The sequence below is a fragment of the Schistosoma haematobium genome, chromosome 2, assembly GCF_000699445.3.
Source record: "Schistosoma haematobium chromosome 2, whole genome shotgun sequence".
In the NCBI taxonomy this organism is placed as follows: domain Eukaryota; kingdom Metazoa; phylum Platyhelminthes; class Trematoda; order Strigeidida; family Schistosomatidae; genus Schistosoma; species Schistosoma haematobium.
In genome coordinates, this window is record NC_067197.1 from 43131781 (window position 1) to 43203869 (window position 72089).

General features: G+C 37.6%; 3 protein-coding genes across 6 annotated transcripts; 1 reads left to right on the forward strand and 2 right to left on the reverse strand.

Moving 5' to 3' along the window:
• Positions 1-10265: 10265 nt before the first annotated feature.
• Positions 10266-11868, reverse strand: CBX1_1 (Chromobox protein 1; the record flags this gene model as incomplete). Of its 4 annotated transcripts, none has more annotated exons than XM_051215284.1 (4): positions 11588-11868; positions 10970-11227; positions 10698-10807; positions 10266-10606 (listed from the first exon to the last, which is right to left on the reverse strand). In XM_051215284.1, exons 1-4 carry the CDS (start codon positions 11771-11773, stop codon positions 10426-10428), a joined length of 735 nt encoding a protein of 244 aa, XP_051068487.1. In that variant the 5' UTR covers positions 11774-11868. The 4 variants fall into 4 exon arrangements, with proteins under 4 accessions (XP_051068487.1, XP_051068489.1, XP_051068488.1 ...); XM_051215286.1 differs by having other exon boundaries at positions 10267-10648; XM_051215285.1 differs by having other exon boundaries at positions 10267-10648; positions 10698-10810.
• Positions 11869-27305: 15437 nt separating this feature from the next.
• MS3_00007027 (uncharacterized protein) lies at positions 27306-41362 on the forward strand. Its single transcript, XM_051215287.1, has 6 exons — positions 27306-27341; positions 30371-30536; positions 30581-30646; positions 30695-30827; positions 33192-33396; positions 35535-41362. The coding sequence occupies exons 2-6, from the start codon at positions 30455-30457 to the stop codon at positions 35811-35813; spliced, it is 765 nt and encodes a 254-aa protein (XP_051068490.1). The 5' UTR covers positions 27306-27341; positions 30371-30454; the 3' UTR covers positions 35814-41362.
• Positions 41363-42121: 759 nt separating this feature from the next.
• Positions 42122-46078, reverse strand: LAMC1_6 (Laminin subunit gamma-1). The gene has a single exon (XM_051208131.1). The coding sequence runs from the start codon at positions 42936-42938 to the stop codon at positions 42531-42533; it is 408 nt and encodes a 135-aa protein (XP_051068491.1). The 5' UTR covers positions 42939-46078; the 3' UTR covers positions 42122-42530.
• Between the last annotated feature and the right edge of the window lie 26011 nt (positions 46079-72089).

The window sequence follows — 72089 nt, forward strand, 5'->3', positions numbered from 1 at the left end:
GGCTTCGATGTTGTCGGGCCAGAAAGGCATCAGTTGAAACGAAGGTGGGGACAAAGTCTTAAGCTTGAGTACTTTAGGTGTCTGTTCAGTCATGATGAAGTATGAAGTACGATAATGAACGAGGGGAAAATATATATATATCCAAGAAAGAATACGAAAAAAAATCACAATGTTTAAAAAAAATAAAAAATAAGGCAATGATATATAAAAATCCCAAAAAGGAACAGACTCACAGTTGCAATTAGGTGTACCAGATCACGTCGGGTTCACCAATGATGATGTCACAGGTATTCAGTGTTTGACAACGCTTCTACCAGTAACACCTTCTTATGTATTTCGTTCCCACCAAGAGAAATCAAAAGACAGAGTCGAGGAGACCGGAAGAGTATATTTGGCGATGACCAATATATCGGAATTCTCTGATCTAATCTGGCTAGCGATTGCGGTTGATGTTGAGCACGGCGTTACCACACGTGATCTGGTGCGGATGCCTGACCGAGCGCCTTCAGCTAGGTGAGTCCACTAAAACATATGGTCAGCATCCAATGTCGAAAACTTAGTGCTATTTATTTTGGGGATTTATTTACCGCTACACACTAAACCGGTTAGAGCACCAGACATCCACTTTTCGTAATTGAACCATCTACAGTTCAGACAACAAATTATTGACTAATACAATAAACATTTGACTTTAATTAGGAGTAAGAAAAGCAAAACAAAAACAAACTAGATCAAGTGAAAATTGATTATCTTCTAATAGATTTTGTTGCCAAATTCTATTTGTCATTTCTATTCACACAGACATACATACATACATGTTATTTTCCGGGTGTTTCTTTTCTTATCTCTTTCAATCTCTATGTATATTGGGTCATTTATTCAGTGTTTCTCTCGGTTCTCTTTTTCTCTTAAAGATCTTAGTTTTTGTCTCTATGTAATTAATTCTGAGTAATTAGTTTATTGTTTTATTTGACTCTGTCATGTACAACAATACTGTTTATATCAATGATCATCCATCTATCTAGGTGATTTTGATAACTATCTAAATTATCTAAAGGGTTGTATTTAATATATTTAATGTTATAGTTCTACTATTCAAATTCATTATGGTTTATATTCTAGTTTTATAACTAAGAATATAACAATGAGTTTGATATTGACGATGCCACAAGTATTCAATGTTTGACAACGCTATAACCAGTAACACCTAATATAACTCGTACCTACCAAGAAAAATCAAAAGACAGAATCGAGGAGATCGGAAGATATATTTGATGACTATGAATATATCGAGAATCGTTTGATCTAATCTGGCTAACGATTGTAGTAGATGTTGAGCATGGCGTTCCCACAAGTGATCTGGTGAGGATGCATGACCGAGCGCCTTCAGCTAGGTGAGTCCATTAAAACTAATGTGGTCAGCATCCAATGTCGAAAACTTACAGAGCTATTTATTTTGGGGATTTATTTGCCGCTACAATATCTCTTCAATGATTAAATAGAACACCGTGAATCCATATGTAGTTTAATATGTAGTGTTGTGGAAGCCTCTATATCAGTAGACTTCAAGATACATAAGCGGAAAACCGTAATTCTTAGAGAACATCAATCCAATCATATATATAACTCTGGAAAAGGTGGACACTTTCACATATCTGAGCAGTATTCTTACAATTGAAGAACATATGCAACTTGAAACAACTACTAGTAAACATCACAGTCAGAATCTTTAATATGAAAGTCAAGATAGTTCTAGTGTATGGGACTGAAACGTGGAGAACTATCGCAATCATCATCAAAAGAGTATAAGTATTTATGAGCGATTGTCTACACAAGGTATTGAATATCTGTTGACCGGATATTATCAACAACAGCCTAATATGTGGGAGAGAACAAACCAGCTTCCAAATAAAGGGGAAATTAGAAAAACACATTGGAAGTGGATAGGACATACATTGTAAAAATTATCAAACTACATCACGAGGTAAGCTCTAACTTGAAATCCTGAAAGGAAACAGAGAGGTTAAAGAACACACTACATCGAGAATGGGAACAATGAAATGAACAATGAAATCTGAGATAATGAACTGATATTTGCAACGGAACAGTAAAATTTGAGACGATAGATTGATATTTTACTGTATGGTTTTCAGATTTTAGTGAGATGCCCAGTAATTTCGTGTCAAATACATTCGATTGTCCCTATTCGAGTTTTTGTTCACTACAATACTGTTTGATAAAGAGAGGAAAAATAGCAATTTGCATTGAATAACATAATTTGCCCCTGAATGCCCTGGTACGGTCGAGAGTGGGCAGAGTCAGCTCTCCCTTTAGAAATACTTTCACATGGCCACGTGTATACAACCACTGCCAGACAGTTCCTACTCTTTGCCTTCTCGCGGCATTACTGTTGAAAGGAAGAAAAGCGAATGTCCGGGGTTTTAGACGGGTTAATGGATATGGATGATCCACTTAGGGCAGTTGGAAAAACCATCATTCCAAACCAATAATGCTCATATACTCCATGATCCTGGATATTGAATTGTAGTCAAGTCGATTAATGAAATGTTTCATTGAACAGTGAATCAAAAATGGACGTTATTTACGTCCAAATTATAATAATGTAATAGTTGAATTCATGAGTCAATTAAAGCTAAACAACCATGGAAAACGTGGAAGCATTGGATAGCCATTTTGTCCTACTGTGAGACGACTCAGCAATGCGTATCCACGATCCCACCCTTCAAGACTCAAACCGAGAATCTATCGATCTTGTGGGCGTACACTTAACCTCTAGACCAATGAACTGGTCGGCATCCAGTAATGTTAATGTCTAACTTCAATCATCTTCTGATAATAATCATGTCTTATAGTAGTAAGTAATACTTGATTAGAAACAACTACCATTATCAATCTAATTTAGACCTTTGCTGAACAATCAAAACTGATTTATACATTTACATTTTTTTTTAAATGAAGAAAAATTACGCCAAATTTATACATGACCACATTAATTTATTATTATTTAAATCTATACAAGATAAGCAGATTACTGGGTACCTGCATGTGTTTATCATTTTAATTATCAACATCATTTTATAATCTTGTTTATAGTTATTGTGCTCAACGATTATCATCATAATAATTTTATAGTTGAACTCGTGAGTCAATTGAAGTTAGATCACCATGGAATATTTGGAAGCACTGGACGGCCGCCCCGAAGGACACGAACCCAGGATCTATCAGTCTCTGTTAGTGGGACATAGATTGGATTAAATCATGCTCAATGCACGCTCGCGTTGGTGCACGCTGATTGGTTAATTCTTATCCAATCAGCGTTAGTCAATACTTTGTGAACACTCTGGAAATCTTCTCATGTGAAAATTATAAATATACTAACGTTTTCCCTATTATGCTTCTACTTCCATCTAACCTTGTTATTTGGAATCTAATTTCTTTTTCTGTTCAACTGTGTTCTGATTTGGGGGACTTGTCGAGTGAATTGGTGTCCGAGAATACTAAGCAATAGGAATAGCTGGGTTGTAATAAAAGAGAGAATTATAACAGTCTCGTGTGCGAACGCTTAACTTCTAAAGCACTGAGCCGTCATCCGACGGTGTTAATGATGTTTAACTTCAGCCAATCTAATACTAACAGTCTTCTACATTCACAGCCACTTTGGGTTAGATCTTGTACAAATGTTATTTTCTATGTTTATGGTATGATGTGGGTTGTTTGTTTTATCATATATATAATCCCTGTATGTTTGAAATACATGATTCATATTGTGGAGGCTGAGATTGGTGTTCTAGACTCAACAGCCAGGTAGAACTAGTCAGGAAGAAGGACCGATCAAGACTCTAGACCGCTCGTATGGGTTTATGCATCATTGGTCAGGTTGATAAGTCACTGTTCTCTACTAATTGGCGGTATTATTACGTTAAATATATTGATAGGGGCACAAGGTTAAAAGACATAACAATTCTATTTTATTTTTGTATCGACAGAGAGTCTTCTAAACCAGTATCATACAATCTTCAGACAGGATGACAAAACAATATTATCAATCTCACTTACTGTTAATGGGAACTATGTGTGTATATGTTTATTATTTGTGAATAATATAAATAGTTTCTTTTTCAACGTTCATTTTTTCGATTTACATTCGTGTGAGACAATCTCACACACGGGACTCGAACCCAGGACCTTCGGTTTCGCTCGCGAACTCTTAACCTCTAGATCACTGAGTCGGTATCTAACGGTGTTAATGTCTAAGTTCAGTCGATTTATGACGTCATTAGGTGTAATTAGGACGAAACGCGTGTCCTGGATTCCACTGCTAATCACTATTCATCTTTACAATGCTCGTGAATCAAAGTAATACTGAGGCATTCCGTACAGGATGCACATTTGCCAATATGAGATTGATCATTTACAGTTTTATGCATCAATGGGAAGATTCAAGTCAACTTTACCAAGTGAATTTAATATGAAAACCATTTGAAAACTCATCATTCTGGATAATAAGCTAATATTACCAGGGTAGGTTTATGGGTGAGAACAAACTGTTTTTGAATACACATAGAGCGATTTGAATTTTCGTATGGCCATAGCTTCAATAAACCTTAGTATACACTCTTTTACACTTTTGTACAACACCACAAAAGCCAAGATCAATCTTATAACCCGTTTTAATTATGTGTTTGGTAATAGAGAATGATAGATGTTCATCCTTTACAATCGAATGTATTTGAATACAACATTACAGAACATCTTCGTAAAATCTGAGAACCAAATAGTAAATACATCATTTGCAAAATGTCAATAAATCGTCTCAGACTTCATTGTTCTTTCGATTCCTTGCCAATCATTTTCTGTTCTCGTTGTCTTTCTTTCGACCTTCTTAACCTTCTGCTGCCAGTTATTTCACTTTCGACTGATGATACATACTACTTATATCTGTCAATATCAGTAGCACACAACCACAATATTCATTTCTGAATGGTTAATTTTCAAGATCAATTAACATAACGTGAACATTTTGAAATAGGGTAATATTAGTGCAATGTTCAGTATGATAATATAAACTTAGAGAATAACTCATAAATTGTATGTACTAGCTTGTAGTGTCGGTTGCTATGCTAAGCCCATATAACTTATTCTAAGTTCCGAACAGGCCAATCTCTATTTATTCTTCTTGAGTCACGTCTTTGACCTTGTTTATTATTCGCTTCTCAACTTAGACTGTTTTTATAAACGTATGTGTGTTCGTTTCCTAACTTACTTATCATATAAGCTGGAGAGCTTATTCATGTTTGATTATAAATATCGATTTACCCTTGATTAAACCGAGTTAGCTCACTTGTCTTCTCTAATCTGCTTTACTCTTCCCTCTTTGTTTCATTTCCCTGTTTAAATCAATAAGTGCATGAAATATACATATTCAAAAATCCATTCTTATATTTGACTTATTTAATTCCTAACTTCAACCAATCCACGAAATTGTGTCATGGTTTCTTATCAGCTGCTTACGTTCCTAATGGAGCATAGGTCGCCGACCAGCATTCTCCAATGCACTCTGTCCTGTGCCTTCTTTTCTAGTTCTATTCAATTTTTGTTCATTCTTCTCATGTCTGTCTTGATTACTCGGCGTAAAGCTGCTTACGACCATATATATTAAAGTGTAGCATTGAAGTATGATAAACGAAAGTGATGATGGAAGGAATTAAAGTAACAAAGATTATCATCAACTCTGGGATCCAGGTACATCCAGCTGACGAGTCACAAATAGGACGAAACTCACATCCTGGATCACACTACTAGCTACTATCCATCTTTTGCTTAAAATGCTTGTGACTTAAGTTAATGTCGATGTAATCCGTACAGGATGCACATATACCAATAAGAGACTAATCAATTGCAGTTTTAAACAATGGGAAGATACAAGTGAATCTAATTACTATATATATCTGTGAGTGACCTGGTGTGAGATAATCCGAAGATGGGATTCTGATTCATAAGCACCGGATGAAGTATGAATTAAGTGACGTTATGCGAAACGAACAAATATCGACAAGTCCTCTTCTCATTGTCTCTAGCTGCATTTACCAATTTATATGTACTTGCCAAAGTGCATACATTGCACGAACAGAGTACATATTTTCATTTCCGGGTATAATTGACAATATTTGTTAGTCTAAACCATTTCGTCATCAAAGTTAGTTGCCTCATTTTCTATCATAACTCAATGTGACACTTTGATGCAAATCAGTGGTCGAAAGCAGCTGATAAGAAATCATGAAATTTAATGGATTGGTATTATTATTCTATAATTTCAATAGATCTCGTGAGTCGGTCTAAACTAGACCACCATCAGAAACCTGGAAGCACTGCATGGCCGTTTCGTCCTAGTATAGGAATCCTCAGCAGTGCACATCTACGATCCCACACTCGGAACTCCAACCCAGGACCTCCGGTCTCTCACGAGAATGCCTAACTTCCACAACTGTTGTTTTAGCTTCATTTAGCTGTTCAGTTTATTTGAAATTATCAAGTCAAACTGCTTATGATTACCAAACAATGAATGGATATACATGTCCATTATTCAAACAGATGATTTAGTTAAACAGAAACAGAGGTAAGAATACAGTAGCGAAATTCCTGACATGATTTCACTACCCAGATTATTAATTTTCTACTGAATGCTCAATTTATTTGAAACTATCAATTTCAACCTTGGCATTGATAGCTATGGTTACATTACATTCATTTTGCTCATTTTTGTCTTGCTTGTTTTGCGCTATACTACTTGCGAACAATCAGTAGTTTGAGCTATACTAATTCATTTTCGTAGCTCATGCACTGTTATCAAGGTACAGTCGCAAGTATCTACTTATTTATCAATTTCTAGACCTATATAGATGCTTTGTTTAATCAATATTATTAGATTTTTAGTGGTTTTTCTTCTCTGAAATGTCGTTTATAATGAATGGTTCTCTTATTTTTGAGAGGTAGAATCAAACTCTTTGTCATTATCTATTGATATTCTCATTTGATACTTCTCTATATGCTAATCTATAGTACTCCTAGTAATTATATTCTTATTCACTCATTTAAAGGTAATAATCTTACTAAATTGCATTAGAATTCAACTTAATTTCTAAAACGAATCTTCCCAAGTTACTTTTTATGAATTATTGACGTTGATCCACCTGAAGCCAGTGTAAAAACAAGTTAGGTAAACCAGAAAGGCAAATGTGGTGAAAAACTGATGCACCGATTATAAAATTAGATATTTTATGTTTTGTTAAAACCTATTATGATAATACAAAGGGATTTCATAATGGGCGCTTTAAGCTGGAGTTCTTGCTTATGTTCTGTCGAGGTCCTAAACTTGTTGGGATTACGAGTATTTCGTTGGGCTATTTCAAATTCTATTTATCTATTTAAACACATAAACATTGGTACAGGGTGGCATCAAATAGATATACGCCACACAAATCACTCAGTTTATGTAAGGGCCGGGATACCCAAACCGAAGTAGAGTAAACCAGACAGGAGAGACTGGATATCATTCAATTGAGGAATAAGGCTTATCATTACTGCGTTCCCAGACAAAAAAAACATAGTATATCCACTAATAATTCATTTGAGTATTCAAGAGTATGCAGAATAAGGGTGATGTACTTTCCGACAACTCCAGGCTTATTCATTTAGATTTGGATACCTTATAGCTCTAGGTTTGTAATTATTATTTATTTTGTTCCCTATACTTCTGGCCTTGGGTATTCCGTCCAAAAATTGATCATAAGGTTGGAATCTTCTTGTAGATTACATAATAGATGCATATCGGTTCAAAAAGATCCATGAAAGTTGTATTATGTCAAGTGGGAGGTGATTTGACCTTTGAGAGTCCAATACAATCACCAAGTGAATTTTCTATTATAAACCAAATTACGTGTCATTGTTTAAAAATGTTTCTTTATTTCATATGAATTCGAAAATGAGATTGATGGCGAACAGATCTCAAATCACATAGTTGGCAAGATTGCATTAGTTACCGAGTGTTATTCCCGGTTTTCATGTAAATCAGTCAGTCAGTAACAACGTAGAACTTCGTACGTACGTACATCAGTTCGAGTTGCCATACCACTTTAGCACAGAGATGCAGTTGTCGATTCAAATCTCGTGGTGGTAGAGGTAGTAAGAGTATAAGCAGTAATCTGAAAGATTAGGGTTTGGAGATGTTATTTAAATAGTATAATCCAGTGAAATAAATTTGGAAAGAGAAAAAAGAGACAAGGAGAAATCAGGAGATTAAAATTTGAGAGAACACAAAGAGTGGATGCACCTGAGCCATTGCAAACGATTTTGAGCCATGTTAGTTAAGGTCTCTAACCGTCGGTTGCTATCATCTCGCGGTCCCCAACCAGGTAGTCTACACCTACCAACATGACTCAGTTCACTTGTCAGTGACTTCATGGACTTATGCCATGTTTTAGTCTGGCCGCCCCTATCTTTTTTCCAACCTACTCCTATACCACTGAACATCGCATGTCGATGCAGTCGGTCGTTGGGCATACGTAACACGTGTCTCAGCCATCACAACTGATGAAGTTTCACTACTTCATTAATTGATTTGTTATCCTTACCTAGTACCAGTTTCTTAACACCTGAGTTACTTATCCGGTGGTCCCAGGATATACGAGCAATGTTTCGAAGACACCACACCTATGATCAAATAATAGTAACCTACGAATATCCTCTACTCTTACCGGTCATGTTTCACTGCCATAAAGTAGGACGGAACGAACTGCTGCACAGTAAACACGTCCTTTGGTTGATAGACGGATATCTCGCCTACGCCATAAATGACGCAAGTCGGTGAAAGCCAGTCGAGCCTTCTGTATACATGCTGAGATTTCGTCACACACCAGACCACAAGGGCTGATGAGACTTCCAAGATAAGTGAAGCGGTCGACACGCTCAACTACTTCACTCCCTATCATTAGTTCGGGTGTCGATGCAACCCAATCCTGAAGCAAGATTTTGCATTTCGAGGGGGAGAATCGCATGCCGAACATGCTTGCATTGTTGCTTAGAGTGGTCATGCAAATATGAAATGCACAACTCAAATGACAACTAAATAGGCTCATTATGTGCTGAAAGATGCATTCATGAGAGCACACACTGAACAATTCTAGATAAGATTCGAAGTGCAACTAGTAGTCGAGCGAATATGCTTACAAACGCGTTGCCGAATCATTTCGAAGCAAAAACAAAAACTGGATTTGCTTTCCTCGAATTTTGAACAAGAATCAATCGGAGGCCGCCCTCCACCCATTATTCTGCAGATTCTAAACTGCACTCCAGAACCTAAGCTTGGTTTCTTGAAAATCACCAATGCGGTTCGTGGGAATATTTAACCTAAGTACCCATATACTTGCTTGTTATAAAAAGTGAATATGCCACAATTGTTGGAGACTTTCGGCAGTAATCAGGACCCAATCGTGTTGTCAGACCGTGTCGAGCATTGATGGCGTCTTGAATATCGACAAACTATCAGCAAGAGATAGTAGCCGCTTACAGAAAAAAACTACTTCGGAGATCCAGAAATACTGATAGCTCTGTCGTTATTTCAAGCCCTCATTTAACCTGCTCTACTCTGGGTATCTACGGAGGGGAGCACCACTACCAGCGATACTTCGACTGAACCAAGCAGGTAACTTGAAGAAAGTCCGATCTCAACCGTCTTCAAGGCACTTACACCTTTCTACCTAATCGTTCGTTATTGAGATGACACGGGGAGGTCGAGTTAGAACTCTCCATCCAAGGACCTAACCGGAGATATAGAGAGGATGGTAGTGACGGAGAGCTTTGGTCAACTTTAATAAACGGCCTGACGCATCATATAAAGAGTGAACAGATTCCTAGTGCAGTGCATCAGACTGAGCTATGCAAAATAACGCCGCTACGGCCTCACTATATCCGAGGTAGATTTCAGACCGGTACATCAATGACTATTCGTTTGCCATCAACGGATAACTTCGGGTAGTACCCCATCTGTATGATATAAAACCACAGAATCCTCCCAAATTTGTCTGGACGACAAACAGTTCTACTTCCACGTGATAGGAGTTAGGGCATGATGCATCATATGACTTACTTTCATAGCCTATACTACGCCTGACCTTAGGAATTGTTAGACAAATATTAAGTTACGACGTGTGACCCGTTTAGCGGACTTTGAATCGAAAACCGAGATCAAAACAATGTAGATTTGTAATCAATCAATAAGAAACGAGTAGATAGTAAGAAAACGTACATCTGGTATAATACATAAGCAAAATGACATCTTTACAGAAATGCGTGGTGAAAAAGGAGTTAAAACCATGTCACTGGCTAAATGCAAAACGATTTTGAAAGTCAAGTGCGTGCCGCTGCAGTTGCAGCGCTTGGAGTGGTGGATCCAGAACGCGGAGTCCCAGAAGGTCGATTTTCGGGTGTGTGCCAGGTTAGTCTTTCTTCGTAAAAACGGATTACGATTTGTGGACATTTGATGTTTGCTTCACGAGCAGGTACCAAGTCAGCCTCATCAGAATCTTTCCTAAAAAACACGGGAAGACAACACGTGTGACGCATCGAGTCACTACTCAAAGTAAAAAATACGTGCCAGGATCACAAAGTCAGGGACCTACCATTTCATCAAAAACATTAGTTCACCACTTGAGTCTGTAGCTCCAATAATCCTTTCAGCTTTCAACCCCCGAGCAAATCCGCGCGTCTTCCCAGTCGCCTTGACAACTTTCTGCTAGAAGAGAACACAAAACGACCATCTTGAGACCGCTAACAATTTAATAATCACAAACTATATTTACAGCATTAGTGAAATGAAACTATTCATTAGAACAATCGTACGAAAAACAAGTGCACATAATCAACCCAATATGTGAATACTTTGAAAAATTACCTTCTGGTCTTCGTTTGTAGGTTCCTTTGGTTCATCTGGAACATTTGGCACTTCGCTAGCTGACTCTTCTACACTCGCGGGTATGCTGGATGTTCGCTTTTTCTTTGCTGGTTCGGGTACTTCTTCACTAATGTCCTTAGCGCTATCTGAACTGAGTGACGATCCTTTAGTTCTGTTTTTTAGTTTAGAGTCAGCACTCGAAGTCCTGGCAGGGCTAGTAAGTGAGGTTCTTTCACGAGCCCGTCTTTCTTCGAATTCCTGTAAAGTTAATAAATCCAAGAGTTACGTCTTTGAGGGGCCATAAATTTCAAACCACAAACCTAATTGTGTCGTAATTTTATATAAGTAGGAAGAGTATATTTTTCTTCAGTGGAATTAAGGGGAAATCCCCTTCACCAAGGTTAAAGGGGAAAGCTAGGGAAATATTCGGAAATTTCGATGTTTTGGTGCCATTTCCCCAAACTTTACTACAGTGGCTTCCCCAAAATTGGGAACTCGGGTTATGAAGATCAAAAGAATTAGGTCATCACACCTAAATGAAAACGTAGCCAGAATACACTGTTTAAGATTGAAATAGATACTTATCGTCAATTTTATTTACATATTTTGAAAATTTACCTTGATTAAGTCAGGGCAATCCAAGTTTTCTTCTGGCTCCCATGTATTGTCCTCCTCTGAGTAACCCTTCCATTTGAGGAAGTACTCTTTTCGTCCATTTCTTATACGAACCTTCAGGATTTTTTCCACCTGAAATTCATCTTCACCTGCACTTTCTTCAGACTCCCGGCTGTTCTTCGATGGCATAACAACTATAGAGCTTTAGAATCCGAGCGCAAATACAATTGAATCTCAAGCGCCCGCGGCTGGCTGCACTAAACAAATGCAAATGTCAATGTTTTCCACAAGTTGCTTATGAATCAACTGAGCCGAATGCTGGTTTATTAGCAACTACTTCTGCAACAGTCTAAATGAAATAATTCCACTGCAAGCTTAAGATTACGAGTGAAAACGTCCACTTACTTAATATATAAGTTATATACTTAAAATTACACATTCATTCGTGCTGCTTCGTTTCCACAGCATTTCTCTCTATGAATGCTATAGAACATACTTCATAAGTTCTCTTTCTCTCAAGCAATGTGTATTTGTTAGCTACATAGCGCTATTTAAAAAGGACAGTGGTATTTTTCCTCGCTGAGTAAATTTCTTTGTTTTGATCGTTTACTACGTATCAAGACTACTGTTTTCACTTTAATTGAATTTATTTCAATTAAAGCATTCGACTAGAGTATCGTTTTTACTGTTCTCTCAATTAGTTTTGTCGTTGGTATTCTTGAGTACCTCTTTTTCAACTGTATCTGTTGGTACTTTTGGTCTTAGCAATCTACAGCTCTTCACTTTTTTGGTCATTGATTATTTTCTTTGTTTCTGAGTATCATCGCATCTTAAAAAGAATTCCTTCTAAATGACCAAACAGTGTAAAAAAAAGCAGTTGCCAACGTCCGGGTTGTCGTTATCCTGTTGAAAGCGGCATGCAGTGCGACGAGTGCAAAGGCTGGTACCACAAAGTTTGCACGAACTTAACGCCTGCTGCTTTCAAACGGTTCAGTAAGAAGGGTTGTGTATGGCTTTGTCAACAGTGCTGCTCGAAAGCAAACAGCTTGTTAACCGAGGCCATCCCACTGGTTGATGCTGCAAAGAAGTGTTTTAGCAAGCATAGTCAGAACGCGTCAAACAGCACTCGGTCTGTCGACACGCAAATCAACGTGAACGAAACTAAGGTTAGTTCGATGATAGACGACTCACGCCCATCAAAGAAGGAAAAGCAGTCTCCAAAGGGGCCTGCCTTAAACAAACGCTCAAGAAAAGTAGGGTCTTCTGTTCCCCGTCTCCTAAATGGGATCCAACAGGAAACACCTAGAAGCCGCAATCGCAAGGCTCGATCGGTTTCAAGCGGTAAACATAACCTGACCTCTCAGGTCGTCGACAACCCCCCAAAATCCAACACTAGGTTTGACGCAACTGTTATTGCTTTTACCAGCACCGTTGACGACTGGGTACAGGTTGTAAGGAAGAAAAGTAGGGATATAGAAGGGAACCCTGCCCCCGTAAAAGTAGTTAAAAAATGGAAAGCTGATCATAGCGACAGATCAGCTATTTTTCATAGAATCAAGGAGAGCGAGAGCTCTGAACCTAAAGCTCGTTTTGAGCATGACATTGTACTGATTAGGCAGCTGCTTAATCAACTCGTGCCTCAAAATATGACCGGGGTCACCTTGCTAAAGGTGTAGAGACTAGGGAGTCTAGCGGTCTCGAAACCAAATCATCCCAGACTCCTTAAAGTAGTATTCAGCTTTTTGAACGAACGTGACCTAGTTTTACAGAATGGACACAAATTAAAGGGTTCAGGAGTCTTTATCCGAAAGGACCTACCAATGGCAGACCGTGTTAAAAGACGGGAAGCCGAGAAAGAACTACAACTTAGGCTAGACGCTGGCGAAAAGGACCTGAAAATTGTAAATTTTCGGGTTGTAAGACTTCGACAGAGAATGATGCCGAAGCCACTCTGGGTGAAGCACGAAGGCACTTAAAGAGGCTTTGGATCTGTTACACCAACGCACGAAGCTTACTTAATAAGCGATCGGAACTAGGTGTACAGATTGAATCTACAAAGCCAGATATAATTGCAGTAACAGAAACCTGGCTGACACAGGCTATAGATAGTATAGAACTTGATTTCGAGGGTTTTAAGTTAGTAAGGGCCGACAGAACACAAAAGCGTAAAGGAGGGGGAGTAGCTCTATTCATTAGGAATGCTATCCCATTTGCCATTATCGATAGTGTATCCCATGAGAGTGGGACGTGTGAATTAGTTAGTCTTCGCTTAAAATGCAAGGGACAAGTGCTGCTGATTGGTTTGGTCTATCGCAGTTCAAACTGTGAGGCAAATGAGATCCTGTTAAGCAGTCTCAATACTTGGTCCCGAAGTGGTCGATGTCTAATCCTAGGGGACTTCAATGCACCTATGGTAGACTGGGAAAATCTGCGAACTAAATCGTCGGAGAATTCTTTCGAGCAGGAACTAGTTGATGGGGTTATCACATGTGCTCTAGTGCAACATGTGAAAGAAGCGACAAGGTACGATCCGGACACTGAATCATCCTTATTAGATATTATACTGACTCACTATGAGGATGATGTTGCGAACCTCCATAATATGCCACCCCTAGGTAAAAGTGACCACGCAGTTTTAATTTTCGACTTCCATATAACTGCCAGTCACGAGCACGCGTCAGTCCAGTCCAGACCCAACGTCTGGAAAGCAAACATACCAGACATCATGCACTCAGCATCGGTAATAGATTGGACAATAGACGCAGAGTCCTCCATTGAAACGGCCTGGGACGCATTTCGAAATTCATACTTAAAAGTTATCACATCTCAAATCCCTTGGACTATAATAAAGGGGCCGAAAAACTCACCACCATGGTTCAGTAGGGAGTTCCGTATCCTTCTCCGTAAGAAAAGGAAAATGTGGGATAGATTTAGGTTACTGGGGACTGATGAGTCAAAATCTCAGTGTCGAAAAGCTCGGAATACTTGTGCCTCGACCCTCCATAAGTCTAGAAAATTGTACGAAGGAAAACTTGTTAAGGAATCCATAAAATGTCCTAAACGCTTGTATTCCTATATAAACCAAAGGACAAGGAGAAAAGGAAATATTCCTGCTCTATGGAGAGACAGTACTGCTTCATCATTAGTGAAGGACGACTTTGGTAAGGCTCAAGTGTTCTCGAACTACTTTAGCAACGTATATACCATAGAAGCGCCCTTCCCGTCAGCGTATACAGATCCCCCCATACATACACTGGATAGCGTGACCATTAAAGAACGCGATGTCTTTGGTCTGCTAAATAAGCTTGACATGGGTAAATCCGCGGGGCCCGATGAATTACATCCTAGGCTACTGAAGGGATTATCTAACTTCGTTGCAAGCCCTTTAAGTACATGCTTTAACCTATCCGTTACGCAGGGTCGTTTACCGAAAGATTGGAAAAACGCCATAGTAAGTCCTGTCTTCAAAACAGGCACGAAACACAAACCTGAGAACTACCGCCCCGTTAGCCTAACTAGTGTGGTTGTTAAAATCTTAGAAAAGATTATTCGGAAGGAGCTGTTTAAGTATCTCGATAAAAACCGGATCCTCTCGGAGAAGCAGCACGGCTTCAGAATAGGTTATTCTTGTTTCACTAACTTGTTAGTGGCTCGTGAAAGCTGGTGCGCTCTTAAGGACCAAAAGCTACCTGTAGACGTCGCCTTCATTGATTTCAGTAAAGCTTTTGACAAAGTTCCGCACAACCGGCTGTTATATAAGTTAAGAAAAGTCGGGATTGGAGGCAATTTATTGATGTGGATAAAAGACTTCTTATTTGGGCGTCAACAAAGAGTAAGGGTGAACTCAAAGTTATCTAGTTAGGAAACTGTGCTTAGTGGAGTGCCCCAGGGTACAGTTTTGGGGCCAGTGCTATTCCTCTTGTATGCAAATGACCTTCCTTGTCTCCTATCATCATCGGTCTTGCTATATGCTGACGATGTCAACATATGGAGAACGATACGATGTGAGGGTGATAGCTTAGAACTTCAAAATGACCTGAAGAAGTTATCTGAATGGTCTCAAACATGGCAGTTGCCGATAAATACTTCCAAGTGTGTTGTGATGCATATCGGTCATCAAGGCACAGATACATACACGATGAATAACACTGAGCTACCTGTCGTCCAGACATATAATGACTTAGGAGTTATCGTTAGTCAAGACTTAAAGACTACTGCACACTGCCGTGCAATGGCCGCCAAAGGTTTTAGAACCTTATGGTCAATACGTAGAGCTTATAGTCATGTTGACACTAAAACGTTTTTGACTTTGTATACAGTGTTCGTTCGTCCTAAACTTGAGTACTGCACACAAGCGGCTAGCCCGTGCTTAAAAAGGACAGTGAGCTTCTGCAAAAGGTTCAGAGAACGGCGACTAAGCTGATTCCCGGAATAGCGAAGCTTCCGTATGAATCTCGACTGGCCAAGCTGAACCTTTTCCCGTTGTCATATCGCAGAACTAGAGGCGACTTGATTACAGTCTACAAATTGCTTAGTGATAAATTTGCACCTAACATGCCCTCATTTTTCTTGTCTTCCAAAACAGAGAATTTACGAGGACACTCCAAAAAAGTTCACAAGCCGAGAACAAATTACTTGTCAGCTGACTATCGACTTTCCCATCGAATCATCAACGAGTGGAATTCACTACCTCAGCACGTGGTTGAGGCTCCATCCGTCGACTCTTTCAAAAGAAAGTTGGATCAACTGAGAGACCACCGTTGCCAGGAATAACATAGGCCATCAAGCCTCCTGTCCTTCCCAAACTGAAACCGAAACTGAAACATAGGTTTCTCATGGATTATTTAAGGTGGGGAAGTTTTCAGTAGTCTGTACATTATAAAGAACATTTGAAACTTATTTAGGGTCCGAAATACCAAATAAGTATATCGATGGCATTTACTGACGCCCTTCCGGCTAGCGGTGAGTGCAGTATAAAAGACATGCAGTTCATAAAGATTATTTTAGTGGAGTTCGATTCCTTCATCTGTGTGGTTTATTTGTGAGGATTTCATCAACCTCCTGGACAACTGATACATGGGAGCTACTTGACTTCGCACACACATTTATTACAGGCCGTTCTGTCAGTCTTTATCTAGACTGATTGGTGTTGATCGTTGTCCTATCACTGTTTGCACTCTTGTTTCGGTTGCAATTCATGTCGATCTGATTTTTGTCCTTACGATTCTTCTTGATCATTCTTAATTGGCTGAAAAATTTGATCTATTTCAATTTATTTATTGATTACCAATTAACTTGAGTGATAAAGTCTTGAAGACTTTGCTGCACAATCAATATTCTCTCTAACCAATATCACAATCTTTTCCCAGTCAGACCTGTGTTCATAACTGTCCACGTGCATTGATATAAGCGAAGATACATCGTGGCATTTGACAACGAGTTGGCATACACGCAAATGAAGATGAAGATGAGGTTTTCTTTATTCGATATTCTTTTCCTCAGCTGGAGCTATCCATTTTGTAGATGATATATGGCTGTTTGTGTCACTTCATTCTTTAGCTTGCTTAAGATTGATTGACGTGATCTTGGTTGTTCGTTCGCCACACTGTTCCGAACGGTTCCAAAAATCTTATTATAAACTTAAATATGTTCTTGAAATATAGCAACTGTTGAAGGGTCATGAGATATTCCCCTCTGAAACCTCTAGAAGCCCAAAATTCCGAAAACTTTTATGCAATCAACAATGAATAGAAGCTTCACAGGAATATTGGAAAAAATGAAGAATCAAATGTCACAGTTTTGAGTGATTAATTATCTGTACCGTTTTTATATTTAGCATGTTCTCAGAAAAGTTTGGCAAACTATAGTCACACGTCAATTTACAAATGCTCTTGATGTTCTTTACATAAACTAATTTTGGTGTAAAGCTTTTCCCCCGCCTTTTTACAATTGTTCTAATCGGTGTGTAAAAATAGCCCGACCTCATAGAAACCAGCCAGAAAGGAAGTAATAAGCATTCCACGGACCAAATTATCATCGCGATGATCCATTTGTTGATTTACACAGAAAAGAACCAGAGGAAACTGTTGATCTACCACTAGTATCAGACGAATGCAGAAACTGAATACATATGTATGCATAACTACAATTTTACGGCAGCCGAATAATTAGTGACTATGTGAATGTTATTAATATCTTAGACTGACCTATAATTCCTAACCTAATTTATTCTTTTCAAATTTTCTGACTGTTTAGTTCAAGCCGGTACAGTTTGGATTATGTGTAGCCTACAGTTAAACGTTAGAGACTCATCCCTCCTCACAGGTAAATTCAAAATACATGTCTTACGTTAGATGCGATTCTATTTATGAGGACTGTAGATATAAACCGCATAAAATATTTAAGCTGGTAACATCACCAGTCTATACAACCGAAAGGGTTATTTAGTGAAAGTTAGTGCGCTCAAAATACGTTGAAGGGAAAGTATGTCCCTGACAAACTAGAGATTTAATTTTGTTATTTAAGAACTGGCCGTTCAAAACCAGTCAGCTAGGCGTTTCATGCAAACCTTGTTCTGAGTAATTATCAAATAATCGATCTTTGAGGAATGAGTTGGATACTTTTCTCAATAAAAAAGGACACCCCCAACAAACAATTAGCATTAATATGGCATTATATGATAGGTCAATCCAGCCCGTTTATAGCAGCTGTTCTAACCTTAGTAAGTCATATGGCAGCCACCCAACTTGCAGAAAAATTAAAATCAGATTAAAACATTCCACCATAAAAGCGATAAGGTGAGGTGGTAAACTGAGAAAACCAAATTTTAAGTAGACCTAACATAACGATTTCATCTGCAGACTAGAGAGAGAGGAAATATGCAAATGGGGGTCCTGAAAATCACGATTTAATTCTTGGGTGTAAAACAAGGCGTTATTATTACATATATGTGGGGAATTTCACAAGCAAGAACACTCATGCATCCGAGTCTATACTTAAAAGAACTTTACACAAATATCTGTGTAGACTATAATCAAAACAAATATCGCTTATATTTCTGCTAGCTATCCTCACCGACCTTGGGCTGCAACCACAGTTTGCGTAACACTGGACATGTTACTAAAGCCACGAATGCAGCAATGCTGACGATAAAAGATGAAACATTGTGACTGGACAAAATGGGCGCTATCTAACCTCAGCCCTCTTAACAAGAGTAATGATGGGGACGATATCGCTATTCAATATGGCCTCGTGTTATTTCATAAACCTTACTACGTAATATAAAGTAATGGATATCGCACTTTAGTACAGACATCTGTGTGATACTACAGTAAACTCACCCAAACCGTGAGCGTGAAGTCCACCAAAATTAAAGATACCCAGTGACGAATCCTATTTAACTACATTCAGCTGTTATGCACTGACCGATTGAATACTGTATGTGATGAAATTTCATATGACTTATTTGACTTCTTGATACCTCTCGACACCCTGTTTCCTAGAACAGAATATCAAAATCTGTCATAATGCAGACTATAGAATAATCTGGGATTCTGTTTGTTTAGAATATGAAACAGAGCCCCAGAAACATCGACAACCCTAAACCACGAGCTACCATGAGAGCTATCAGAAATGATTTTTCTTAGACCTTTTTACCATAAGTCTCTCACATCTAAGATATCGCAAAAGATTGCCTAATAACTTTGGAGGCATATGGATGTCGATCTCATTCTTGAAGGGGCTTCTGTCACTTGCACAAACAATTGTTTACAAATACTTGTACTTCCTTCATGATGGTTGTGGTAGTTCTCCAATAGAACTGTCTTGACGTTTGTGTTGACGATTCTGATGTTGGTGTTGACTGGTAGTTATTTTGAGTTGCATATGTTCTCCAACTGTAGAAATACTGCCCTTACTTTGTCAATCCTTGCCTTTATATATGCATCACGTCCTCCTTGTTCATCGATGATGATGCTCAGATATGTGAGTTTCCACCTGTTCCACAGCTTCTCCATGAAGTGAGATTGAGTTGGTGTTCTCTGTGTTGTACTTGAGGATATTGGTCTTTCACTATGTATATTGTAGCCTACTGCTGCAGAGGCTGCTGCTGCTACACTGACTATTTTCACTTAGATTCGTTGGTGTATAGGGGATAGGAGAGCTAAGTGATCAGCCAATTCCGAATCGTCTGGTTTCATATGATCTGTGTATTGTATTCCGTGCTTCCCATGAGATGTGGAAGTCTTCATGATCTAGTAGACCGCCACCAGGAGAAAGAGGGATGGTGAGAGTAAGCAACCTTGTCTGACACCGGTCGTCACTTGGAATGCATCTGTGAGCTGTCCTCCATACACGACTTTTCAGAGTAGTCCGTCATAAGAATTGATGAGTCAATTAAAGTTTATCCACATGTGTTGATAATCTTCTCAGGTTCTCCATAGTATTGAAGATGGTTCCATAATGTTCTGTTATCAGTAGTGTCAGGTGCTTTCTCATAGTGAAGGAAGTTGATGAATAGTGCCGAGTTCCATTCAAATGACTGTTGAACAGCGATCCGTATTGTGGTGATTTGGTCGGTACATAATCGATCCCTACGAAATCCAGTCTATTAATCTGGGAGTTGGACGTCCACTGAATCTTTCATGCGGTTGAAGAACACTCTGTTTGAAACTTTTCCTGATACTGATAGTAGTAGTGTAATGTCTTTGTAGTTCTCGGACATACTGAGATCTGTTTTGTTTATTATATTGATGAGGTGTCCTTCTTTCTAGTCTGTCGGCAATTGTTCCTCCTCCCAAACCTTCCTGAGTCGAACACGGAACATCTGCGCAGTTATTTATATGTCTGACTTGAGTGTTTCAGCTAGTATGTAATGAGATTCTGCTGCTTCTCCACCATTGATTTGTCTGATGACCATACTGATTTGTTTGGCTCTTGTTGCAGTGACATCTATAGGGAGGTGTGTATGTGGTGGTTTCAGGTGGACTGGCCTACTCAATATTTCTTCAGTTTCCTACCTATCTGTTCCTCCGTTCTTGAATCTCAGTGATTGTCTTGCCTTCACTGTCTTTGACTGATCTCTCTCTTTTTCGACATTTTCTTGCTAGTTTATTAGTTGTATCGTATTATTTACTTGCACTTGTCACCCGTCGCAGAAGAGCGTAGATTGCCCAGCAGGATTCTTCATCGAAATATATACTGAGCAGTCTTTTGAAGTTGTTTCTAATTGCTGTTCATTAATTTGATTCTTGCTTCCAATTCCCGACGCTGTGTTCTTTGAACTTTCTCCTTTCCTTCTGTCTTCAGGATCCCCTACCTTTCAGCTCTATAAGTAGTCATCACTAAATCTTCTACGTATTTCCGCTTGTGGGCTCTGATATCCCTCTTCAATCTCCGCCACAATTTGCCTTAGCGAGCAGCTTAATCAATAAAACGTGAAAGCGTGTAGTGGCAATTGACCATAACCACACAGTCCTCAAAGCTGAATACGAGATTACTCGGAAAATAGGTATTCAATATTTAACGCGGAGAAATACCTAGCGATGGAGAAGGCGCGAACAAGGAATTGAATGGACTGGAGTTGATCGGACGGCATGGCTCGGCCATGCAGGCGTGGTCCATCTGAATGTCACCTTATATCTTCTATTCATATTACATATATTGTTCCTTCTCTAGCCTAACCTTGTTCTCCATCATTTATTGGTAATTGATACGATACAGTGAGTTGGCGTAGTCGATGGTGTGACTTCCACGTAAGATCTTATAGATTAGGCAGTTATATCATGACAAATCTACAAATTTAGGATTAGGTCTATTATTAGAGCAGTACTAATATCATAGAAGACCATAATTCTATAAGTGCACTGGAACTTCTTTTCGATGTTTATCATGAAAATCATACTCCACCATACTCCATCGTTAAGTTTCCAATATTGACATCTCAACATCTATCCACAAATGATTTCATATCCACCAACATCAAGCAAGCTATAATTACCCCGAAAAAATGTATAAAGAAGGCCTGATGGCATTTCCGCATCATTTATGAAGTATTGTTGTAGGGAATTTGCATTACTCTGTTTAAAACTGTTCAACCTATCTGTGTACTGTGGAACTCGTCCATCTGTATGTGAAACATCACTTTTAACCCCTAGATTCGAAACGGGGTAACGTAGTGATTTGATAACTGTAGGTCCATTAACTTGAAATCCGTGATATCTGTAATCATCGGAAACATCGTCCAAAAACAGTTATAATCACTTACACTTTTTACGGGTCTGATTAGCTCAATTCAACATCGGTTTATGCCTGAACGCTCATGCTCCCTATAGCACTTAAAGGTTTTTGATCAAATTACTCAGAAAAGAGATATTGGTCAATCATTGATAATTCTGCACTTTGATTTTAGTAAGGCCTCCAATAGTGTCTCGCACAACCCTCTTATTCTTCTAAAACTTTCTTCAACTGTCATATGAAATCCTTTTTTATTCTGGTTCATATCTTCTTTATCAGGACGTAGTCAGAACATTCGCGTTGGGTCTTTCTACTTTAAGCCTATGGATGTAACCGGTGGGGTTGTACGACGGAGCATGATTGGTCGATTAGTTTTTGTCCTTCTCTCTAGTCACGTGTGCCTGTAGTGGCATTGGGTTCTAATCACACAATCCTCAAAGCTGAACGGGAGACACTTGGGAAAATAGATGTTCAACATTTACCGCGAAGAAAAACCCAAAGATGGAGAAGGCGATAACAGTGAATTGAACTGGTCCGAGTTGATCGGGTGGCATGGCTCGGTCTTGCAGGCGTGGTCATTATTTAATGTTATTATATACCTTTCATCCATATTAAATATATTGTCCTATCTCCAGCCTAAATGTGTTCTTCACCATATTGACGATTTTTACGACACAATGGTTTGGTGTAGGCAATGATGTTACTTCCACGTAAGATCTTATAGATTAGGCAGTTACATTATGAAAAATCTACAATGTTAGGATTTGGTCTATTATTAGGGCAGTACGAATATCATAGAAGACCATTATTCTACATGCTGACTCTTTCAACACGGTAAACCGTTCGTTTGTGTCGATGATCTGAAAGTGGTTTATTCATTCTCGTCTCTTACCAAAGAACACTACGTCTCAAGTGTCCAACGCAAGAAAGCTCATTGGATTCATAATGATAAATTTCAATAACATGGAATCTTGATTATAATAATATAAAAAATGTGCCATATGCATACTAGAATATGGTATTCGAGTTCACAGTAATTGCAGGCATAATGATTTGGTGAAAATTTAAAGTATTCACAGTATTCGTAGTATTCTGACAATAAAGATTAACAACAATGATGCCAATAACTCAAATTAAGACGTCTCTTGATAAGGCGTATTAAAAAAAGACCTTGTCTTTATCTACTGGCTTGTGAATGTTATTTTGTACTCTCCCGCATCCCTCGTTTCATATTCTTTCATGTCACTCCACAGCCTGAGCAATAAAGGAAACTCCGAGGACATACACAAGCTTACGCCAGAACTTCTTCGGTTTTCGTTATTCAGTCATGTGGAACAGACTCCCAGCAAATCTCTGTTGCAGCAAAACTACGATCCGATCCAAAAGTCTTCTTGATGTCTTTTTTCCGAAAGCGATGTGTACCATCTCTTTTATCTTTTTTCAAACTGCTGGTTTACTTCAGAGGTCGATATTCAATACAAAATTATTATTATTGTCATGGTTGAACCCTTTCACGAGATGTTAATTTATTTTCTCTCTTTTTTCTATCTAAACAAATATTATTCTTAAGATTACGAAGTTTGTAATTAAGACAATAACTTGTGTTACATTTAAATTAACTTCTCAGACTCGTTTTATCTTCACTATACATATATGACTCATACATATTGATATTCGGTTATCCTTTTCACTTAATTCAGACTTTCGTAGCATCGTTCCGAACTATGACTGCACAAACATTTATTCCAGCGTTGTACCTTACTGCAATAATAAGTTATTTTTTCGTAATTATCTTCTATTTTATTTTTGTCACTAATTTGACGACACATACATAGTCGTTTATTCTTGTTCCGTGTTCATAAACACGCCTATTAAACTGTTTGCGTATTTCACGTCTCCTTTATTTCTATTCCTTTATTTTCTTCCCTCCTTTCTTTAAACTCAATTCAATGTTCCTCTCAATTACACAGAACTTGATTTATTATTATTATTCCCTTTTCAAATGTGGCAAATATAATGCTAACATTATTGAAACTTGTGTGTTACTGCATTTTTGAAGAAACCCGAAATGGTTTCTTCACAGCACTTATGTACTCATAAGATGTTGATGAATAATAATAATAATAAGAAGAAATATCAATGTGATTACTAATGATCCGTAAAAAGAAGGTCTGATATCTATTTAGTGGACTGTAGAGCAAAGTAGAATCTTTGAAATTTTGTTCGTATATTTATTCATTTCTTTCCATCTAAACATCCGTAGTTCACTTATGTTCTTGTTTATTATTATTACTGTTATTATCATTATTGATCCCTTGAGACATTAGCTGTTCTTCTCAGTCATTCTTCTTTCTGTCTCTTCTTCATAAATAAATTGTGCTGGAGAAACCCTGAACTGTATAGCACAGGTCATACCATTTGAGGCATTTTGTACTTTTGGTATAATTTATGCTCTTTCTTGAATCAGAACTGTTTAGTTAGAACGCAGAATTTATGTTCTAGTATGACTGAATAGAAGTCGCTGAAAAACGCTTCGTAGGTTATGTAGGATCCAAACTACGGTTTGGATGTTGAAGAATAGCCTTCTGGGGACTTTAGACACGCACCCTTTCCCGTCGAAATCAGAACAAGTAATCGGGTAACTAGCGGTTCTATAATTCATAATAAATTTAATGTAAATCATTACCTAAACAAATATTATCACCCGGCTATTCAACCAATGATTGTTCAATCAATTAAATCTAAATTACAATAAATAAGGAAGCTGATAGAAGATGAGGAAAAATTACCAATCACAACAAATGAACGTTATTCTATCCTGACTGGATAGATCACACACAACAGGAGGAACAAATCAATATGGCTACCGCCAAGAACAAGTGTCAAGTAAAACAACGCAGATGCAGTTCAGGAAGAAACACAAACTTAGTGAATGTGTAATAAAAACAAAAACTATAACAAAAATACAAATATTAACAATTCAAATGTAATCAAAATACAACAATATACAACTAAGGGGATCAATAGGAACAAAGTACAAGTATATACATGGAGGGATTTTCACCGACACACAAAACCTTCAAAATGGATCTTACAGGTTATACAGAAGAACGTAGTCTGGCTCAATCGAATAGAATTTGGTTTGTTAGTGTTGCATTGAACCGAATATTGGTATTTCGGCCATTAGAATGCACTTAGTTTAATTATGTTTATGCTTAGTAGCACTTAGACCGAATAACTGTTCACCATGGTTAACTAATCAGGTTGAGGAATTTCTTAAACGTAGAAGGAAGCATTGGTGCATGTTCATATCGATAGACTATACGCAGTGCGGATCCATTTATTGTAAGATCAGGGAAGCTTACAAAGAGTTAACAAGTAATGCTAGACATTTGTGTGAAAAACGATTGGTGAGAAATTGTGAAAATAGTCCGAAAACTTTGTTCTCACGTATGGAGAGTTGAACTCAGAGGAGTGACAGGCCCAACACTTTTGATTCGAGAAAATCCATTGATATCAGCAAAAAATGACGTTTCAAAAGCTGAATTTTTATCAGAATATTTTAGTGAAGTGCATCTCATGGATGACGGTAAAAGATCAGCAGTTAATTGTCATAATTGCAACTTGTCTATGGGTAGTGTGGTTATTGAGAAAGGAGCTATCTCACGTTTACTTCAACATCTCAAGATGGATGATTACAGTGGCCCTGACGGTATTCATCTTAAAATTGTGGAAGCCCTGCTGGATAAAAGTGAAGAATCACTGGCGATATTATTGGATATGTCTTTGCAGCAGTCCAAACCCCCCAGCGGGGGGTTGAAACCTAATAACCATCGGTCCATTAGTCCAACAAGTACAGTCGTCAAACTAATGGAAACGATTATTCCGTTGGCTATTTTCAACTATGTGGAAGGGGATAATCTTTTAGCCAGATAGTGGTATGGTTTTAAGAAAGACCTGTCACGCTTGACAAGTATGCTCCTTGTAAGAGGAGATTGGAATGCAGTGAAAAACAGAAACATTCTGGTAGGTGTGCTTTCTATAGATCTGGGTAAAGCCTTTGAAATATCTCTAATTTGGGTCATAAATCAAAACTGCAAGGTATTGGTATCCAGTATAAAATCATAAACTGGGTAAGTGTCTTTCTCCATGATATGAGACAACGGGTATGAGTAAATGAGGCTTTCTTAGCGTGAGAATATATAAAAAGTGGAGCTGCCCAAGGTACAATCCTCGGTCCTCTTCATTATTACCTCGTGTAAATGATCTATCAACTGTAGCAAAGTCATCTTCTCTACTCTTTGAAGATGACATAAAGATTTGGAGATCCATACACAACATATCAGACAGAAAAATATTATAGGATGACCCAAATTCATTGGTTGAACGGATGAACAGTTGGCCATTAGAAGTTAACCCTGACAAGTGTAGTGATGCAAATAAATAAGTACTAAGATTCTTCTCACTACACAGTTTGTGGAGTCGCGTTACCTAAAGTAATGGACTACACAGATCTAGGAGTCATAATAAGCAACGACTGCAAAACTATGGACAGCAGCCAAAGACTTCAGGGTCTTATGGGCTGTTTTTTAAGCCTTTTCAATGCTTAGACAAATAAATGTTTAGGGTATTATACCCAAATTTTGTGAGGCTGCATTTGGAATATGAGATTTGAGCAGTGAGTTCATGTCTCGAGTATGAGGCGGACATGCTAGAACGAGTCCAACGACGAGGGAGAAAAATGGAAAAGGGTCTTTTTGACCTATCCTATGGAGACAGACTGAGACACCTTCACTTATTTCCGTTGATGATGTCACAGGTATTCAATGTTTGACAACGCTTCTACCAGTAACACCTTCTTATGTATTTCGTTCCCACCAAGAGAAATCAAAAGACAGAGTCGAGGAGATCGGAAGAGTATATTTGGCGATGACCAATATATCGGAATTCTCTGATCTAATCTGGCTAGTGATTGCGGTTGATGTTGAGCACGGCGTTACCACACGTGATCTGGTGCGGATGCCTGACCGAGCGCCTTCAGCTAGATGAGTCCACTAAAACATATGGTCAGCATCCAATGTCGAAAACTTACAGAGCTATTTATTTTGAGGATTTATTTACCGCTACACCGTTATCTTACTTCAGATTACGGGATGATCTAATGTTGGCTTGTCATATACTGAACGACGATCTTAGCATTAATATGCCTTATATTTTCCTTCCATCTAGAACTGATAATTTTGGAGAAGATTCTATAAAATTTCAGAAACCGAGGCCATATCATTTACGTCTGGAGTTACATTTCTCAAACTGAGTAGTGAATTACTGAAATTCTCTACCAAAAACACGTAATATCAGCACCTGTTGATTCATTTAAAGTGAGATTGAACTTCCACAGTGCTACAAATTGTAAGGATTAATATAGGCCAATAAACCTCCTGTCCTTACTACTGAAGACTGATATCAGGAAGTTTGTAGTTTGTATAGCGGTTATCTGGTTTTTGCGTTACACGTAAGCCACCTGGTCAGTCTGCAGTTGTAACCTGTTTCGTGGCTTAATTCTAGCTTGACTTTTCGTATGGATAGCTCAGTACTGGATTAGCATGTAATAGATTATTGTCGTGTTTAGGTTTCAACATCGTTTTTTCATGATAAAGGTAAAACTGCGGCCTTCCGAAGTAAACATAGCGGGGAAGTGTAACAGAACACGAGGGGAATGATGACGACATTTCCTAATAAACTTTGGCGTGGATGAGGGGGTAGCTCATTGATTCCTACCATGGTAAAAAATTGTGAGACTTTTCCATTACATGTCTCCCTGGCGGAGCAATTTCTCGGGATTTACACCATCTAGTCTACCTACATTATCACAAAAGTAGCTGTTTCTAATCCTAAACTTCTGGTAGATAAGCAGACTTGAAACTATCCACTGTTAGCCTTTACTTCCACAAGGAAACCAACTTTTCGACACAACTGACCAAATTCGAGGTATGATGCATGTATTAGAAGACATCTGTTTGCAGAAATTTTAACGAATGTTTTCAATAATATTTAGGACGTTTAGGTGCCGACATGTTCTTGCTGTAAGTGATAAGTATGATTATTATGATAGGAAATCTTAAGAAGGTAACCGGCAAATTCGTAGTTTATCAATAAAATTATGTATAAATAATGAGGTTCTGCTGTAAACGAAATGGAAAATCATGTGGACTTCCCACGTACGTCTAACTTACTGCCATGTAACACATAGAAGTGAAAGAGTTGATGTGTGATGTATGCGCACTACGAACCATAAGTATTGTCTAGTGAGTTCTAAAATGTAATAGAAATTAGTCTGTGTAGTGAAACTATGCTTCAGTATGTTTAATGTTAAAACATAAAAACACAAGGTGCAGCTTACAGTGATGTTCGCTAAAGTAGTACCGTGCTCCTAAAATTGGAAATAAGAAGTTACCTCTGAAGAACGTTACTTACATTGTCACTCCTTCTACGGTAGCTCTCATGAGCCTATCTTTCATGTCACGGAGATAACCTTGGATTGGGGTGTTGTTCAGTTTTTCAAGATCTTGTCCAGTTAAACGTAGAGATAAAAATCATGATATTAGTGCGCCTGATTAAAAATAACAGAAGTGTTTCTACTTCGTATGCTATTATAAAATCGGCACATCCGGAGAGCATTTTTGCTGGTAGTACTGATTAGTGTTTTTGGGTTATCACCCATCAGCCTTTTCGCCATCATCTAAAATCTTAAAGGATTATTAAACATAATTATAAGAGCCACAACAAATCTTCACTCTGGTTGTGTAATCATTGTTCTGGCTGACAGCGTGGGAGTGGTCATTTCCCTATTCCCTTACCATTACGAACGTTTCTCGGTTATTTTCAAACCATTTGTGTGTCTGAAAAATAAGCGAATTTATGTGTTAAACGTAGCACTATTTACCTCAACTTCAGCTATGTATTACAGGTTGGTCACGTGTTTCTATGTATTTATTCAGATTATGTAGAGAACGAGATTACATAATTAACGCTATCTGAAGCTAATAATAACAAGCTGTCTACTGATATTAAGATACAACACTACAGAACTCTTGTTCTTTCTATAGGAAAATAGGACTAGCGTAATAGTAGAAGAAAACGATCCATTCTCCTAATGGTATGTCATTATATATGCAGAGAGATACGACATGTACAGTTTCGAATCGAGGGAACGTAGACATATCATTCCATTTAATTTTCTGGTATTGCTTACTTAATAGCTCAACACTAACATACTGTTTTCGAACTGTCATCATTCTTGATGGGTAAATATTTCAAATCATGGCCTCAGTGAGAAATTCTTTATTTCAAATCTACGTGACCTTACAAATGGCTATGCTCAATTACTCGATTAGTTTAGCAAGAAATTAGTTGTCGGTTTTTCTATTTCAGGAGGTTGGCATTTGTCTTTTCCACTCTCAATGATAGTGATGTTCAGTTCATATAATAGAACACAAATATTGCAAATACTAAATACTCACCATTTTGTTGGCACTGAATCATCTGATCTTACTTTTGGTAGTTGTTACTTATCTGAATTGCCTTATTGGGTCATTTTAACAGAAGCTAAGAGTTTCTATTACAAGTGTAGATTTGGTGTCATAAATTTGGACACTTCAGGATATATAAGTAATTTAAAATAGGAAGTCGGAATTTGTCTCATGTTTTCTAACATGAACGAGACATCTTAGCATGTGTCTTAACTGAATGCACACTATTTTTAAAATTTGAATATAGTATGTCTGGTATACAGTTTTATGAAGCAGTTAGATTACCGAACTAAACGGTAGTATCTGACCACCTAAAATACCAGTCAAAATTTGTATGCTAACACCCTAAAATCGGTTTTCATAGTATCCGTAAACTTACGACTACGTCATATATCTATTTGATTTACCTGAAATAAAAGCGTTAAACATACAAAGCATCCTGATTGCATTGACTGAAAGTTACAAAGAAGGGTTAATATTTCTAATGAAAATTTGATTATACGGGGTGGTTCTTTTAGAACATGTAAACAATAGCCGATGGAAATAGTGTGCAGAAGGATCTTTCCAAGAAGAGAACAAGATGTGTAGCTAAGTGGATAACATGATGGCGTTTGAAGCTAATGGTACTGGGTTCGAGTCCCAGAGTGAACATCAACTCTCGGATGCAGGTACATCCAGCTGACGAGTCCCAAATAGGACAAAACACGCATCCTTAATTCCACTGATGGCCACTATCCATCATCCTTGCTTAAAACGTTTGTGACTTGAGGCTACATCAAGGCAGTCAACACAGGATGCACATATGCCAACATGAGACATCAATCGCAGTCCTAAATAACAATGGGCAGATACAAGTAAAACGACACCAAGTGAAGATATGTATTACTTCAATGAAAATATTTTGTTATTTCATTCTATAAATCCCTAAATTGTTCAGAAACAACAGATCTAGAATGGCTGTTACATTTTTACTTGGTTTAAAATGTTTATTCAACTGATTGTTCTTTTCCTTATTTTCTTTTAGTTCTCTCTAACTTTCCATATAAACACAAATCGATTGAAAGAGTTTGCCAAACTATCTCCTCAATTATTTTATTACATTTAAAGTATGGCTTTAGAAGATTTAATCAGTCCTATAATCTCTAAAGAATGCTTTTATAAGTTTACAAAAGAAGGAGATTTATTTGATGGTAATCTTTCGAAAAAAACCCAATTAATTTACTATTTTGTTTAGGTCCATGTTTTAAAGCAACTATTAGTAAATTATTAGGATATGGAATAGTTATTGGCTCTTCACTTGGTAAGTAGTTTCAATTCCTTGTAGTCAGTAATTGTAGTTTATGAAAAGTTAAAATTCCACAAGTAATAAAAGTTGCAAAATGTAAAAATTCATTTGGTTTGAGTATACTTTCAATTTTACTTGAAATGATCTCTTTAACATCTGTAAGCGCTTACTCATTCGCTAATGGATTCCCTTTCAGGTAAATAAATATAACAGTTATTTTTCTTTATATAAAATTTCACTGAATGTATATTATTCATATTTATTGACTAGTTCGAACAATGTAGTGTTCAACCGGGTCTGTTGTGAGAGAGTAACTCACTGATGACAATGGTGGATGTACCGCTCAATCTCGTGGATTAGTTGAAGTTAGATATTAACACCGTTGGATGCCGGCTTAGTGGTCTAGAGGTTAAGCGTTCGCGCGCGAGACTGATAGGTCCTAGGTTGGAGTCTCGCGAGGCGGATTCGTGGATGCGCACTGCCATTGAGGAGTCCCACAGTAGGACAAAACGGCTGTCCGGTGCTTCCAGGTTTTCCATGGTGGTCTAGCTTCAATTGACTCATGATCTCAACTATTGAAATTACTATAATATGCACAAAAAGCCCTTCTGTTGTGAATGTAGAATTCGAAAAAATCATACGTTTGTACAAAATTTCACACAGTTCTATCAATAAATGGTTAATGAGAAAATAAGAATCTGAAAGTTGAGCTGAGTAAATAATATGTCAAGATACTGTTAGTAATCACGACTGAGTATGTAGTTTCGTTCGAAAATCCTGAAAATACATTCGATGCATCTGTTCTTACAGGGGAGAAGATAAGGACCAATACATCAAATATATTTTTAGGATTTTTGAAAAGAGCTACATAGTCACTTGTGGCCTACGTTCAAGTTGATTGAGACATAGTATCTATGCCCAGCCACTACCTTCATCGACGAGCAGTATTACTTAAAGCAGGAATTAGTAGGAAGAATAGTAGGAGTGACCAGATGTGGCATCAATCTATAAAACCATCGACTGTTTAGGACCTTGGAGTAGTCGTTTAGTGGTTAGGGCATCCGAATTTCAACCACTAATTTTCAGTTCCGAACCCCAATTCACCTATTCTGTTTATTTTCTTCAGTAAGTAGATGTAGCGTCCAGCTCACCAAGGCTTATGAAGCTCCCAAGGTAAGTGAAATGATCAAAACTTTCAACTAAGTCACTCCCTACCATCAATTCAGGTGTTGACACAGACCAGCTCTGAAACAACATTTTTCGCTTAGAGGGGAAAAAACGGATCTCAAAGTTAGGTGAAAAAAAGCTATTTCTAGGAGGACATCGACAAAATTAAATGAAAATGGGGATAGTGGGGAGCTTTGACGAACATCACTTGAAGTTTAAAGTTCTGATAACAGTTCGCCGTAAGCATCGAATCAACCAGTGATGCCTGAGTAGAGAGCGTACACGAAGTTGGTATACATCAATAGTACTCCTCTCAATGACAAACATTTCCATGAAACCTCTCGGTCAACAGAGTTGAACGTTACCTTAAGTTCAAAAAATACAACCATAGTCGGGCGCCTGAAAGTATCCATATTTTATAAAACTTGAAGAATAAGTATTTCGTTAGTGCATTTACGTTGAGGTCTGAAACCAATCTAGTTTTCCTTTGGTTGCTCTTCCCGAACGTTTGATGATTATAGAGACTAGTATTTTACATAATATATTAGTCAAACTGCTTCCTCTGCAGTTTCTACAGAGGTATTTCGGTCCTTTCTTAAAAATTGGAGCGAACAACAATCGAGATCGGTCAAATGATTACATACAGCCTCTAAACTGTAGCTAAGTACTTCATTCAGCTTAGCTGCTGAAACTGAACCAACATCCTTAAAGATTGGAGTTAATTCATCTGAGCCCTCTATTGTTCTTCGTTTTAGATTGTCTATAACCTTATCAACCTCGCTAAGTGTCGATTTCGTGTTCAAGTTGCTTAGAGATAGTCGGTAATTGGAAACCAATTGAACTGTTCTATAAGACTCTCTGTTCAGTCTGTTTAATATTCTAACTAGGAGTGAGTCATAGTTGCATCCTTTGCCGAGATGGTCTCACTAACAGTTGTCTTTTTCGTCTCTCTTGTTTTCGTTACCTACCATTGCTCACGACCATTGCGTAATCTTTCTAGTTTACTTTTGAAATATGGTCATCACTTAACGAACTATGTCTTTTTTTCTGACCTCTTCATTTTCACTCATCATCTACGGTATCAATTTTGTCATATCTGTCCACGATGATATATTCAGATATCACTCTATGATTAACATGATTAAGATCACTTCTTTACACTAAATCATCTACTATAAATACACTAAGTCTATTGTCACTTTATCAACTCGGATCCAATATCAATTTAATCCTTAGAATGCAATACATTGAAACAAAATACAAGCTACTTGTGAATTCTGATCACATGATAACATTAATTTTCATATTACCATGTCTATTGTCTAAAAACCTTAATAAACACTAACTTTCATGCGATTTATGAATTGTATTAATTGGTTGTTTATTTGTTTAGTGCTTATGGAGAAGGAGTCTTTTTAGGTATACAAAATTTCCTCTTGGCTATTATGGCAATAACTTGGACATATTCACATATTAAAGCTGTCCTATTCTCTTGTGCTTATATAGCATGTGTAGCTGTTCTTTTGTCTCCAACACTTCCATTATCAATATTGATACTATTTCAAACAGTTAATCTCCCAATTATGTTATCATCTAAGGTAGTTAGTTATTTAATTATTGGATATATATTCATTTTCCTATTATGAATTTTTGTTTTTTCTCTTTTTATTTGAACACATGGACATTGGTACAAGGAGGCACCTAATGCATATGCACCACACAAGTCATATGATTTAGGTGAGGGCTGGGATAATGCTCAGGTGCCCAAACCGAAGCAGGTGGTTTTCTTAGGAAAGGTCACACCTGGAGCTTTCGACCTAGAGGTCTGGTGCACAAGGCAATAAAGCAAGGTCAGGAGATACAGTCCCATGGTAACCAGTGACCAATAATTGGTTCATATGCCATTTGATCCTCCAGGATCCTGGAGCCAGCCCATGTGCACCATTGGTTTGGAATGAGGGTTTTCCAACTCCCTTAGATGAATCCTTCTGTTATAATTCTCTCTTTTATTACAACCCAGCTATTCCTATTGCTTAGTATTCTCGGACACCAATTCACTCGACAAGTCCCCCAAATCAGAACACAGTTGAACGGGAAAAAAGATTATATTCCAAATAACAAGGTTAGATGGAAGTAGAAGCACAATAGGGAAAACGTTAGTATATTTATAGTTTTCACATGAGAAGATTTCCAGAGTGTTCACTAGGTATTGACTAACTCTGATTGGGTAAGAATTAACCAATCAGCATGCGTCAACGCAAGCGTGCATTGAGCATGATTTAATCCAATCTATGTCCCGCTAACACCTCCCCTTTGAGCAGATTCGTAGGATCTGGTGTTTCGAGGAAGTTTACGCTACTTCTTGGGATGAGGCGTACGATTCGGTGGACATTGACCTTCTTTATGTTCACGTTTGTTGCACATCTGACATTTATGCTTCTTAAATGGACGGAATCGTACATAATGCCAATCACCACATAACCAACATGCAGTCGGTGGTTTGTTACGAGTTGTTATTGGCTTCTGAACTTTCAACCTAGTGATAGCATTGACACTACTGCAGGTTAAATTAGGATTTGCCTGTTCAATCAACTCGTTGTGTCTGATGCTTTGTAGCCGCTTACACTCGTCTGTCAATGTTCTGAGTGTGACGTTTGAGTCTTGATCCAGTCGAGCCAAAAGTCTAGTTCTGATCTCAGCATCTTATGGTGACTGAAGAGCTTTGATGAATATTAAGCATTTAAATTGGTCTTCTGTCAACGAGCGTAACTTGAACCGTTCACATTCTCTGTTGACGATGTCTACTAGAACACCATATTCATCGGCTTCGCGTTTCACCAAATTTAGACACCGATATCGAATACTAAACAATGAGGATGACTCACCGAATATCTCTGACAATTGAATTACCGTCTCCTCGAAACTGAACTCTCGAGGTAACTTTGGCAATATATGGTCAGTATAACGTGCATGTTCATTGCTTCCCACCTTACGTACCAACAGTCGAGTCTTCCACGCGTCGTTTTGGTTACAGAATTCATCTATGATCCCGAAAGTGGAAATACTTTTCTCACGTAGTTCAAACGTTGGTAAAGATAAATTTAGAACAGAATTCTGTGGGATAATAAAACTAACCATGTTGGCATATGACCTTGCTAATGGTAGTAGAACTAGTGTGAGGATCCTGGCGAGTGTTCATTCACTTTCGTTTGTAAACATATCTTGATGATAAGCATCAAATCCACAAAACTTGGGCTAATCATCCAATCTTCTCAAAGTTTGACAATCTGAATCTTTTTACGTGTGTATGTGTATGTGTTTGTTAGAATATACTTACGCGCCTTTTTGTTTTATCGATAAAATTCTAAACATTTGTCAGAGTTTTGTGGATATTATAGTGAGTTTAATAGTTGAGGTCATGAGTCATTTAAAGCTAGACCACCATGGAAAACCTGGAAGCACTAAACAACCGTTTCTTACTACTGTGGGACTCCTCAGAAGTGTGCATCTACGATCCTTCCTCGCGAGGTTCGAACCCAGGACCTATCAGTCCTGGCAACATTTATTCGTGCATTCATTGCTAAAATAATATTGGCACTGCTGAGGAGAGTCCCACAGTAAGACGAAACGACCGTCCAGTGCTTCTAGGTTTCTCATGATAGTCTAGCTTCATTTGACTCATGATCTCAACTATTAAAATTTTCAGAGTCGTTATAATTTTCTGTTTTTTTTCCAGATTGCTCAAATATGGACAAATTATTGTAATGGGAGTACAGGTCAATTATCAGCTATTACATTGTTCCTATTTGCTTTAGGTTCAACTGCACGTATATTTACATCAATTCAAGAAACTGGTGATAATCTAATGATTATATCATGTATATTAGCTAGTCTATGTAATTACATATTAATGGGTCAATTAGTCTATTATTGGAATGTATCATCTGTTTCTAAAATTGACCACCACCACCACCACCAACAACAATATTCAACACGAGAAGTTAAAGTGAATTAGTTCTGTGTTCTTTTTATTGTTACTATGTTATCGTTATTCTTTTGTATATGGATTTGAAATACGAACACATTATTCCATGTATTGTTTCAACTTGTTCTTTATTTATTTATTTTTTTATATTGGTTCCCATAACTTGTTAAATTGGTTGCTAATTCATTTATTCATTTTAGTTACTATGTGAATTCATGATCAATATACATGTGGATTTTTATAATTAGTTTTAATAATAATGATAATCTTATTAATTTTTCTAAGGATTTGTATTTCTCGGTTAGTATTCAGGACTGTAGTTGATCGGTGATTTTTTTCTAACTTGATAGCTTTGTGTATTTAGGAAACAGGTACTAGGTAAGGATGGCAAATCAATTGATGAAGTAGTGAAACTTCATCAGTTGAGATGGCTGGGACATGTGTTATGTATGCCCAACCACCAACTGCCCCGACGTGTGATGTTTTATGGTGTAGGAGTAGGTTGGAAGAAAGCTAGGGGCGACCAGACCATAACATGACACAAATCCATGAAGTCACTAAAAAGTGGACTGAGCCATGTTGGTAGGTGTGGACTAACGGGTTGGGATCCACGAGACGATAGCAACCGATGATTAGAGACCTTGAATGACATGGCTCAAAATCTTTTGCAATGGCGCAGGTGCATCCACTCTTTGTGATCTTCCAGATTCTAATCTTCTGAATTTTTCATGTCCCCATTTTTTTCTCTTTCTAAATTTATTTCTTTGGATTATACTCCTTGAATAACATCTTCAAACCGTAATCTTACCGATTACTTCTTATACTTACTTATAACTATAATAATTATACTTTTACTAATTCTTAAATGACTAGTGTTTGCAGTTTTACTTCGATGTATCGAATAAGTTCGTTCATAATGTCAACTAAAAATATTACTGATACCGTAATTACAGATTACTTTTAGTTTTATCAACTCAATTTAATACTTTTTAAATGAAATCAAACTATGTGTCTGCCGGATAAATTATTAAAATTGATATCATGAATAGATCAATGTTAGATCACTATTGAAAACCTGGAAGCACTGGACAGCTGTTTCGTTTTAGTATGGAACTTCTCAACAGTCTAATATCATGGATTGGATGAAGTAAAAGATTAACATTATCAGCTGCCAGCAAACTTAGTGGTCTAGAAGTTAAGCGTTCGTACGCCAAACCAAAGGTCCTGGCTTCGATTCCCGTGTGCGGGTTCGTTGATGCTCATTGCTGAGGAGCCACTCACTAGGATGAAACGACCATCTAGTGCTTCCATGATTCCAATGGTTCTCTAACATGAATCGGTTCATGATATCAAATTAAAAGTCAACAATCTCCTCAACCTTTTACAGATAATTATCTTATATTCATGTACCTTTTTTTACACGTCATAAGGTAGATGATTCTTTCTATTCTGGATTAAACTGTATATATATATGGAAACAGTTATTTCATGTCATTTTGGAATAACTGGACAATAAACATCCAAAATCAAATACAGAATCAAGGGCAAGATATTATGTACTTGAAGCTAGAAAATATCTTTAGCTTTCAAATAATAAGTATTACAATAGTTGAGATCATGAGTCAGTTGAAGCTAGATCACCATGGAAAATTGATTACATTCATGTATACATGGTTTCTTGAGTGGCAACCAGCTCATTTTACCTTTACTAATGTACATATCAAATTGTCCTGGACATTCACATTTGAGAGTATTGATGTGACAACAGTTTGACTATCGGTAAAATCTAATCACAAATACAATGTGCACTGTTCATGAACAGTTTGTAGGGATTGTCGAATTATGTAGTTGTGTACTACGAACAGATTTCAGTTAAATAAATCTTAAAAAACCAAGAAGGACTGAAGCGCTACTTCTTGGTATAGGATTCCTCACTAGTACGCATCCACAACATCACATGGTGTCAAACATAGTATACTTGGCATTTTCTTATCCACGTTACTAATGGTTTTTAGGAAAAAAGTTATCACATAGGGGAGGGGGTGTTTGGATATGAATTATTCAGTCTATTCGAGTAGCATGATGATTCCAGTAAAGACAATTGAATATAGACACCACCGATAGCTTACATTTTCATGTATGTAAATGTTGGGCTTTCAAACTAGAATCTGATTTCAATGAAGAAGGAAACATTAAAAAACTGGATATAAAATAGATGCTCTCACTTATTATCTGATCATAATGTAACTTCAAATTATTTCTTTCTAGCACAATTGATTTCTGTCTTGTTGTTCATGTAACTCATTGTTCAATGGTTTTTTGTGTAGATAAAACTATGGTATACCGAGTACCTTAAGTGATCAATAAAAATTAAAATAGTTGATAAGCAAAGATAGATAGTGGCTGGCAGTGGAATCAAGGACAAGCGTTTCATCCTGTTTCGGGACTCGTCAGTTGGATCTACCTGTATCTCAGAGTTGATACTCACTACGGGACTCGAACCCAGTACCATTCGCTTCAAACACCATCACGTTATCCACTTAGCTACTGAGTCCCGATACGGCTGAGGGTGGGTAAATCCAGCTCTCCCTCTCGAATGCTCTCATATGTCCACGTGCAACAGCTACTGACAGGGAAGTCCTATTCACTGCATTATTGCGGCATTACCGTTGTTTACGAAATTGCGAGGATGGAAAGCGGATGTCTGGCGCTTTAACCGGGTTGGTGGACACAGTAAGTCCACCTAGGGTGGATAAAGGCCCTAATTCCAAACCAATGATGCACATAGGCTCCAGTATCCTGAGGAAACAAATGGCGTATGAACAAGTTGTTTGTCACCGGCTACAATGGGACTGCATCTCCTAATGTTGCTCCAGTGCCTTGTGGGTCAGACCTTTAGGTCGAAGTCTCCAGGTGTGGCCCCCTAAGAAAACCACCTGCTTCGGTCTGGGCACCAGGGTTCTATCACAGTCAACACACAAATCAAGTGACTTGTGTGGCACATATGTATTCGGTGCCCCTTTGTACCAATATTTCTGTGTTGGAATAAATAAATAATAACAATTATTGTTGTGATCTTTTTACACTATAATGTCATTATAACCATTGTATTATGGTACTGCCACGCGATTCACACCTATGTCATTTGGTTAACATAGAATTCAAGGTACTATATATCATGAGACATCATTTATTTCATTGTATTTCCCCCTAAAACTCATATTTTCTCTATTCTTACTCGATTGTAGTTTTTTTTCATCGTTCGACCTATCTAATTACATACATCTTTTTGTCATTAGAAGAATCTCCCATTGACCTTCAAATGTTGTATCTCAATAATACATTCTAATTTTTCAAAAAATTATTTATCCCTTTTCCATTCTATGATATGTCTTAAACTATTTGTTCTTGACATTGAGGGTGAAACTATTATTTATAAACGACCTTTGAGCAACGCTAAAGTGACAGTGAGTGTGTCTATTTACTTACTATGACTAAATAAGGGTTATAAAGCAGTTTGGAGGATATGGATTATGATTCACAGTTGATGGTTAGGGTTAGGAATTCGATCTACAGTTTTTTTTATCACGAACTGACATCAGCTAAAATGTCAAGATGCTATTTAGCCAAATGGGTGAATGAATTTCGAGTCAAAATCTAAGACCTGTTATCCTAAATCTGATTCATTTGTCCATAAATTATAGTCTCGCCACATTGAACTTGAGCTATATCCAGTTACAAAAAGCTGATTATATTGTAATAAAATGTCTGAAAGAAATAAACTACTGATAAGTAGTATACATCTCAGCATTAAATTATCAACTCCGATTTCAACCTTGGAAGAACTACATTTTTAATCTGGGTATATTATAAAAACAATGATCATATAAAGAGAATCTCTACCGTTTCTCAATAACGTATAGTTTAAATAAACCATATAAGTTTCTTAGGATCTTCTAAGACCAAGACATTTCTACTTATTGGCTTCTTCAACCATCTAATAAAATTAAAAATCCAATCAGAAAACAACAACTCAGTATCAATTTTCAATTATAACGAACCGTGGAATACATTGAAATAGGATGATGACAAGTAAAATAGTTTGAATATATGGAACTTTAAAACATTCAAGTGTATAGTTAGTTCTTTAAAGATTTGTGTTCAGAATATGATCGTTACAAGTTAAAGAATTGGACCTCTTAACACTTATACAGGAACTTAGATTGTTATTGTCTATTTAATCAACATTTTACAAAAACATGACTATCATTTGTTTTGATATATTTAACTAAGTCTTGTAGGCAAAGATGGATAATGGCTAGCAGTGGAATTGAGGACACCTATTTCGTCCCATTTCGGACTCGTCACCTATATGTACCTGCATTCCAGAGTGAATATCCAAATGATGAGTCTCAAGTAGAACGAAACATGCGCCCTGAATTACACTGCTAGTTATCACAAATCTTTGCTTGTAATGTTTGTGACTTGAGGCTATCCTCACAGAATACACATGTTAATAAGAGACTGATCAATTGCAGTCTTATACATTAATGGGAAAATTAAAACAACCAATACAAATGAATTAATTAAGATTTAGTTTCCATACAAAAGAGAAAAGATACTCGGTAAGAAACTATAATTGGTCATTTCGTGCTAGTTAGCATTGATCATAAAGAAGTATCTAGAATCTGGGAGAACCGATATCCTGTAATATATTTAAACGGGGTTCATCAAGTTCTAATATCTGAGGTATTACCATTGAGCGATTTAAGCCTGAACTGACATCCTATAAAAAGTGATCCATAGAATTCAATTCGAATTGTGAACTAGACAAAAATGATATTGGTCACTATTCAATCTTCTAATTATAAGGCTAGTGAACAATATAAAAAAAATCAATGTTTTTCCATCTTGGAATTGAAATCTACGATACTTTTAGATCACTAAATATCAAATGTAATTGGGTAAGACATTTTATTACTTGCTTACTTACTTACGGCTGTTACTTCCAATGGAGCATAGGTCACCGACCAGCATTCTCTAACCCACTCTGTCATGTGCCTTCCTTCCTAGTTCTATTCAATTGCTGTTCATTCTTTTCATATCTGTCTCGATTTCTCGCTGTAATGTGTCCTTTGGCCTTGGGGATTCCAGGTGAGGGCTTGCCTTGTGACTCAATTGGGTGCTTTCCTCAATGTATCTCCTATCCACTTACAGCAAAGACATTACATAAATCTATTTTATTCATCATTTACTGTAACGATATTCGTTTTTATTTAGATATTCCTTTGTAAAACTACGTTTAATGTTATATTAATGCCTCGAACAAAGAGAAAGTGAGTGTGTGTGTGTAGGAGAGAGAGAGAGTAGTGACAAGGGTAACCATATTTATTTATCCCACTTAACAATCGATATTGTCATCAAGTATAGCATAATTATTTTTGACTAAATCTATGCACGTACTATTTTCTTAATTCAGTAGTTATTACTTATTTTTATTTTATTGTCTTCATTTATTATTATTATTATTATTAGTATTATATATTCATCATTTCGAGTTGATGTCCTTTACCATTCACCTTCTTCTTCTTCTCATTCTTCCCTGTTTACTTGACATTTTGGTGTTTATCAATGGAGTAAAGATTGGTACAAACTAGACATGAATAATAATAATAATAATAATAATAATAATAATAAAGGATAATGTTTATAATCAATCGATCAGTCAACCAGTTAACCAATCAATCAATCAATCAATAATTTCTGATTATATATGAATGATCGACTTGATTATTGTTTATCAATGAATTAATTAATTAAATAGGTCTTGAAATTGATTGAATTTATTTATCAAATTTGTTTTTCTCTTATTTCAATTTATTTTTATCTACTTTTCTTTTTTTACATTTTCTTTATGTCTTCATTAATTAGTTTGATGATAAGCAAATGAAAACAAAACAAAACCTTATTTGATGATTATTTCAAGTTGTTTTGAGTAATGTAGATGATGATGACGAATTGGATGATGATTTGGACGATTTAGATGATGATGATGATTTGGACGATTTAGATGATGATGATTTGGACGATTTAGATGATGATGATCATGATTTGGATGACTTAGATGATGATTTGGACGATTTAGATGATGATGATGATTTGGACGATTTAGATGATGATGATGATTTGGATGACTTAGATGATGATGATGATGATTTGGATGACTTAGATGATGATTTGGACGATTTAGATGATGATGATGATTTGGACGATTTAGATGATGATGATGACGAATTGGATGATGATTTGGACGATTTAGATGATGATGATGATTTGGATGACTTAGATGATAATGATGACGACGATTCGGATGATTGAGATGATGATGATGTTGATGATGATTTAGATGATGATGACGATTTGAATGACTTAGATGATGATGATGTCAAGTTGGATGATGATGATTTGCGTGATGAAGATGATGATGATGATATACAAACGAATTACTTCTTATTTATATTTTCCCTCTAAAAAAACATTTTAATGAAAAGTCAATTTAATGTAAGGTTTCTAATTAGGCAGGTCACTGTCAAACTCTTAACTTCATTTCATAAATTTTGTTTAAATGCGATTTGTAGTAAACGAGAAAAAAATTGAAGACAATCGAATGTATTTCAACACCAAACTTACAGAACAACTTAGTAACATTTGAGAATCAAATATAGTCAATACTTCAATTGTAAGATGTCACTCAATCATCGTAGACAGTTGTTTTGAGTTCCAGATGTACTTCAGTTGTAAATATACTGCTCTTGCTTTGACGATCCGCACCTTTACACCAGTATCAGATCCACCATGTTCATCATTGATGCTACTCAGATATGTAAAGACTTTTTCATCTTCCAAAGCTTCCCCTTTAAGTGTGATTCGATTGATGCATGTTGTGTTGTATGGAAGAATCTTGCTTTTCCGTATGTGTATGTTGAGACCTACTGCTACTGAGGTTAATAATGATAATATACTTGTGTATAATATATTCAATGTACAATGGAAAATGATTACAATAGTCTGAGAATCATACAGTAAATATTTCATTTGCAAAATATCCATCAATTGTCTTAGACTTGATTGTTCTTTCATTTCCACAACAAACATTCTCTGTTCTCGTTCTCTTCTCTTAGATCTTCTCAACCTTCTGCTACCAGGTATTTCACTTTCGATCGATGATCCATATTACTTATATCTATCGACATCAGTAGCACACATCACACTATATGTTCTCAATTTTATACTTATTGCTGTTCATTAATATTCATTCAGAAACTAAACTTAGTAACCTATTCTTTTACTAAAGTAAATCATAATTTCTCTATGAGAGCTAATCAGATCGTACTATGTTGTTGTTACTGCTCAAATATCTACTATTCAGAATCATATTTTAGAATTATAACTAGTCAACTATAATCTTAATCAAGTATAATCTTTCATTTAGAGAATGAATCAAACGAGTGAATCCAATACAGTAACAATAATAAGACTGATTCACTTGTACCTTGATAAAGTTAATTCACATTTGTGAATTATACAATTTCACAGATTGAAATCATGAATCAATTGAAGCTAGACCACCATGGAAATTGTGGAAGGCCGTCCCGTCCTAGGATGGAACTCCTCAGCAGTGCGCATCCACGATCCCGCACTCCGCGGGATTCCAACCACAGACCTATCAGTCTCGCGCCAGGTGCTTAACCAACTAGACCTCTGAGCAGATACTGATAGGTCCTGGGTTCGAGTCTCGCGGGGTGCACGATCGTGGACGCTCACTGCTGAGGAGTCCCATACTAGGACGAAACGTCCGTCTAGTGTCTCTAGGTTTTCCATGGTGGTCCAGCTTCAAATGACGCATGATTTCAATCTGTGGAATTTCTTAAATCTCCACAAACCCCTTCTGATAATTATACATTTGTTAATATTGTAGTAAACGAGAACAAACAAGTGAGGACAATCAAAGGTATTTGAACACAGTATTATAGAATCTCTTAGTATAATCTGAGAACCATACAGTAAATTCTTCATTTGTAAAGTGTCAATCAATCGCCTCAGATCTGATTGTTCTTTCGTTTACACATCAATCATTCTTTGGTCTCGTTATCCTTTCTCTGATTTTCCTATTGTTCTGGTACTAGGCATTTCATTTTCGATTAATGATCTATACTACTTATATCTATCGATATCAGTAATACACATCACACTACAACATGATAAATAATCTTTCATACTTATACATTTAGCAATTAAAATTAACTGAACATACGAACAAAATTAGTATGTGTAAACTGTACTTATACTTAAATACATTTAAGTAGTATATGGAATGTAAAATAGATGAAAACATACTACTCAGTTTCAAAAAACTATTCAATTCATTATTCGAACTATGAGTTAAACAATTAGTTATGAATGATCCTGTAAATAAAGATATCACCAACGGTTGAGTGTGAACTAGTAAGAAATCTATTATCAGAATAAGCTGTTGATTCACATCAACCCTCAAACAACAAACAGTATGAAATACAATGTCGACTAACCTTCAACTGTAGATGTTATGTAACTTTAACCGGGAAAAGGAAATAGCACTATGAACTAGATAAATATGATATGAATAACATCACAGGTAGGGACAAATGAATGTATTTAATAGGTGAACTCATGAGTCAATCTAAGTTAGATCACTATAGAAAACCTGTAAGCATTGGACGGTCATTTCTTCCTAGCATGTGATACCTAATCAGTGTGCATCTATAACCCAGTATGCGGACTCGAACCTAGGACTCTTGGTAATTATGAGAACCATACATTGAATACTTCATTTGCAAATTTTCATCATTTTTCTTTCACATACTGTACAATTCTTCCAGTTCATAATTGTTTTCTAATTTCACTTCTGTTTTCTTTAAGTTGACCTTCATAGCCTTCTGCTACCAGGGTTTCCACTTCTGATTGATGTTACATACTACTTGTGTCTGTCGACTGATATAAGTAGCAGACACTACAATAGTTTCTACTACTTTGGATAAACTTAATATTAATTATATTACTAAAACCGATGATCATATAACATTAACAACCATATCATCTTGAAGTCTTCATTTGGCAATTTCTAATCATTAACATTTACCGAACTTGCATAACTTCAACGTTTATTAATTGGAAATCGGTAATCTGTTCATCTAGAAATTCTCATTCATATAATAAATTATATTGGAGCTAAAATAATCATAAATGCCCTGGTATGACTGAAAGTGGGGAGAGTTAACTGTTCCTCTCCAAATGCTCTCACATGACTACGTGCATACTCACTGTGTTCTCACGGCATTACTGTTGTTTACAAAATTGAGAAGACGAAAAGCGAATTCCCATGCGGGTTGATAGATATGGAGGGTAGAAATAGGGGAGTTGGAAATCTCTCATTCCTTATCAATGGTGTATATGGACCCCAGGATCCTGAGGGAACGAATGGCGTCTGAACCAATCGTTAGTCACCGGCTACCATGGAACTTCATCTCCTGACGTTGCTCCACTTCCTTGTGGATCAGACTTATAGGTTGAAGGCCCCTAAGAAAATCAACTCTTTCAGTTTGGGCACCGGGGCAATATCCCAGCGCTTACACAACTCAAGTGAGTTGTGTGGCGCATATACATTGGATGTCTGCTTGTATCAATGTTTATATGTTCAAATGAATGAATAAATAAACAAAATTATGGTTGATGTAGAGTAAGTGGTTAGAGGAAATAAGCAACATTCCTAATCATTGAAAAAAAAGGAAGTAATTTATCAATAAAAGCAAAAAATTTTTTTGTGACATACCACCGCAGATGAAGAAACAAAAAAGAAATTTCCTTTTGAAAACTGTAATCAATCAACCAACAACAACCACCACCGCAACATGATGTGAATAATTCAATGTTTATCTATATGAGCTTGTCTGTCTGTTTATTCCACAATTCATATGATACTCAATATATGTATATATTTATAGCTTTATGTATGAATAATCTAAAGACAAGAAAGAAAAGGGTTGACTTCTCTTGTTCCAGTTGATGAACATGTGAATCATTAGGAAATATCGATAAACAGTCTAGATATCTGATGGGAATATAATACACTACTACTACTACTACTACTACTACTACTACTACTACTACTACTACTACTACTACTACTACTACTACTACTACTACTACTACTACTACTACTACTACTACTACTACTACTACTACTACTACTACTACTACTGCTACTACTACTACTACTGCTGCTGCTACTGCTGCTGCTGCTGCTGCTGCTGCTGCTGCTGCTGCTGCTGCTGCTGCTGCTGCTGCTGCTGCTGCTGCTGCTGCTGCTGCTGCTGCTGCTGCTGCTGCTGCTGCTGCTACTTCTGCTGCTGCTGCTGCTGCTGCTGCTGCTGCTGCTGCTACTACTGCTGCTGCTGCTGCTGCTGCTGCTGCTGCTGCTGCTGCTGCTACTGCTGCTGCTGCTGCTGCTGCTGCTGCTGCTGCTGCTGCTGCTGCTGCTGCTGCTGCTGCTGCTGCTGCTGCTGCTGCTGCTGCTGCTGCTGCTGCTGCTGCTGCTGCTGCTGCTGCTGCTGCTGCTGCTGCTGCTGCTGCTGCTGCTGCTGCTGCTGCTGCTGCTGCTGCTGCTGCTGCTGCTGCTGCTGCTGCTGCTGCTGCTGCTGCTGCTGCTGCTGCTGCTGCTGCTGCTGCTGCTGCTGCTGCTGCTGCTGCTGCTGCTGCTGCTGCTGCTGCTGCTGCTGCTGCTGCTGCTGCTGCTGCTGCTGCTGCTGCTGCTGCTGCTGCTGCTGCTGCTGCTGCTGCTGCTGCTGCTGCTGCTGCTGCTGCTGCTGCTGCTGCTGCTGCTGCTGCTGCTGCTGCTGCTGCTGCTGCTGCTGCTGCTGCTGCTGCTGCTGCTGCTGCTGCTGCTGCTGCTGCTGCTGCTGCTGCTGCTGCTGCTGCTGCTGCTGCTGCTGCTGCTGCTGCTGCTGCTGCTGCTGCTGCTGCTGCTGCTGCTGCTGCTGCTGCTGCTGCTGCTGCTGCTGCTGCTGCTGCTGCTGCTGCTGCTGCTGCTGCTGCTGCTGCTGCTGCTGCTGCTGCTGCTGCTGCTGCTGCTGCTGCTGCTGCTGCTGCTGCTGCTGCTGCTGCTGCTGCTGCTGCTGCTGCTGCTGCTGCTGCTGCTGCTGCTGCTGCTGCTGCTGCTGCTGCTGCTGCTGCTGCTGCTGCTGCTGCTGCTGCTGCTGCTGCTGCTGCTGCTGCTGCTGCTGCTGCTGCTGCTGCTGCTGCTGCTGCTGCTGCTGCTGCTGCTGCTGCTGCTGCTGCTGCTGCTGCTGCTGCTGCTGCTGCTGCTGCTGCTGCTGCTGCTGCTGCTGCTGCTGCTGCTGCTGCTGCTGCTGCTGCTGCTGCTGCTGCTGCTGCTGCTGCTGCTGCTGCTGCTGCTGCTGCTGCTGCTGCTGCTGCTGCTGCTGCTGCTGCTGCTGCTGCTGCTGCTGCTGCTGCTGCTGCTGCTGCTGCTGCTGCTGCTGCTGCTGCTGCTGCTGCTGCTGCTGCTGCTGCTGCTGCTGCTGCTGCTGCTGCTGCTGCTGCTGCTGCTGCTGCTGCTGCTGCTGCTGCTGCTGCTGCTGCTGCTGCTGCTGCTGCTGCTGCTGCTGCTGCTGCTGCTGCTGCTGCTGCTGCTGCTGCTGCTGCTGCTGCTGCTGCTGCTGCTGCTGCTGCTGCTGCTGCTGCTGCTGCTGCTGCTGCTGCTGCTGCTGCTGCTGCTGCTGCTGCTGCTGCTGCTGCTGCTGCTGCTGCTGCTGCTGCTGCTGCTGCTGCTGCTGCTGCTGCTGCTGCTGCTGCTGCTGCTGCTGCTGCTGCTGCTGCTGCTGCTGCTGCTGCTGCTGCTGCTGCTGCTGCTGCTGCTGCTGCTGCTGCTGCTGCTGCTGCTGCTGCTGCTGCTGCTGCTGCTGCTGCTGCTGCTGCTGCTGCTGCTGCTGCTGCTGCTGCTGCTGCTGCTGCTGCTGCTGCTGCTGCTGCTGCTGCTGCTGCTGCTGCTGCTGCTGCTGCTGCTGCTGCTGCTGCTGCTGCTGCTGCTGCTGCTGCTGCTGCTGCTGCTGCTGCTGCTGCTGCTGCTGCTGCTGCTGCTGCTGCTGCTGCTGCTGCTGCTGCTGCTGCTGCTGCTGCTGCTGCTGCTGCTGCTGCTGCTGCTGCTGCTGCTGCTGCTGCTGCTGCTGCTGCTGCTGCTGCTGCTGCTGCTGCTGCTGCTGCTGCTGCTGCTGCTGCTGCTGCTGCTGCTGCTGCTGCTGCTGCTGCTGCTGCTGCTGCTGCTGCTGCTGCTGCTGCTGCTGCTGCTGCTGCTGCTGCTGCTGCTGCTGCTGCTGCTGCTGCTGCTGCTGCTGCTGCTGCTGCTGCTGCTGCTGCTGCTGCTGCTGCTGCTGCTGCTGCTGCTGCTGCTGCTGCTGCTGCTGCTGCTGCTGCTGCTGCTGCTGCTGCTGCTGCTGCTGCTGCTGCTGCTGCTGCTGCTGCTGCTGCTGCTGCTGCTGCTGCTGCTGCTGCTGCTGCTGCTGCTGCTGCTGCTGCTGCTGCTGCTGCTGCTGCTGCTGCTGCTGCTCTCTGCTGCTGCTGCTTGCTGCTGCTGCTGCTGCTGCTGCTGCTGCTGCTGCTGCTGCTGCTGCTGCTGCTGCTGCTGCTGCTGCTGCTGCTGCTGCTGCTGCTGCTGCTGCTGCTGCTGCTGCTGCTGCTGCTGCTGCTGCTGCTGCTGCTGCTGCTGCTGCTGCTGCTGCTGCTGCTGCTGCTGCTGCTGCTGCTGCTGCTGCTGCTGCTGCTGCTGCTGCTGCTGCTGCTGCTGCTGCTGCTGCTGCTGCTGCTGCTGCTGCTGCTGCTGCTGCTGCTGCTGCTGCTGCTGCTGCTGCTGCTCTACTGCTGCTGCTGCTGCTGCTGCTGCTGCTGCTGCTGCTGCTGCTGCTGCTGCTGCTGCTGCTGCTGCTGCTGCTGCTGCTACTACTACTACTACTACTACTACTACTACTGCTACTACTACTACTACTACTACTACTACTACTACTACTACTGCTACTACTACTACTACTACTACTACTACTACTACTACTACTACTATGATTAGTAGTATTGTTTAATAACAATTGTCAATAATCTCATAATTGGAAACCATATTAGCAGTAATCTTTCATGTGGTTTTATTTTTGGCTTAATATACTAATGATTATTATTACTTTTGTTATTGTTATTGTTGTGTGGAAAAATTTCTTTGTATTTTATTTTTCATTTCAAGCGTGTTAAGTTGTTTTTCTTTTTCTTGACAAAACAACAACATCCAACCAAATAAACAACCAATCATCCAAACTCATATTTATTCGATATTCTTTAAAAGAAAACAAAAACACAGAAACATCAGAAACCCTCACGTTCTCATTCATTCATTAATTTATCCAGTCCTATTTGTCTTCCTTTTTTTATTCTCCTTTTTTTTTAGAAAAGTTTTTTTTTAGCATATCATCTGCATTTATCTCCTTTTTGTTGAATTCATTTCTTTTCTTTCTTTTTTCTCTTTTTCTCTTTTCTCTCTTTTTTCTTTTCTTTTTTTTGGTTTTTGTTTTATTTCATAATCATTTCAATGTTCATTGAAGTGTTGAACTGACAAAAAATGTGTATTATTATTATTATTATTATTTAATTTGTTAAATATTAAACATTTGACAAGTTTTTGACTCACATGTAAACATATACAAATACAATGGATGTATTTCTTTTTATTATTTCGGTTGTTGTTGTTGCTGTTTCTATCCCCATTATTCAACTATTATCCTAATGAGTATTACAATTAATTTGTTACTTGTCATTATGAATTCATATTATCGTCAATAAATAACTCAGTAATAATAATAATAATGACTTTTTAAACAAAGATAGATAGTGGCTAGAAGTGGAATCTAGTCTAATTCATGTTTCGTCCTATTTGAGATTCATCAGTTGAATGTATCTCTATCTCGGAGTTGATGTATACTCTGGGTTAATGTGATAAGGTTTGAAGTGAAAAATACTGAGTTCAAGTCTTGGAATGAACATTCAATCTGAGATGCATATATTAGCGAGCTAAACAATTCAAAAATATGACGAAATGCACATCTTGGATTGCACTGCTAACTAATATTTATCTTTGTCTAGAATGTTTGTGTGAATTAAGACAATATCGAGGCAATCCGCACAGGATGCACATATGCCAATAAGAGACTGATTAATTGCAGTCCTAATCAACAATCGGAAGATTGAAGTAAACGATACCAAGTGAATAATAATGATTATTTGTATTGATATCAATGTTCTTATATAACCATTTCTTATATGGTTATATGCATATTGCATTAATATTCATCATAATAATCCTATAATATTTATAAATGAATGAAGAAATCAGTCGATCAGAGATGAAGAAGAATGAAACTATAATATATATATATATATATATATATATATATATATAACAGTTCACAGTTATATAATATACCCTTGTGGGCCAGGGTAATTTTACATTGGTTTTCACGAGAACCAGACACCATCCGGACTTTCACGTAAAAACCCAAACAGTAAAGCTCAACCCCGTTTGGCAGGGGAACCAGACACCGTACAGGCTTTAGCGCTACAATCTGAATAGTACAGCTCAATCCTGTGGAGCAACCACACAGGTACCAAGCACCCTGGTGGACCATTCGCACCATTCATATACACACTCACACCAGGTGTATAGTTATTCCAATCAATGATCGCGTGAATCAATTATGCACAGCACGAAGAGGCCAAAGTTGATCTATTCCGCTTACACGACAGTCAAACTCGTTAATATTAGCAATGACGGCATGCCTTACAATGTCCCAATGACAATGGCCCTCGGGAACACTGAAAAGCAACCACCAGTATGAATGAAATCGGTTAACCAGCAAACCAATTTTTCGCATGAACAGTCAGCAAAACTTGCCAAAGCAATGCCGAGCCGTCCACAATAACAATGGCGAACCTCCAGCCTCATATGAGACCTTCAGCTCTATATAGCCATATAGCTTATACTGCATACAACACATGTATAGGGTAGTAAGCGCAATAGCCCAGCCTAAAGCGTTAGGGCTTAAATAACGCTTAAAACCCACTGTCTGATGTCGGAATACTATAATTAGACCACCAAGATCATTTTTATCGCATTTGCGAAATTTTCATTTTTCCGACTTTTCAGACCCTGAGTTAGGGGTAATATAGATTGAATAGGAACTAATCGGAATGTTTGAAAAATGAATGAACAAATAATTTATGAGAAGGAGTTTTGTGGATATTATAGTAATTTTCATAGTTGAGATCATGAGTTAATTGAAGCCCTTCAGTGTTTCCAGGTTTTCCGTGGTAGTCTAGCTTTAATTGACTCATGATCTCAACTATTAAAAAAATTATGTTTAGTTTTCATAAGTGGTAATTATTAGATAAATAACTTCGAATTCTAATAAAGTACGATTAAAGGTAGTCAATAAGAAACTTTGGATAACTAATGTTTTATGATAGTCAACACTTATCAACAAGACTTACTTAGGATTTCATGGATACTGATACTCTTTGTAGGATTCAAACTTATATCATTTAATTTTAACTAGCATGAAACCGATGCCAAGCAAAGTTTTTTCTGACTACCTCCAATTACATATTGAACACTCAATAGCGAGTAACCTAGACTTATGGTAACATTATTACTTAATCGATAGAATCAGATCAACTCTAAAGATTAGACAAATGTCATATTTAATAAATGAATTTATGAGACGAATAAAGCTGAATCACCATGGAAGACCTGAAACCACTGGATGGCCGTTTCATCTTAATACAAAACTCCTCAGTAGTGCACATCAACGATCTCAACCGGTGAGAATCAAACCCAAGATCTACTAGTTTGGAGCTCGAGTTGGCTGGCATTCAACGATATTAATGTCTAGTTTCAACTAGTCCACGAAATTGTACCACCGTCCACCATTGTCTTCAGTGATTTATTATCTCACAACAGATCCGGCTGAATTCTAATGGTCACGGCTTCTCACTAGAACTCCAGGAATTACCTCTTGAATCCAGCCACCAGTAAGCATTTGTTGATTAATATCAGAAATGGGTTTTTGTGGATACTATAGTAATTTTACAATTAAAGCCAGACAACCATGAAAAATTTAGGAGAACTAGACAGATGTTTCGTTCTAGTATAATACTACTTAACATCGCACATTCACAATTCCATCTCACAAGATTCGAACTTATAACTTATCAATCTCATTCACAAACGCTTAAACTTTTTATCATTAAAAAATTCCAAATCAATGAATTGTCCCCTTTATAGATGACTTAAGATTCATAAATAACCACAAAAATTTATAATAGAATAATAATAACAATACTACTACTAAATTATCTCTATTAAATCAGTAGTATATTCAATGAAAATGATTCATTTTTCTTTTCTAAATTTAACTTTAAATAAACAACAACAACAACAACAACAAAATGTTACATGATACACATGTATAAAGGTCATTCAATCATTCAATTATTTCTCATTTTATTTTAGTGATTTTTCTCCTTTTTTTCTTCGTTTTCTTCTTTGTCTCTTTTTCTTCTCTCTTTTTTTCTCTTTTTTTTCTTTCAATAAATTAATGAAACTATTTAATGAATAAATTGATCTTAGCCCAAATGTTTAATAATAATAATAACCATGTTTATTTACCTTTTTTTCAACCATGAATAAACAAACAAACAAGAAAATTAGGGCAATTATTAATAGATTAGAAGAGATGGGAAATATTTGATAAAATGAGGAGAAGAAGAAGAGGAAAGAAAAAGAGAGAAATAGGACAGTATTATTATGACCACTAACTAATACTACTATTACTACTAGTCGTACGATTACTACTAGGTAGATGAGAATAACTTCTTCTTCTTCTTCTTCTTCCTCTTATGTCCTTTCTGTTCTATATTTGTTGTTGTCTTTGAAAGAAATGAAATTAATGAGGGAAAAGGAATTAGTTGACCACACCCAATGATATGTTCACATCTCATGGTAAATAAGTGAATGAAATGAATCAATGAAAATGTAAATGATTGATAATCAAAAAATTAGCTGAAATTTTGAATCGGTACACCTCTCACCTTCTCTCTCTCTCTCTCGCTCTCTTGCCCTCCCCTTCACCCTCTCTCTCTCGTTCTCTTTCTCCCCCCTCTCTCTCTCTCTCCTTTTCCCTTTCTCTTTCTATTGTAAAGGTCATGGAATAGATGAAAATTAAAAAAATATGTAATTTATTGACAGTTTATTTTACCGATTAAAGTATGTTTTATGCTCATTTATTATTAATTTATTTCTCTAGAAGAAAATAAATTAAATTGTTTCACAGGTTGAAATCATGAGTCAATTGAAGCTAGACCACCATGGAAAACCTGGAAGCACTGAACGGCCGTTTCGTCCTAGTATGGGACTCTTCAGCAACGCGCATCCACGATCCCGCACCACCAGCTTCAATCGACTCATGATTTCAACCTGTGAAATTTATAAAACTCTCCACAAAACCCATTCGGATAATAATCAACTGCTCACTAGTGACTGACTTCAGGAAAAACTCCTAGAGTTCTAGTGAGAAGCAGTTACCAGTGGAGTTCAACCAGGTCTGTTGTGAGATAGTAACTCACTGAAGACAATGGTGTACGGTGGCGCAACTTCGTGGATTGGTTGAAGTTAGACATTAACACCGTTGGACGCCGGCTCAGTGGTCTAGTGGTTAAGTGCTCGTGCGCAAAGCCAGTAGGTCCTGGGTTCGAGCCCCGAGTGGTGCGGGATCGTGGATGTGCACTGCTGAGGAGTCCCAAAATAAAACGAAACGGCCGTCCAGTGCTTCCAGGTTTCCCGTGGTGGTCTACCTTCACTCGACTCATGATTTCAACCTGTGAAATCTCTAAAACTCTCCACAAAACCCATTCTGAAAATTAAAATGTATTATTTATAGAAAGTGAATAGTAGAAAGAATTGAACTATCATTGATCACATGATATTGTTTTACTTGAATCTTCCCAGTGATGTTTAGGACTGAAATTGATCAGTCTGTTATTGGCATATGTGCATACTGTGCGTATGCCTCGATATTACCTTAATTCACAAGCTATTTGTAAGCAATGATGGATAGTGGCTAACAGTGGAATCCAGGACGCGCGTTTCGTCCTGTTTGGGACTCGTCAGCTGGATGTACCTGCGTCTCATAGTTGGTGTTCATTCTGGGGCTCGAACACAGTACCGTTCGCTCCTTATTGGTATATGTATATACTGTATTGGGATTGGCTTGATTGGCTTGTCTTAAGTCATAAGCATTCTAAAGCAAAAAATGGATAGTAGGTAGTGGTAGTAGAATCGAAGACATACATTTAATCTTATTTGCTGTTGTTGATATTCATTCCAAGGGATCGAATATAGTAGTGTTCGCTTCAAATGCTATTGTGTTATCTACTTTAGTTATTGGGTTTTGATAGTCATGTGTTTGTACAATGGGATGAAGTATAAATTCACTTGGTATTGTCTCAGAGTAAACACCAACTCTGAGATGCAAGTACGTCTAGCTGATGAGTCCCAAATAGGACGAAAAGCTATTCTTAGATTCCACTCCAACAAGAACATCAACACAGTTAGTTCTATGGTACGGGGCTGAAACGTAGAGAACAACCACAACCATCATCAAGAATGTACAAGTATTTTTAAATAGTCGTCTACGCAACATACTCAATATCCGTTAGCCGGACACCGTCAGCAACAGTCTACTATGGGAGAGCACAAACCAGCTTCATGCTGAAGAGGAAATTAGAAAAAGACGTTGGAAGTGGATAGGACATATATTACGGGAATCGCCAGACTGCATCACGAGGAAAGCATGAACTCGCAATGCTGAAGGGAAACGGAAAAGAGGAAGACGAAAGAACGCACTAAATCAGGAAGTGGAAGCGGACATGAAAGGGATGAATAGCAACTTGAAAGAATTGGGAAGTATTGCCCAGGATAGGGTTAGATAGAGAGTGCTGATGGGCTGCGTATGCTCCTCCACGAGGGTTGGTCATAATCGCAAGTAATTAAGTAATATAAAGTGGATCGGATTATCCCGTCGTTGACATTTTTGAATGAAATCTTATCAACCTTTGTTGGTGTATACAAGTTATTATAGAATAGATGGAATCTGACTAGCAGTGAAATCCAGGACTTGCATTTTTCTTCCATTTATGAAACGGATAACGCTTCGACATTTGGAACGAACGGTACTAAGTTAGAGTTCTGGAGTCAATATCAAGTCCTAAATGAAAAGAAATGCACGTCATGGATTCCACTGCTAGCCACATCCCATCTACTATTATTCTGCAGCAATTTAGAAAACTCTCCCGGTCTCCCACATTGTACGAGCATTTCATGTACCTAAATAAATGGTTGCTCTGGTTGTCAGAAGGGATATCAGTCTCGTGACTTTCGAAGGAATTCGGCTTTAAACATGAGGCGTCATAACTCTTCTAAATGAAGACATTCTAACTCCCAGGGTAGAGTTTAAATGGTTTGAATAATTTTTTCTGGTTAGCATTTTTGTTTAGCGAGTTAGTTTTCTGTGAGATGGGGTCATTAACCCTATACCTAACCCTCCTCCTTTATTCGGTCTTGAGACCGGCAGTAGCCCCAGAGTGGCTTCAGATGGAGGCCCAAGATAGAGTGGGTTGTAGAGTGCTGGTCAGTGGCCTATTCTTAGTTGGGATTAACAGGCGTAATTAAATGATAGGACTCCCCAGCAGTGCTGAATGTATAGTTGAGTTCATGAGTCAATTGAAGCTAGACTACCATGGGAAATCTGGAAGCACTAGATGGCTGCTTCGTCCTATTGTGGGACTCCTCAGCAGTGCGCATCCAGGATTCTGCTCGTGGGACTCGAAACCAGGACCTTCGGTCTCGAGCGCGAATACTTGACCTCTAGACCATTGAGTTGTCCGGAATTCAACAGTGTTAATGTCTAACTTCATTACTGGGTTCGAGTCCTGGATTGAAAGCCAACTCTAAGATGCAGGTACATTTAGCTGATGAGTGCCAAATAGGACAAAACGCGTATCCTAGATTCCACTGCTAGACACTATTCATATTTACTTAGAATTGAAGTGATATTTCAAGTAGAAGATCATAAATTAAAATATTATTCAATGGAATTTTCTTTTGGATAATTCATTCAATTAGTCTATACTTCTGTGTATGACCAATGGAGTTGATCTGTGTCTATTGTGAGACATTAACTCACTGAAGACAATGATGGACGATGGTGTAATTTTGTGAATTGTTTGAAGTTAGACATTCAAACCGTTAGATGCTGACCAACTCAATGGTTTAGAAGTTAAGCGTTCGTGCACATCTAACCAACAAGTTCCAAATGAAATGTAATGTGCGTCATGGGTTCTACTGCTAGTCATATCCCTTCTGTTATTCTTCTTCTTCTTCTTCTTCTTCTTATTATTATTATTATTCTAATCAAATTGAAATTGTTTTTCTCCCGTATTGTTATTGTTAATTAAACGACTATCCTAACAATTACAATAAATCCTATATTATATGAGTAGAATAGAAAAATGACCTAATCAGTGGATAAGGTTAGTTAGTTCGTTCGTTCGTTCGCTCGCTCGCTCGTTCATTAGTTCAGTTAGTTAGTTAGTTAGATGGATAATTAAAATACTAACCAATTGTCTTTTTTCCCCTCTTCTCTTCTTCTTTTTTGATTGTGAATTGTAATTTGAAGTTGGGTTCGTTGTTGTTGTTCGCACACCCATTATTCTCGTTGTCGTCATCATCATCATCATTATCATTATCATCATTATCACTTGACTCTCTTCGTGATTCTCCACTTTTGGGAAATATTCTCTCTGTTTTCTTTTCTTCTTCTTCTTCTTCTTCTTTTTGTTGTTGTTATTATTATTTTCATCTAGTTAATTGTGTATGTATGTATGTATGTATGTATGTATGTATGTATGTGTGTGTATATGTATATATACACATATGTGGGTATCTAAAGGTGAATTCGTTGACATTTCATTATTATTATTATTCTATGGAACAAACAGTTTACTCATATTCATTTCTTTATTCCTTCTCATTTTAATGATGATGATGATGACGATGAAGGAGAAAAGAAAAGAAAAGAAAACAATCTCTTCATTATCAACTAAATAACGATTTGTCTATGGAAAAAAAAACTAAAGAAGAAGAATATACTCTTTTGTTTGTCTATGGTATTCATGGTAGGTGATATAAAGGAGGGGGGAGGAGGAATTGACGATCAGGGGGTATATATATATGTACATGGATATACTAAACTAGTTCTTTGTATCGATACTCTTGAAATTTTCATCGGTTAATGATTTGTCCTTCACTTGTTCTCATTCACTTCATTTCTATATTATTTAATCATATTGAATAATATATATATATATATCATCAATGAAAGTAATGGTGTAATAAATTGTAGAATAATTAAAGCCTTTAGGGACAATATGATTACTAATTGTTTGGTCTTAATTTAAGAGTCATCTAAATTGTTATTATTATTACTATTGTGGTGTGTTCTACTTATGTCAACAGATAATAAGTAGTATGTAACACTAATTGAAAATGAAATGTTTAACAATCGAAAGTTGAAGAGATCAAATAGAAAAGAATGAGAACAAGGAATGATTTTAGTGTAATGAAAATGAATATCAATGGAGACAAACCAAATATATCTAGATACAAAGTTCTCTTTTAGTAAAATCTGAGAACCATTCAGTGAATACTTTATTTGTAAAATGTCAATCAATCGTTTGAGATTTGATTGTTCCACACCAATCATTCTTTGTTCTCGTTCTCTTTTCTGCTGTCAGGCATTCCAATTTCGACTGATGATACATACCACTTATATCTGTCGACATCAGTAGCATAAACCACAGTAGTAGTAATAATAGCAATAATACTATTGAAGTATGTGAACTGTATCTATAGACTTAGCGTGTTGTGTGAAGATAATCATACGTTAATAAAGGTATACTTTTTAGAAATTTTGAAGAATAGAATGATTGCAAAGTAAATCTTTTATCTGTTAAGTTAACTGAAATAGTCTATCTGAACTTACTTACTTAGGCCTGTTACCCCTAATAGAGTATCGGCAGCCGACCAGCATTCTACAACCCATTCTCTTCTGAACCTTCCTTCCTAATTATATCCAAATGTTGTTCATTCTTCTCATATCTGTCTCCATTTCTTGGTGTAATATGTTCTTTGGCCTTGAGGATTCCAAGCGAGGGTTTGGTTTGTGACGTAATTGATTGTTTTCTTCAATGTGCATCCTATCCACCCCCAGAGCTTCTTTCTCCACTGGAATCTGGTTTTTTCTCTCTTACAGTAGGTTGTTACTGATAGTATCTGACTAACGGATCCGAAGTATTTTGCATAGACAACTGTTAATAAACACTTTTGGATGATTGCTTTCATAGTTCTCCAAGTTTCCACCCCCTACCGTAATGATTTGAAAGATTATTAAATTTAACACAAGTTATAAGATTGGATTCTGTTTAAAAACAGGAATGTAAGAGGTTAGTTATAGTCTGAATAGCTCAGTAACAAAGTTTGGCTATGTGAAACTAGGTAATGTGTGCTTGAATTTTACAGGTAACATAAATGCTCATAAGATTCTGTGTATCATCTTGATGTTTCTACAAATATCTTAAAAGAGAATTATTAGAACATTGAATATGGTGAATAAGATTGAAAACTACTCACTTATCTACTAAGTATTGAATGCCAACTGGATGTTCAAAGAAATAGTTTCTAGGTGTCCTTTTTTGTCTTTCATTCAATCATAAACTATAGTGATGTTCACAATAGCAAGATGAATGAATTTAGTAATTGAATTCACGAGTCATTTGAAGCTAGATCACCATGGAAAACCTGGAACCACTGAACGACGACTTCATCCTAGTGTGCGACTCCCCACCTCGCGTGGTTTAAACCCGGTCTGTTGTGGGATAGTAACTCACTGAAGAAAATGATGGATGGTAGTGCCATTTCTTGGATTGGTTGAAGTTAAACATTTACACCGATGGATGCCGGCCAGTTCAGCGGTCTGCAGATTAAGCGTTCGCGCGCGTGACTGATAGGTCTTGGGTTCAAACCTCGTGGGGCGGAATTGTGGATGCACACTGTTGAGGAGCCCCATACTACGGTGAAATAGCTGCCCACTGCTTTCAGGTTTTTCATTGGGGTCTAGCTTCAATTTACTCATGAATCCAATTATTAAAGTACTACAATCTCTACAAAATGCCTATGATTATGAACGAATTTGTCTAACCGTATATTTACTAATATGAAAGCTCGACTATACAAACTAATTAGTCATATCAACAAACTATTCAACTGTACCTGAACAATTGATGTATTTAATTGTGATCGTGACATTTATTAATGAAGATGTAGTGGTTTAGCTTCGTCAATTAATCACCATGATAACTGTTATTATATTATAAATCCCAATGGTACTTGAAATTAGACGGCAATTAGAAGAGGTGACTACAGTTTATAAGCGGATAGAACAGATAACAAAGTTACAATCACATCGAGTGAATTTGAAGCAAAGAAGTGAATGCATGTATGCGAGCGAATACAAAGACAAATTTATAGTCAAATCGAGTCAAGACGCAGCTAGGCAAGGTAAAGGTTAATAATAGGATTTGAGTATATACATATATCACGGGGAAGAGAATAATTCATCGAGTGATATTTAAACTGAGGAGGGGTTTTGTGGAGATTTTTAGAAATTTCACTAATTGAAATCACGAGTCAATTGAAGCTAGACCACCATGGAAAACCTGTAAGCACTGGATGGCTGTTTCATCGTAGTATGAGACTCCCCAATGGCAATGCGCGTCCACGATCCCGCACTCCGCGAGGTTCGAATCCAGGATCTATCAGTCTCACGCCAAGCGCTTAACCATCTAGACCACTGAGCCGGCATCCAACGGTGTTAGTGTCTAACGGCTGATGGAGTTCCATACTAGGACGAAAGGGTCGTCCAGTGTTTCCAGGTTTTTTATGTTGGTCTAACTTCAATTAACTCATGATTTCAATTAGTGATATTTAAACTATCAACAATTAAGCCTAAAATGAGAGATATGTGTATAGGCTGTCACATGTAATCAAGAGTACATGTTTATACAGATATGATGTTGTTACTACTTGAACAAGTTAATTTAATAAAAAGACTTAACCAAAAATTGATCCATAATCGAAATTGATTATAGGATAGTGACCATAATAAAACTTAATCAATTGTTAATTAAACAATAATTTCAATCGATTACTAGTATAGGGGTTGTGGAGATTATTAAGTTTTTGATTGAGATCATGAACCGATTAATGTTAGACCACCACAATTGAAAACCTGGAAGCACTGGACGGCCGCTTCGTCCTATTGTGGGACTCCTCGGCAGTGCGCATCCACGATCCTGCTCGTGGGATTCGAACCCAGGGCCTTCGGTTTCGCGTGCGAACGCTTAACCAACTGGAACACTGAGCCGGCATCCAATGGTGATAGTTTCTAACATCAACCAATCCACGAAATTGCGCGACCAACTTCCGTTGTACTGAGGTAGATACATGTCTCTACCGGACAAGGATTAGCTCCACTGGTCACGGCTTCTCACTAGAACTCCAAGAATAAAATTTTAATGAATAATCTTTCGTTTTAACATTGAACTTCACAGTATTAGGCATCTATAAAATCACTAGCAATCAAAACTCTACAGTTATGGATGCTCCATTGTTGAATAGTTCTTTGTTGAGATGAAATAATCATCAAATACATTCAAGTCTTCAACTGCTAGTTGTACAACTAAAGTCATACATACCTAACAATATCCGCAAATAATCTATGATAAGAATTTTCATTGTTCAGTTTGTGATTAATAAACTGGATCTAGGAGATATAAATGATCGAATATCAATCTCCCATTATGTTATTATCAGACATATCCTTTATTGAATGTACCACTCGACAATAATGACGCAAATAATACTCTACAACCGTCATTATCATTTATCGACAAACTAACTTTGAATGATTATCCGAATGGAAGTTTATGGAGATTTTAGTAATTTAGGTGAGATTATAATTGATGGACGACCTTTGAGTGACGCTAAACTGACCTTCAGAGTGGACACCTACTGATTAGGACTAAATGAAGGTTATAAAACGGTTAGAAATCTCATTTACAGTTGCTGGTTAAGGATGAGTGAATTTCGCGCCAAAATCCGATACTTTTTATCCCTAAATCTGATTGGTTTGTCCATTAATTATAGTCTCGTCGTAATTTAACAATTGAATTCATCAGTCAATTTAAGTTAGACTACTATAGAAAACCTGGAAGCATTGAGCAACTATTTCATCCTAGTATAGAACTCCTCATGTATCTAAATAAATGGTTGCTCTGGTTGTCAGAAGGGATATCAGTCTCGTGACTTATGAAGGAATTCGGCTTTCAACATGAGGCGTCATAACTCTTCTAAATGAAGACCTTCTAACTCCCAGGGTAGAGTTTAAATGGTTTGAATAATTTTTGCTGTTTGGCGTTTTTGTTTAGCGAGTTAGTTTTGTGTGAGATTGGGTCATTAGCCCTATACCTAACCCTCCTCCTTTATTCCAGCTTCAGACCGACAGTAGTCCCAGGGCGGCTCCATGTGGGGGCCTGAGACAGAGTGGGTTGTGGAATGCTGATCGATGTCCTATTCTCCATTGGGAGTAACAGGCGTAATTAAATGATAGGACTCCCCAACATTGCTCATCCACAATCACACATACGGGACTCGTACCTATAACCTTCAGTCTCACACGTAAACACTCAACCTCTAGACCAATAACCCGGCATCCAACGGTGTTTTTCCATTAAAAAAAAGACAAAAAACTTTTTTTTACAGTTCACTCTCTATAGTTTTTCTTCCTATTTTTGTTTCAATGGAGACATTCTTCATATATAAATGACTTTCAATTGCGTGACACTAATTAACTAAGATTATTAAAACCTTTATGAATCGGTTTTTTCCCCTATTGACAGAAATTGTGGAAGGACAATACCAATTTTTTTTAATTATTAGATTCAAATGATATGGGAAAATTAAGGAGACTTTATAATTGGGTGTTTCTTTAAAAAAAAAGGGGGGGACAGAAAATTCCCCCTTTTTTAGAGTACTATCACTACTACTAATACTACTAATAGTAATATTAGTACTACTAATAGTAATAGTAATATTCATTGCCGAAATTATTAATAATATTACTAGTGATAGTACTCCTATAATTGTCATTATCATTATCATGATAGTAAAACGCTGGATATCACTGGCGTCATTTTAAACATGAATAAGAGAGAGAGAGAGACCGAGTGGGGAAACGAGAGAGAGAGTGTGTGATGTGATAAGCTGTGAACGTGGGGAGAATAGAAAATTTAAATGGGTAAAACCCTCTATATATATATGGACAGAGAGAGAGAGAGAGAGAGAGAGATCGTATCACACAATTAGGTGACTATAATTAATTACTTGATTAGTACAGTTTATGGCGTACAGGTTACCATTACAATTATTATTATTATTATCGTCATAGATAGTTATCATTATTATGGGTATCTGTAGGCAAGTTTGTGTACACCTAGAAAATTTATCAGGAATCTGATTTCAAGTTATCACATCAATGATAGGCAGGTTGAGTTTGATATTAATGATTCTTGTTATCTATTTTTTGAATAAATAATATAATTTGTTATAATACAACGATGTAATGTGGTGTGTACTACTGATGTGGACAGATATAAGTAGTATGTATCATCAGTTGAAAGTGAAATGCCTAGCGACAGAAGGTGAAGAAAAGAGAATGAGAACAAAAAACAATGATTGATGTAGAAACAAAAGAACAATCAAATCTGTTAGCCAATTCAACTAGTATCATTCCTTTCTGTTTGTTTGTTTGTTTTTCTAAACAAATGTCAATTGCAGTCTTAAACCTCAATGGGAAGATACAAACCAAACAATACCAAGTGAATTTAAATTCACCACATTGCACAAGCAAATGGCTATCAGGACTCAGTAGCTGAGTGGATGACGCGATGGCGATTGAAACGAATGGTACTGGGTTCGAGTCCCAGAATGGACATCAACTCTGAGATGCAAGTACATCGAGTTGACGAGTCCCAAATAAGACGAAACGCGCGTCCTGGATTCCACTGCTAGCCACTATCTATCATTGCTTACAAATAGCTTGTGAATTAAGGTAATATCAAGGCATACGCACAGTATGCACATATGCCAATAACAGACTGATCAGTTGCAGTCATAAAAAACTCAATGGGAAGATACAAGCAATACAATACCAAGTGAATGTTAATTTATGTTCAAATATCACTTCATCGTTTGTAAAGAATATGTAATATCCCATTGTTCAAATTAAGTTTGTAGCCCAATATTTATCACTTTGTCTGTTGGAGTAATCATCTACAGAGCTACTCAGTATAGATCCTCAATAACGAAATGTGAGTTCTAGATTCCACTGTTAGCCACTGTCCATCTTTTCTTATAAAGCTTGTGACTTTAAAGGCAATATCAAAGCAACCCACACAGGATGTACATATGCCAACAAGAGACTGATCAATTGCAGTCCTGAACAACAATGGGAAGATACAAGCAAACCATATCAGTGGTTAATCGTTTGAATTTTAACTTATTTGTGGTATACTAATGTGGTGTATACTGCTCATATTGACAAATATAAGTAGTATGTAGCAGCAGTCGAAATTGGAATGTCTGTCAGCAATAGATTGAAGTGAAGAGAACAAGAAGGGAAACAGAGAACAATTGGAATAACAGTTGAATTGAAAGAATCATAAAGTATGACTAAAGGATAGAAGATGGAAGATGTGTAAATGATATATTGAATGCATGCTTCTTCTAGAGTTACTGTCAGTCCAAAGCCCGGGTAAAGGAGGAAGGTTGAGCATGGGGTTAACAAACCCATCCCGTAGAAAACTAACTTGGTAAATAAAACGCTAACCAGAGTGCTGGTGGTCAGCCTATCTTCCTCCACGAGGAGTAACAGGCGTAAGCAAGTAGTAGGTAAGTATGCTTTTTATATTACACGAAAGTATTCTGTAATTTTGCATTCAACAATTAATTGGTTTACTTTACTTGAGTTCTCATTCATTACACCATGATTAGTATCTGATATTGTCGGTAAGACATTGTTTTAATTCTGATATGATTGATTTCACAAGTCAACCAAGATTTACTTATTACAAACGTTGTAATAAAAAGAAGCTAACTCATGATTGTATACATATTTAAACTAATGATAGTATATAGTATAGTGTTATTCTCTACGTGAGATACTGGATGTCCGTTGGCCGGATACCATCAGCAACAACTTACAATGGGAGAGAACAAACCAACTTTCAGCTGAACAGGAAATTAAGAAAACAGGTTGGAGGTGGATAGGACATACAATGTGTAAATCATCATACTGTAACACGAGGTAAGCCCTAATCGGGAATCCTGAAGGCGAAAAAAAGAGGAGGACCGAGTCGGGAATTAGAACCAGGTATCAAAAGAATGAATAACAACTGGAAATAATTGTCCAGGATAGAGTTGGATATAGGATGATGGTGGGTTGTCTGCGCTCCTCCACGGGGGTTGATAAAAGGCTTAAGTAAATAATCTTTTGAAATGTAATTTTAAGTGTTAAGGTAGGAAGTTCCTTTTTTAATAGTTGAATTCATGAGTCAATTGAAGCTAGAGCACCATGGAAAACCTAGAGGTTGAGATTAGATGGTGGTTGGAGGTAGTCGACAGGGAACCCTCGACACGCGTTTCGTGCTACTTGGCGCTCGTCAGTAAGGTGTACTTGTAATCTTGAGGGAACTGGTGCCCCCTGGCGGACTCGAACCCGTGTCATCCAGCCTCATAGTCAGAGACGTTACCACTGAGCTATCTGGGCTGCGTCTGACCTCCTGTAGGACTGAGATGTAGTCACAACTGATTGAACACTGGGTGGTGATCAATGTCATGCGTGTCAGGTCCTTATTTAGTGCAGATCGAATGCCAAGATCGAGTGCCAAGTAGCACGAAACCCAGGTCCAGGGTTTCCTGTCGGCTACTTCCAACCACCATCTAATCTCAATATATAGTGCCCGCAGTGTCGAGTCACCTAGACTGGTGGCCACATTGCGACATGGTCGATAGCATTTGATCTGCACTAAATGAGGACTTGACACACATGACATTGATCACCACCCAGTGTTCAATCAATTGTAAAGCCTAGAAGTACTGGACGGTCGTTTCATTTTATTGTAGGACTCCTCAGTAGTGTGCATCCACGATCTCGCCTCATAAGATTCGAACCCAGAACATATCAGTCTCACGAGCGAACAATTAACCTCTAGACCACTAAGTTGACCGGCATCCACACACTCTTTCTTTCTCTATATGTCATCTTGAATCGATGTAAGTGTAAAATGTATGAATTTGGCTTTGTATACAGTTTCAATAGAACTATTGAAGAGTACAAATGCTTTCTATCCAGTGTCAATTTTTCAAAATAAACAACATACCGAAATTATGGGTTAATTAGAAAATATCTAAATAAATAGGTAGGTAAATGGGTAGGTAGGTAGGTAGGTAGGTAGGAGGTAAGGTGGGAAATGAAACAAAGAATTACACACCCAAACTATTTAATGAGAGTAGAAAAACAATGATCATTTGAATTTATATAGTTGAAAGTTGATTTATTCAAAAGAACAAATGAAGATCACATATATATAATATAATGGATTTATATTTTCTCATTGTTAATCATATATGATTGTTTTTGATCTTTCTTAATAGGTATATACAGATAATGAGAGAATTGAATGGATTCGACTGATGAGTCTGAGATAGGACGAAACATGCATTCTGAATGCTACATTGTAATTTGACAATGAGTAAGTGAATATCAATTGAATAAACAGAAACTATCAAAAGTGTATTACTTACTTACGCCTGTTACTCCTCGTGGATCACTCTCCATATGACCCTGTCATAGGCAATACTTTCCAGTTCTTTCCAGTTGTTATTCTTTTTTTTATGTCTACTTCCAATTCCCGACGTAGTGTGTTCTTTGGCATTCCTCTTTTCCAGTTCCTTTCAGGATTTCAAGTTAACACTTGTCTCGTGATGCAGATTGGCTATTTCTGTAAAGTATGTCCTATCCACTTCCAATGTTTTTTCCTAAATTCCTCTTCAGTTAGAAGCTGGTTTGTCCTCTTCCATAGTAGACTGTTGCTGATGGTAACTGGCCAACGGTTATTTAGTATGTTGCGTAGACAATTGTTTATAAATACTCATACCTTTTGATGACGGTTGTGGTAGTTCTCCAAGTTTCATCTCCGTACTATAGAACTAACTGTATTGACGTTCGTATTGAATATTGCGACTTTGATATTGGTTAATAGACAGCTGTTTTGAGTTAGATGTGCTGTTCAATTGTAGGAATGCTGTCCTCGCTTTGCCAATCCCCGCCTTTACGTGTGCATCCGATCCTCCTTGTTCATCGATGAAAAGAGTATTGGATGACTTGTAGTAAAGAATTATTAGCACTAATGGATGGATGAATTCCGCGCCAAAATTCGAGGCCTGTTATCCCTAAATCTGATTGGTTCGTCCATAAATTATAGTCTTTCCTTTAAATCTTCCCACTGATGTTTTAGGACTGAAATTGATCAGTTTCTTATTGGTATATGTACATCCTGTGACGATTGCTTTGATATTGCCTTGAATCACAAATATTCTAAACAAAAATGGATGATAGCTAGCATAGGATGCAAGTACATCCGGCCAACAAGTCCCAAACAGGACGAAACACCCATTTTAGATGCCACTGCTAATCATCATTCATTATTAACTAAATGTTGATTTTAATTCATGTGAATTAATGACATGAGGTTAATAGAAAACTCCAACTGATTATTATAAGCTTGGATATTTCAATGAGATGATTGTATTCAGTCTAAATTTAATCAAAATATAACCATACTATCAAAAGCCAACTCATATGAATTGTAACTATCATGATTCATACAAGCTGGGTTTATAAATTTGTTGGTGTAGTGAACGAGAACATAGGCGGGGACAACAAAATGTACCTTAATAAAACATCTTTAAGATTTCAATCCATGATACTGAAGTGAAAGAGAACACAAATGAGGACAATCAAATGTATTTGAATACAACATTACAGAATCTATTAGTAAATGTTAATCAATCGTTTCAGACTTTATTGTTCCTTCATTTCCACACCAATCATCTTCTGTTCTCGTTCTCTTTACTTCGATCTTCTTAACCTTCTGCTTCCGGACATTTCACTTTCGATGCAAGATATATACTACTTATATCTGTCGATATCACTAGCACACACCACACTCGTTCTCCCCGCCTGCGGTGGTTCTGATCGCTATGCCACTTTCTTCTTTTCTGCAGTCTGTGCCACTCTCTGAGTCAAAATATCGAGGCTTCCACGCGTTGAATTCCATTGCTCCGTCAACCTGTTAGGCCATCAACATTCGATGTCCACCCAGCAGCCGCAGGTCCCACAGCTCGCCTCTATCGACAGCACCCGTTACAGCCAACACTGCCCCCTCTAGAACACTTCACTCGACGTCGCCTCCCCATATCAGATCGCCCCAACTAGCACTTTAGCCTCAGGTTCGCAACAGAGTGCTCAGAACAGCAATCTCCCATCCCCCTAGTTGGCAGCGACACCAAATATCGCGAACGAGGAGACAAAAGGGGATAATTGAATTTATTTCAACACCAAACTTACAGAAGATTCTAGTAAAATCTGAGAACCATATAGTAAATACACCATTTGCAACATGTCAATCAATCGTCTCAGACTTTATTGTTCCTTTATTTCTACACCAATCATTCTTTGTTCTCATGCTCTTTTCTTTGATCTTTTTAACTTTTTTACCGTAAAACATACATACTACTACTTATATCTATTGAAATCAGTAGTACAATGTCACAATAGTATTTTCACTAGGTAATTTATATTAAGAATGAATATAACCCTTATAGAAAATAGTAACCCTATAGATTCTTTCATAAACTTTTATATGATATATGATTTTCACTTAGTGAATACATCTGTCCAACTTTCTCATCTTGTATTGTATTACTGTATTAAGAAAGAAAAAGAGAAAAAAGAAAAGAAAGAGAAAGGGAAAGAAAGAAAAGAGAGAAGAGTAAAGAGAACCTATATAGTTCTTAGTTATTCATTAACAATTAGATAGTTTATCACTTTTAAATTATTCTTTTCACATGTTTATCATTAAGACAGATGTCAACATTCACATTGTTCATGTAAACATAAATATAATTTTGGCATAATCAAATGTTGAAATTCATGAGTTGGTTTAAACTACATCATCATGGATAACCTAGAAACACTGTACTATCGTTTCGTCATGGTATAGGACTTCTGAGCAGTGAGCACTCACACGGAACTCGAACCCAAGACCATCAGTCTCGCGCATGAATGCATAATCTCTAAACCATTTGAGTTGGTATCTGACGGTTTTAATGTCCAACTTCAGTCAAGAAGGATATTGAATGCGCACTGCCGAGGAGTCCTACACCAGGACGAAACGGATGTTCAGTGTTTCCAGGTTTTCCATGATGGTTTAGCTTTAATTGACTCATGGATTGAACTATTAAAAATCACCACAATTCTGAAAACGATCAAATGTTTAGTATAATTGTGTGGTTGATAAGGAAGTTAGTTCAATTACTCATCTATAAGAGTAAGATCATTAATTGTTACTATGTTTAATGATAAAGTTTATCAAGAGATTATACATTCACATGTACTGACATATGATTATAAGTTTTATAGTTCATATCACAAATGTATCTTAGACAATTTCCTTAAACCAGGAAGTACTAGACAGTTGTTTCATTCTGTTATGACACTCTTAAGAAATGAACTATCGACTGATTTCTAGGTTCTTAATGGTTATTTAACTAAAATCAATTCATGATGTTCAACTATAAGGCTGAGTAGTCTCCTACAAATCTTACTTACTTACTTACTTACTTACTTACTTACTTACTTACTTACTTACTTACTTACTTACTTACTTACTTACTTACTTACTTACTTACGCCTGTTACTCCTAATGGAGCATAGGCCACCGACCAGCATTCTCCAACCCACTCTATCCTGAGTCTTCTTTTCTAGTTCCATGCAATTCTTGTTCATTTTCCTCATGTCTATTTCCATTTCCTGGCGTAATGTGCTCTTTGGTCTTCCTCTTTTCCTTTGGCCTTGAGGATTCCATGTGAGGGCTTGTCTTGTGACGCAGTTGGGTGCTTTCCCCAGTGTGTGCCTCATCTACTTCCAGAACTTCTTCTTGATTCTCCTACAAACCCTCTATATAATAATAAATGCTATAAGTGCATAGAATTCGAGGAACTGCCGCACGAATTTAGTCACTAGTAATCATATGATGATTGTTGTGATATAATGTTGTGAAGATTCATACTCATTTACTGTACGGCCTATGGATTCCATATTCGATCCATGATATTGTCATGAATATGCAAAATTATAAAGTTTCATACACACTAAAGAAACAGATATCTAATGGTTCCAGATTCGAACCCAGAACCTATTGATCTCGCACGCGAATGCTTAACCACTAGACCACTGAGTTGGATGACATTCAACGGTGTTAATGTGTTACTTCATTCAATCCACGAAATCTTCAGTGAGTTACTATTTCACAACAGACTCGGTTGAACTCCACTGGTCACGGCTTCTTACTAGAACTCCAGGAAATACCTCTTGAATCCAGTCACTTGTGAGCATACATTAATTAATATCGGAAAGGAGTCTTGTGGAGATTGTTGTAATTTCAACAGTTGAGATCATGAGTCAATTAATGTTAGATCATCATGGAAAACCTAGAAGTACTAGACAGCTGTTTCGTCCTATTGTGGTACTCCTCATCAGTGAGCATCTATGATCCTGTTCATGGGATTTGAATCCAAGATCTATCGATCTCGTGCACAAACACTTAACCTCTAAACAACTAAATCATCATCTAACAGTGTTAATATCCTTCATTATCTTCAATAACTAACTGTCTCATATTAGTTATGATATTAATAATCATAATTATAATCATAGTAATATGTATGTTTTTATTTTGATAATGAAATTCATTCATGCATTCTATAATACAACTTAAATTATTCACCTTAATAATTATTATTTCACTCATCATTGATTTTTAAAGAGTTAATAGGAGTGTAAGGTTCTTTTCTTTCTTTTTTTTTCTGAAAAAAAAGAAAAGAAAGAAAAGAAAGAAAAACAGCAACAACCACAACAACAACAACAAGAAGAAGGGGGGGAACACATATCTATATATTTTCTGCTTTCCCTAAAAAAGAAAGATAAGTTTGTATATGTTTCGTTTTCGTTTTCTTTTTCTTTTTTCTTTCTTATATATGTAGGGTAGTCTCTATGAAAAGAGCTCATTTTTGTACACATTGTATAATAGTAATAATAATAGTGATAGTGACCCCCACCTCTCACATACACAGAGACACAGAGGATATCTATCAGGGAACAGAAAAATGATAGTCTTCTATATACATCTATCTATTCGAATACCCAATAACAAATCCCGGAAATTATACCCTGTCACAGGAAGTAAGGTTGACTACTGAAATCTAAAATTATTATTTTTTTTTTCAAAAAAAAATAACACAAACTGGAAACAACATTGATCAAGGAAGAATTCTGCAAGGAAATTGACATATATGTATATATTACTCGTTAGTAATATAGATACAACAGGAAATTCTTCTCTCTCTCTCTCTCTCTCCCTGCCCCCCTCTCACTCTCTCTTTGTGTCAACATCTAACTCGGTGTCTATATATGTTTTAATGTATCCGTAAAGCAGGTATACAAGATAAAAACTAAATTGTATAACTAGAAACATGTTAGATGTTCCATCATTATAATTCGATATAAGTAGTATAGTTATTTACATAGATTTCTATTTAAGTTTAGATTTAGTTTATTTCCTTTATTTCAATGATGATTAGTTTTATTTTTAAATTTGACAAGATGATTAGAATAGTTGACATGATTTTGAAAGAACAAAAAGGAAAGATCTCTGTTTTCTACTCTGTGATAGGTCAAATAATACCAATGTCAATGTTACCAGTATAATCAATGCTTATTTAGATAGATAGATAAAGAGATAGATTCAGAAAAAGTGAAAACAATCTTCTATTCATCTGTACAATAAATAAAAGATAGAACAACCAATAATTTGATCATTAAGGTCTAACTTATAATATGAGGATGATGAATAGTTGTCTATTGTAATTCAATCGGATCTGTCGTGAGATAATCACTCATTGAAGATCATGGTGGATGGTGGTGAAATTTTATGGATTGGTTGGAGTTTAGCATTAACACCGTTGAATGTCAGCCAACTTAGTGGTCTAGAGGTTAGGCGTTCACGTGCGAGACTGATAGGTCCTGGTTTCGAATCCCGTGGAACAGGATCGTTGATACGCATTGTTGAGAAGTCCCATACTAGGACAAAACGGCCTTCAAGCAGTGCTTCCAGGTTTTACATGATAGTCCAGCTTCAATTATCTCATGATCTCAACTATTAAAAATTACTATAATATCTGATAATAATCATCATATGCTCACTGGTGTTGGTCTTCAAAATGTATTTCCTAGAGTTCTAATGATAAGCCGTGACCAGTGGAGTACAAGTGGGTCTGTTGTGAGATAATAAGTCAATGAAGACAATGGAAGACAATTGAGCGATATTGTGGATTGGTTGAAGTTAGACATTAACACCGTTGAATATCGGCCAACTCAGTGGTGTAGAGGTTAAGCGTTCTCATACGAGAGTGAAGGTTCTGGGTTTTGAATTCAGCGTGTGAGATAGTGGTTAGGCAGTAGTGAGGAGTCCTATATTAGAACGAAACGGCTGTCAAGTGTTTTCAGTTTTTCACTGGTAATCTAACATTGATCGATTTATGATCCCAATCAAAAACTTAACAATCTCCACAACCCTATACTCATAATAAATAATGTGGCATTAAGT

Coding starts and splice junctions, on each gene's coding strand:
- MS3_00007027 (XM_051215287.1), top strand. CDS start 30,455: ATGGCTTTAGAAGATTTAATCAGTCCTATAATCTCTAAAGAATGCTTT. Junction 30,828..33,191: donor GCTAATGGATTCCCTTTCAG/GTAAATAAATAT, acceptor TTATTTGTTTAG/TGCTTATGGAGAAGGAGTCT. Junction 33,397..35,534: donor CAATTATGTTATCATCTAAG/GTAGTTAGTTAT, acceptor TTTTTTTTCCAG/ATTGCTCAAATATGGACAAA.
- LAMC1_6 (XM_051208131.1), bottom strand. CDS start 42,938: ATGTTTGTTGTGGAAATGAAAGAACAATCAAGTCTAAGACAATTGATG.